The 61,589-nt window shown below is 38.0% G+C and overlaps 1 protein-coding gene and 1 long non-coding RNA gene across 2 annotated transcripts; both read right to left on the bottom strand.

Moving 5' to 3' along the window:
• Window positions 1-16,624: 16,624 nt before the first annotated feature.
• Window positions 16,625-20,852, bottom strand: LOC141557290 (uncharacterized). The gene is made up of 2 exons (XR_012486756.1): window positions 20,730-20,852; window positions 16,625-20,106 (listed from the first exon to the last, which is right to left on the bottom strand). It is a non-coding gene; the product is annotated as an uncharacterized LOC141557290 (long non-coding RNA).
• Window positions 20,853-23,194: 2,342 nt separating this feature from the next.
• COMMD7 (COMM domain containing 7) lies at window positions 23,195-58,147 on the bottom strand. The gene is made up of 9 exons (XM_074292734.1): window positions 57,915-58,147; window positions 49,304-49,357; window positions 48,212-48,314; window positions 29,916-29,972; window positions 29,797-29,834; window positions 28,793-28,883; window positions 28,110-28,159; window positions 27,463-27,511; window positions 23,195-24,677 (listed from the first exon to the last, which is right to left on the bottom strand). The coding sequence occupies exons 1-9, from the start codon at window positions 57,996-57,998 to the stop codon at window positions 24,601-24,603; spliced, it is 603 nt and encodes a 200-aa protein (XP_074148835.1). The 5' UTR covers window positions 57,999-58,147; the 3' UTR covers window positions 23,195-24,600.
• Window positions 58,148-61,589: the final 3,442 nt, after the last annotated feature.

Genomic DNA, 61,589 nt, shown 5'->3' with positions numbered 1-61,589 from the left:
AGATAGGAAGGGAGGAAGGAAGGGAGGGAGGGAGGGAGGGAAGAAGGAGGAAGGGAGGAAGGAAGGAAGGAAAAAAGGAAGGAAGGAGGAAGGAAGGAAGGAAGGAAGGAAGGAAGGAAGGAAGGAAGGAAGGAAGGAAGGAAGGAAGGAAGGAAGGAAGGAAGGAGGAAGGGAGGGAGGAAGGAAGGAAGAGAGGAAGAAGGAAGGGAGGGAGGAAGGAAGGAGGGAGGAAGGAAGGGAGGGAGAAGGAAGGGAGGGAGGAAGGAAGGAAGGAAGGGAGGGAGGAAGGAAGGAAGGGAGGGAGATAGGAAGGAAGGAAGGAAGGAAGGAAGGAAGGAAGGAAGGAAGGAAGGAAGGAAGGAAGGAAGGAGGAAGGAAGGAAGAAGAAAGAAAGAAAGAAAGAAAGAAAGAAAGAAAGAAAGAAGAAAGAAGAAAGAAAGAAAGAAAGAAAGAAAGAAAGAAAGAAAGAAAGAAAGAAAGAAAGAAAGATAGAAAGAAAGAAAGAAAAGAAAGAAAGAAAGAAAGAAAGAAAGAAAGAAAGAAAGAAGAAAGAAAGAAGAAGAAAGGGAGGGAGGAGGAAGGGAGGAAGGGAGGAAGGGAGGAAGGAAGGAAGGAAGAAGGAAGGAGAGGAAGGAAGGAAGGAAGGAAGAGAAGGAAGGAAGGAAGGAGGAGGAAGGAAGGAGAGGAAGGAAGGAAGGAAGGAGAGAAGGAAGGAAGGAAGGAAAGAGAAGAGAAGAGAAGGAAAGAAGAATAAGAAGAAGAAGAAGAACGAAAGAAAGAAAGAGAAAGAAGAAAGAAGAAAGAAAGAAGAAGAAGAAGAAGAAGAAAGAAGAAGAAGAAGAAAGAAGAAGAAGAAGAAGGAGGAGGGAGGAAGGGAGGAAGGGAGGAAGGAGGAAGGAAGGAAGCAAGGAAGGAAGGAAGGAAGGAGGAAGGAAGGAAGGAAGGAAGGAAGGAAAAAAGGAAGGAAGGAAGGAAGGAGGAAGGAAGGAAGGAAGGAAGGAAGGAAGGAAAGGAGGAAGGAAGGAAGGAAGGAAGGAAGGAAGGAAGGAAGGGAGGGAGGAGGAAGGGAGGAGGAAGGAAGGGAGGAAAGGGAGGGAGGAAGGAAGAAGGAGGGTAGGAAGGGAGGAAGGAAGGAGGAGGGAGGAGGGAAGAAGGAAGGAAAGGGAGGAAGGAAGGAAGAAAAAAGGAAGGAAGGAAGGAAGGAAGGAAGGAAGGAAGGAAGAAGGAAGGAAAGGAAGGAAGGAAAGGAAGGAAGGAAGGAGGAAGAAGGAGGAGGGAGGGAGGAAGGAAGGAAGAGAGGAAGAAGGAAGGGAGGAGGAAGGAAGGGAGGAGGAAGGAAGGGAGGGAGAAGGAAGGGAGGGAGGAAGGAAGAGAAGGGAGGGGAGGAAGGAAGGAAGGGAGGAGATAGGAAGGAAGGGAAGGAAGGAAGGAAGGAAGGAGGAAGGAAGGAAGGAAGGAAGAAGGAAGGAAGGAAGGAAGAAGGAAGGAAGGAAGGAAGGAAGGGAGGGAAGGAAGGAAGGAAGGAAGGAAGGAAGGAGGGAGGGAGGAGAGGGAGGAGGAAGGAAGGGCAGGAAGGGAGGGAGGAAGGAGGAAGGGAGGAGATAGAAGGAGGGAAGGAAGGGAGGGAAGAGGGAGGGAAGAAGGAAGGAAGGGAGGAAGAAGGAAGGAAAAAAGAAGGAAGGAAGAAGGAAGGAAGGAAGGAAGGAATGAAGGAGGAAGGAAGGAAGGAGGAAGGAAGGAGGAAGAAGGAAGGAAGGAAGGAAGAAGGAGGAAGGAAGGAAGGAAGGAAGAAGGAAGGACAGGAAGGAAGGAGGACGGTAGGACGGGAAGAAGGGAAGAAGGAAGGGAGGGAGGGAGGGAGGAAGGGGAGGGAGGGAGGAAGAAAGAAAGGGAAGAAGGAGGGAGGGAGGGAGGGAGGAAGGAAGAAAGGGAAGTAGAAGGGAGGGAGGAGGTGGAAGGAAGAAAGGGATGAAGGAAGGGGGAGGGAGGAGGAAAGAAGGGAGGGAGAAAGGGAGGAGGAAGGGAGGGAGGGAGGAAGGAAGAAAATTATTTCAATAGAAGGTTTTGTTCCAGACATGGGCAAGATCCCATAATAAAAACTAGCACTTAGTTGGAATTTTAAGGTTTTCACTTAACTCACTTGATCCTCACAACAATTCTAGGAGGTGGGTGCTATTATTTACTTTACAGATAAGGAAATAGGCAGAAAAGGTTTAGTGATATAGCTCAGAGTCATCCAAACAGGTAGATGTCTCGATTTTACATCCTTCTGGGGAATAATACATATTCAAAGCTAAAAATTAAATATATATATATATATTTTTTAAATATGAAGTAATTTGGGGGCAGATGTGAGTCTTAATTGGGGCTTTGTTTAAGATGAGTCTTGAAGGAAGTGTAGAATTCCAAGAGACAGAATTCCATTAGAAGTGTGACTGTCATTTTTTTTTCTTTTTAAATCGCTGTGTTCTAGGTTTCCAGATCTGAAAAAGCAAAGGGGAAGCAGGAGGAGCCAAGCACGTGCCCAAGTTACACACTGCAGCCTAGTAGCCATAACTCCTCAGCAGGAGAATAGGACAGAGTGACTAATTCCAGGACAAGGAACAGCTGGAAGCTGTTGAATCTCTGGAGATTCCTAAACCTTCCTGTTGTTGGCTGACTATATTCATGACCCTCAAAGTGGCTTGCTGTGGCTCAGTTGCTCCACACCCTCAGTCTGTTAGAGGCTCACTGTTAGCAGTGAGCTCCTGGTATGCCCTATGAACAGGAAGTCCTTGTTGTTCTATGCCTCCATCCCTCACAAGTCTGGATTGTGCCTCCTGCCACTGCTTTCTTTCTGTGGGGCCCTCCAGAGAGCAAAAGTTAGTCAGATTAGACAGAGTATTTGCAGGTAGGCCAGATACCAAACTATCTCTATGATATTACTGCCTTTGTATCCTAGGTATTTCTTTTTTTTTTTTTTTAAACATCCTTTTTAAAATTTTTGGTTTTCAAAATTTACTCTTATCAGATTTCTATTTCCTATTTTTTTCTCTCTCCTTCCTTCCCCTCTACCCTCCCCAAAATGGCAAGTAACCTGATATAAGTTATACATATAAAATCATATTATACCTATTTCCACATTAGTCATGTTGTGAAAGAATCAGAAAAAAAAGGACAAACTATGAGAAAGAAAAAAAAAGTGAACATAGTATGCTTCAATCTACATTCAGACTCCATAGTTCTTTCTCTGGATGTGGTAGCATTTTCCATCATGAGTCTTTTGGAATTGTCTTAGATCATTGTATTGCTAAAAAGAGTTATCAAAGCTAATCATCATACGATATTGATTTTACTGTGTACGGTGTCTTTCTGGCTCTGCTCACTTGACCCAGCATCAGTTCTGTAGTCTTTGCAGGTTTTTCTGAAATTCACCTGCTCATCCTATGTTATAAAAAGTAATATTCTATTACATTCACATACCACAATTTATTCAGCCAATGCCTAATTGGTGGGCATCCCTTCAATTTCCAATTTGTTATCATAAAGAGAGTTGTTTATAAACATTTTTGTACATGTGAATCCTTGTTCGTTTTTTAATGGTCTCTTTGGGATATAGATCTAGTGGTGGTATTGCTGGATCAAAGAGTTTTATACTCCTTTGAGCATAGTTCCAAATTGCTTTCCAGCATGGCTGAATCAATTCACAATTCCACCAACAATGTATTAGAGTTTCAATTTTCTCTCACCTTTCCAATATTTATTGTTTTCCTTTTCTGTTATAGTAGCCAAACTAATATAACCTTAGTATTTCTAATCTTGTTTCTGACAACCAGCTTGTGCTTAAGTATATTAAGACTGAAAAATAGTAAATAGTTTATATACAAAAAGACCTGGGAGTGGTGGTGGGAGTAGTAGGCTATAAGCTCAGAATGAGGTAAGAGTATCATTGAAGAACCATAAAATGTAATTATCAGTTGTATGGATGGAAGTAAACTGTCCAGAACAAGGGAGGTGATACCTCTGCTCTCTTATTCCCTGCTAAGACGACAGTCAGTTAATAAGCATTTGTGAAGGGTCCACTCTCTGCCAGGTATTGTACCAAGTACTAGGAAATATATACAAACAAGAGAGATGTAGGATAAATTGGAAATAATCAAAAAAATCATAGGTGATTAAAAAAAAAGATGTGAACAATGTTGGAGGGGCTATGGGAAGAGAGTTACATGATATACATACTGTTACTGATTAAGTTATTAACTAATCCTACCAATCTAGATTTCAGTTTTTAATTATGCAAAAAAATGATTAAACTGCCCATATCCTTTGATCCAGGGATCCCAATCCAAGGAAGTCAGACAGAAACAAAGGTATAATATATACCTGGAAAGCTAAATAGCACAGTGGATGTAGAGCCAGGCCTAGAATTAGGAAGACTGATCTTCTTGAGTTCAAACCTAACCTCAGGTACTTTGTCTAGTACCACTCTGGGCTAACTAGGTAACCCTGCTTGTCCCTTCACCCTGATTGCCTCAGTTTCCTCATTTTTAAAATGAGCTGGAGAAGGAAATGACAAATCCCTCTAGAAATTTTTTTCAAGAAAAACCCCAATTGGGGGCATGAAGAGTCAAGCGTGACTGAAAAACAACTGAATAAAAATAATATATACCAAAATAGTCACAGTAGCACTTTTTTGTGGTACAAAAGAACTATGAGTAAAGTGGATACCCATCAATTAGGGAATGGCTGAATAAACTATGGTATATGAATATAATGGATTATCATTGACCAATTAAAAAAATAATATAATTAGAGAAACATGGAAAGGTTTCTATAAACTAATGAAAGCAAAATAAGTAGAACCAAGTAGAACTAATGACTACCACAATGTAAATGAAAATTATCAGAAGGAAGAGGATCTCTTAAGTAAAGAGTCCTTTTCCCAGTTATTACTATCCACTGTACCACTTGCTGCTTTTGGCTCTTGCCCATCTAGTCTTTTTACCATTTGATCATAGTCCCAAAAACCATTGTTCCACAATAGAGTGTAAGGTCTGGTAATAAGGGGCCTCTTCAATTATTAGGATTCAATTCAACAAACATGTATTAAGTACCCATAATGTACCAGGTGCTGGACACCTAATGAAAGTGTCCCTATTTTCAAGTACTCTATAATGGAAATAACAATAGGGATGCAGATAAGTAAATATAAATGGACAGTCCAGTCAAGTAGAGAGAGGGTAATAAAAAGGGAGAGAGACAGACAGAATCAGGCAGACAGGTAAGCAAATATAAATGGTAGAGTTCAGTTCTAGGAGAGAGAAGGTAATAGGGGGGAAGGGAGAAAGAGTCAAAAACTCAGAGAGATGGAGAAATATAAAGACAGAGAACAAAAGAGAAATATACACAATAAGAAGGGGAAAATAGGAAAAAAAAAGTGAGAAATAAGGAGAAAAGGGGAGGACAATGGAGATGAAGACAAAGGGAGAGAGGCAAAGATGGAGAGATTCCTGTGCCTGGAGCTAAAATTCCTGCTCAGCTGATGGCAGGCCCCAGTGTCAACACTCATATTAGTTCTAGAAATAAGTTTCCTGTTGTAGTGGTAATTGTTTTTCCAGAAGATAACAGTACCCTAAGCCAGGATCTTGGCTCAGTCAAAAAGTAAAATTTATTGATTTAAGATTAGTTCTCTTGTTTTTCCGGCAAAGACCATAGCAATACCTTAGGATTTCAGCAGAGTCCAGAGCTCTGATCTTACAGCCACACACATGTACAAAAGCATCATGAGAATTTTATGGAAGGACATGGGGGAAGTGCCTTACTGTGAATACCAGAGGGCTAAGTGATCTCTAAGCTGTGCTTTTCATACTCAGGCACCTTTCCATTATCCACTCTTCCCATTAATGATGTGTGCATCAAATATTAGCCCAGAGTGGTACTAGACAAAGTATACAAAATAATTTCCTGAAGGAGAAAGTGCTAACAACCAGGAAGAGCCTGCATGAAGAAAGTTGTATCTGAGCTAAATCTTGAAAAAAACTCAGCATTCTAGGGAGGTAGGGGGAGGGAATTCTATGAGGAGGAAGTACATTCTGGGAACGGGAGATACAACTTGAATGGAATGATGTTTGGGGGAATAACAAGTAGGGCAGTTTAGCTGGAATGTAGGTTTTATGAGAGAAACTTAAGGAACTCAGTCTGGGAAGATAGCTTGGGAACAGATTGTGTTAGGCTTTAAATACCAAACAGAAGAATATTGAATTTGATCTGAAAGCATTCGGGAGTCATTGAATATTCTTGAGCAAGACACTGGCATAGGTAGATCTAATGTATTTGTCTCCAAAGGAGACAATAAATGTTTATCTAGTAATAGCACTATATTTCAAAGAAACTGAGTTCAAGTCCTGGATCTCCAATTATTATCAATAAATGGGAGGAACATGAGGCCTTCTCAGAAAATGACCCCTGCCATAGTTTAGGGCTACAGTTCCAGAAAACACCCCCTCTTGCCTGTATCCTTGCTTAATCTAGAACAAACCACTTTGTAATCTATAGTTGCTCTGTCCTTGTATCCTGAGGGTAGAGTGGATTCCTGTGACAGATTGTGAGTCCTGATACTAAGTCAGGGCAGCTGAGGCCCAAGTTCAGGGCTTAAAATACCCTGCTCTGTTGCCTGAGCTTTGCCTCTCTTCATTAGACGATACTAGTGAAGGTGACACCTTTTTCCTGCAGGAATTGAATAAAATGCTTTCTACTCTGGCTCTGAGAAACATCTATTTGAATTATTTTGGGTCAGTGGTTGCGGTCCCACACATTAATGATTCATCTTGAGTGAACAATTCCTCCCATTCCCTCAGTTAAAAAAAAATGGGGGATAACAAACCCTACTCTACATTCTTCACAGGGGTCTCATGGATGTCACAAAGATTTTTGGATTTAGAAGGTGCAGGGATCTTTGAGGTAACCTTGGGCCCTGCAGTAATAAGACCACCCTTCTGAAAATGGGCTGAAAAATCTCTAGGAGGCCAGAACATTTTTTTCTACATTTGTCTGGTCGGGGGCAGCTAGGTGGCGCAGTGGATAGAGCACCAGCCTTGAATTCAGGAGGACCTGAGTTCAAATTTGATCTCAGACACTTACTTAATACTTCCTAGCTGTGTGACCCTGGGCAAGTCATTTAACCCCAGCCTCAGAAAAAGAAAAAGAAAAAAAATACATTGGTTGATATTTGAAGTCCCCACAATCCAATCTTGCCTTCCCTTTCTCCTTATTTCCAACATTGACTCTTTGTTCCAGTTAGATGAGTATATTCACAGTTTTGTTCCTAGCACCAAGGCCATTATCAGACCATAGAATGTGTATTGGATCAGCCCAGGATTGTCCTGGGTCCTAGCTTCTTCTCTGAGACCTTGGATAGAGGAATAGAAAATAGGTCTCCAAATAAAAAGTGTTCATTGTCCCTTCTCAGGATGACTTTGTTCTAGCCTTGGTGATTGTCCTTAACGAGGTGTGAAATTCCACTGACAAGGTTAATTTTTCATAAAGTGTGAATTGTTTATGGGTATTTGTTGCCCATCCACAACATGCTGATGATGATCTAAGTGCTGATTCATAGCTAATGCATATCTGAGTTCTATCCTTGGGGTTCGACTTTAAAAGAAGGAGGGGGTAGGCTGAAGAAACAGAGAATAAGAACTGAGATGTCAGTCAGTCAGAGTGAAGCCAATTTTTCATAGAGGGTTACTTGGAAGAAAGCCTGCACAGCACACAGACCCTCCAGGGAACCAGGAAGCCCCAGGGATGCCTGAAGCTCATGGAGGCAATCACCAAACCACAAGAAGTTCCTGGGACAAGCTAGGAACTAACTGGAAATATAAGAAGGCACTGCTTCCCACTTCTTGACTGAGGTTATAAAGTAGAGGTAAAGATTGAGGCCCATTTTAGGACATGGAACATGGTGGATTTGTTTTACTTAACTATATTTATTGGGAATGGGAGAAAGGGAAAGGAGCAAGCATTGAATTAGGACCTACTATATCCAAGACACTATGCTGATCACAAATATTATCATGAAATGTAAGGAGATAAGGGAACAAGCATTTATTAAGCACCTACTATGTGCCAAGTACTGTGCTAAACATGCTTTTATAAATATTATCTCTGATCCTCACAACAACTATTTGTGTTTGGTGCTATTATTACAGTTGAGGAAAAAGAGGTAAGTAGAAGTTAAGCTACTTACTACAATCACAGGTGTGACTAAGTGATCTGAGGCTGAATTTGATCGCTGGTTATCCCAGCGTTTTATCCAATGCACTACTTACTTGCTAGAGAGGAGATGATAATGATTTTTCTAAATAGATTCTTTTTACAGGGTTCAGAACAGCATAGAATGAAGTTCAGAGAGGAACATGGACAAGTGGAACTAATGATCAAAATGCATGATATACATTTTTTTTAAAGGAGCATTTTATAAGTAATGGAGAGCCATATTTCCAAATTTCAATCTCTTTTTCCTATCTTTTATGTATGCAAATACTCCCATTTGCTGATGTTTATCAAGTTCAGAAAACCAATAACAACAAAATTTTAATTACTTTAAATCTCTCAATAGGTAAGAGACAAGGAAGAGGAAGGAAAAGAATTTAGAATTCAATTTTTTTTACAAAATACATGTTAAAAAATTTTTAAGAAATAAAAGGAAAAAAAATACTTCAAAAAATAGCAGTAGGGTTGCATAGTAGAAGAACAGAAGTTCCTGGCCCAGCAGGAGAGTTTCTGGGCCAAATAGAGCTGGAACTAAGGAATAGTAAGGAACAGGACCAAGATGAAGAGGGGGAAAACCTCAACCTTGTTCCTCACTGGTACTGAGTTATATGACTTATACAGTTCTAGGGATCTGCAACTAGGTGGTGCAATGAATAGAGTACATGGCCTAAACACAGAAAAACTCATCTTTCCAAGTTCAAGTCTAGCCTCAGACATTTACTAGTAGTGTGACCCTAAGCAAGTCGTTTAACTTTGCCTGTAAAATGAGCCAGAGAAAGAAATGGCAAACCACTCCAGTACCTTTGCCAAGAAAACCCCAAATGGGGTGATGAAGAGTTGGAAAAGACTGAAAAACCACTAAACAGGAACAGATCTAGAGAATTATTTTCTTCTATCAAGAAGGCCAAAATAGCATTAGAAGCTTGAAGATCTTTATAGGTGCTGAGAAAGGTGGGGCTCATCATAAGGATGAAGATTCAAATGTAGCAAGTGAAGGGACATGGAGTAGCAGAATAAATTTTAATTATATGGTTTCCTAGTGAGGTAGGGCTCCCAACAGAGGGGAAAAAAAAAAAAAAAAAAAGATTTACCTCGACTGCTGAAGGGCTTGTGTGTGAGCCCTTTGCATTTCTGTTGAAATAGATAAAGCCTATCCTAAATGTTGTAGCTTATTTGTCTTAAAACTTATGTGAGAGCTGATAGCCTTTGCTTTTACTATGTTCAAGAAGAAATGAGTTAAATTTTTATCGTCCTAAAGGAAATCCTAAGTTCAGAAATAAGATTTGTGGGTATATGGTGGTTCTTTCCATTTACACGGTGATGTGTATTTTGTTTTCTTGACTTTGCTTCCTTCACTCTGCCTCAGTTCATGTAGATTTTGGCATTCTTCTCTGTATTCATCACGTCTGTCATTTCTTACAACACAGTTACAGCTATATCCCTCAATTTGTTTAGCCATATGAGGTCTATAGGCCTAAGGAGATAGGTGGATCACTGTATTTCAATATCATTGGTTTGCTTTATATACTTATATATTTTATTTTCTGCATTAAAACCATTATCCTGAGAAAGGGTTCATGGATTTCACCAGACTGCCTAATAGGCCTAGAACACAAAGATCCCTGTTCTGGTCCAAAATCCTCATTCTAAAGATGGAAAAACTGAGGCCTAGGACTTGCTCAAGATTACAGATAGGGCAGCTAGGTGGTGCAATGGATAAAGCACAGACCCTGGAGTCAGGAAGACCCGAATTCAAATCCAGCTTCAGACATTTGCTAGCTATCACCCTGGGCAAGTCACTTAATATGTCTCCAAAAAAAAACCATATAGATACCACAGAACGAAGCCTACCTTTCTAGCCCAGACCCTCTGGGAAAGTGCAGTGTATGCACATGTGAGTCATTAAAAGGACCATAGACAGGGCTTTAAAAGCCTCCAATCTAACTACTTCAATTTATAACTAAGGTTAAACTTTGCACTAGGTTACATGGTAAAGTTTACTTATGCTGTTAAAATGTAAACAGTTTTTAGTGGCTTAGAAAAGCTGAATGAGCTCTGAGTTCACACTCAGTCTATAATATTGGTCTTTCTGACTCCAAGGCCAGTAATCATCCCACTAGGCCAAGCTTAGAATGAGAAAACTTGAGTAAATTGTAGCAATATCAGATATTAGGCTTCCACCTGAAGGTCCCATAAATTTCCTCTCCCTATTGGTCTCATTAATCAATCACCAGGCATTTATGACATACCATTAAGTGCCAGACACAATACTGAACCCTGGAGCTGCAAACACAGCAAACAAAACATTGCCCAACCGGCACAGCCTGAAATTCATCCTGAAACCTGAGACCCAGCCAAGAAAATGGAACACAATATCTTTCTCCATTCCTGCAGCCTCAAGGGTTAATGGCCATAGCCTATTTCTCAGCTTCCAAATCAGAGAGTCTGCAGTGGAGAGAACCTTCTGTTAGTGGCAGTCCTCTGTGTTAATACAAAATAGGGTCAACTGAACTACAGAAAGAGCTGGAGCAAGAAACCTGTTTGCTCTTTAGCTTTCTAAATCCATTAAAAACACAGCCATAGATTCCTGCTTCCAATAGAAAATCATACTCAAGATAAGTGCTGAGATGGTAAACTGATTCCTAAAGTATCCTGGATTTGAATTCAGGTCCTTCACTGCACCATCTAGCTGCCTCACCAGTGACAGTTCTTTATGCCCCATCAGATGTGATCTTCCTATTATCATTATTCCCTTTAATACAGAAGCTCTGAAGTAGGCACAGTTATTACCTGTGAGGTAGGTTGAGATTACTACCACCATTTTACACATGGGGAAAATGAGGTACAGATAAGCAAAAAGACTTCTCTAGTGCCTGGGCTGGGATTAGATTACAAGATTATCTACCAGGTCAGTGCATCTTAAAGTGACTCCTGCATAGTTGTCTCCTCTTAGGTTGATGCAGACTGAAATGGAGATGTAAATTGAGTTAGTCTGTCAATAAGCATTTATTTAGTGATTACTATAAGTGTCAAGTATACAAACATGCTGGGGAATACAAAGGGCTCAATAGAGCCCTTACCTTTCAGAAATTTCCATCCTATTTAAGGAGACAACATGTAAATAACTAGTTACCTAACCACTACACACCTCTCAGATGGACCAAGATGACAAGAAAAGATTATGATGAATATTGGAGAGGATGTGGGAAAACTGGGACACTGATACATTGTTGGTGGAGTTGTGAACTGATCCAATCATTCTGGAGAGCAATTTGGAACTATGCCCAAAAGGCTGTTAAATTATGTATACCCTTTGATTCAGTATTGCTACTTGGACTGTATCCTAAAGAGATCATAAAAAAGGGAAAAAGACTCATATGTGCAAAAAATGTTTCTAGTAGCTTTTTGTAGAGGCAAGGAACTGGAAACTGAGTTTCTATCACTCATCAGTTGAGTAATGGCAGAATAAATATGGTATATGAATGGAATGGAATAAGAAATGATCAGCAGGATGATTTCAGAGAGGCCTGGAGAGACTTACATAAACTGATACTAAGTGAAGTGAGTAGAACCAAGAGAACTTTGTACACAGCAACGACAAAGTTATGTGATGGTCAATTCTGATGGACATGGGTCTTTTCAACAGTGAGGTGATTCAGGCCAGTTACAAAAGTCTTGTGACAGAGAGAGCCATCTGCATCCAGAGAGAGGACTGTGGGCACTGAATGTGGATCACAATATAGTATTTTGACCTTTTTGGTTGTTGTTTGATTTTTTCCTTTCTCATTTTCCCCCCTTTTTGATCTGAATTTTTCTTGTGCAGCATGATGATTGTGGAAATGTGTATAGAATTGCACATATTTAATATATATTGGATTATTTGTTGTCTAGGGGAGGAGATGGGGGAGGGAGAAAAAGGTGGTTTTACGAGGGTAAATGTTGAAAACTATGTATAACTTTTTAAAATAAAAAGCTAAAAAAAAAGTAACTAGTTACCTATAAGATATATAGAATAAATGAAGATAGGGGAAGGCCCTGGCAGCTAGAGATGGAAAAACAAGGTAAGTTGAGTTGACTCTTGAAGGAAACCAAAGGAATCAAGAGGCAGAGGTAAGGAGCAGAGCATTTCCTGGGATGGAGAATAGCCAAAGACTCAGTGTCCTACTGGGAGAATAGTAAGGAGATTGATGTAGCAGAACCATCATAGAGAGGAGTAAAGTACAGAAAGCTTGAAAAGGTAGGAAGGAGCAAGGTTATGTCTATCCTTTGTTCTTGAAGAGGACCAATGATAACATGAGAGTGATGTACTGACGTGTGTGAATTGGATATGAAAAACACAGGGTTGTTCTAAGTCAACAGACTCATTCTCTCTTCCAGAATCATCAGAGTAGAGTGTGGTAAGACAAAAGTCAAGGTCATTGGCAATGGCCTGGCATGAAGAGCCTTAAATGCCAAAGGACAACATGACACAAATAGGAAGGCAAGGGAGAGGAAGCACCCTGAGAAAGACTGGAAAATGGTATGGCATAGAGATATTGGTTTTCCATCTCTAATGGCATAAGGCTACAATGCAGTATGTCAGCAGATGTGTAGTAGTCTCATTCCCAAAGGTACTCCCTTCAGTGCTCAAAATGGCAACCCATTTATACCTTTTCACTCTTTGTGCCTTAGTCGATTTCCTCCCATAGAGATCCTTCAAAAAGGGACACCTTTTTGGAGTTTTAACTTTAGGATTCAGAAAACTCCATGGGATGTTTATCATGACTTCACATATTATATGAGTGTCATATTGCTTGTCTTCTCAATTGGTGAGAGGGACTCAAATTTTTAAAAAATGAATTTTAATCTAAAAAAAAATTCTGTGGATTCCAGTACAGGACTTGAGCTACCTAAAAATTATCCCATTTCCATTACATGCCCATAGCCTTTTACAATCATACATGTCCCAACACTTTTACAATGCTTCTTTTCCACAGATCATCTTTGGTAATAAGATGTAGCTTACTTAGACATACCATTTCATTTGGGTAACCTGCAATTTTAACTCTTCAGAAATGTCATTTTATGTTTTCTAGACATAATAGCAAACAGTGTGGAGTCGTTGAAAGTGGTGTCCAATTTCTAAAATGTAACAAAGCATGCTTTCTTCCACTTAAGAATTCAGTTCTGGGAGGTAGCTAGGTGGCGCAGTGGATAGGGCACCAGCCTTGAATTCAGGAGGACCCGAGTTCAAATCTGGTCTCAGACACTTAAGGCGTCCTAGATGTGTGACCCTGGGCAAATCACTTAACCCCAGCCTCAGAAAACAAACAAACAAACAAACAAAGAATTCAATTCTGTTCCCAGTCTACAATGCATCCACAGTATCTGTCCAAAGTATGTCTACAAAGTATGTAATAGTGTTTGGACCACCAAAATACATGCCATAGTCCTGGGCAATAGACATTGTTCATCCACTTGATTTTCCTTGCGTGGTTTTTTAGACTGATCTCTTTGGAATGGTGGTACATCTCTTTAAGGAGGCCCTGTAGTACTCTGGGGCTTGACTAAATCAACATAGTATCATTCCCAAATAGAAAGAAGTGTCTAGGGCACTTTCTCATCTATGGGAAGCTACTTTTTTCATGAATCTGACAAAAGACTTTAGTAAAAACACTTTCACTTGACAGGAGTCAGAGAAAACTTAAGGAAAAGAGGTCAACTGATTTGGTCTGTGGGAGAGGAAGAATTTCAGCAGATTATTATAGAGGAGGAGGGAAAAGCTCACTGAGGTAATGGTGATATTCTATCATATCCCTATGCCCCAATTTACTTAACCATTATCTAGTTGATGGATGTCTTACTGTCCAGGTTTTTGGTACTACAAAAAGCATCCATGAGATCTTTTTTTTTTTTTTTTTCCTGCCTTTGACCTCTTCAGCGTTCATAACTTATAGTGAGATCTATAATTTCAAACACTTCAACCCTGTTTTTGAAGTTACTGCTTTTCTATCACATTACAATGCAATTTTCATTCTGCTGTCACTTTTCATCTTTATTGTGTTTGGTACTCGTTAAGGTCCTGAGAACCCCTTTTGCCACTTACCTTCCTTCAGCCTATATCTAGTTCTGCCTTTCCTTCCACTGTGAGTGACCTTACAAAATAAGGGGAAGCAGTAGGCAAAGTGGTGAGTATTGGGAGTCAGGAAGACTTGACGGTGTGATCATGGGAAGATACTCACTCTTTCTCAATCTGTTCTGCTATCTGTAAAATGGAGAAAATATTAACACCTACCTTTTAGCATTACTATGTGGCTCAACTGAGATTATACATGTAAAGCATCTACAAACCTCAATATATAAATGCTAGCAAATATATAACACGTATAATTTTATAAAATTAAATTAATATAGTATAAATAAAATACATAAACATAAATAAAAAGAGATGCCAGCAAAGAGAGGGAATATCTAAAACTTCGATTCCGTTTTAAAGTCTTTTCTGGTACTATATTCTCTATTTTAGCATCCCTTTCAGTACTGATATTCTTTATTAGTTTTGATATTGCAAAGTACAATTCCTTAGTGGAAGAACAGAGCCTTCAGAGGAGTTTCTGGGCCAAGGAGAACTAGGATTGAGAAAAGACAAAGAACAGCCAAGATGCAGGGGAGTAAATCCCAACCTTATTCTTCAATGGTACACAGTACTGGAAGGGAAGAGGAGAAAGGAACATGCATTTATTAAGCATTATGTGCCTGACACTATGCTAATCTCTTTAAAAGAATTATCTTCAACCCTGGAAGGTATTATCCCACTTTACAGATGAGGACACTGGAGGCAAAGTTTAAGTAAATTTCCCAAAATGACAGCTAATAAATGCCTTAGGCTGGATTTGAACTCAGGTCTCCCTGATTCTAACTCCATTTGCCTTTAAAATGCTGCATTTGAGAGCTCTAAACCAGCAAAACACATTTTTTCTTTAATCATTTAAGCTCTTAGGATCCCTTAAACAGTTGAACTCGTCAGGTAGTTTCCCTTCCAGTCTTTCATCAAAGAAAGGCCAGCTGGCACAGTGAGACCACAGGCCATCTGACTGGCTCAGTCAGGAGTGTTCCTGAAGATGGCAGGATTGAGAAGCAGCTCTGGTTCTGTCTGAAGAGGACCACAGGCTTCCAGGCAGCCTTTCACCACAGCCAACTTGCTGGCTGGACAATTTGATTCTAATAGGCTGAAGTTACATGATGTGTGCCATGGTGGAGACTTTTTTTTTCTTGTTTTGCTGAGGCAATTGGGGTTAAGTGACTTGCCCAGGGTCACACAGCTAGGAAGTGTTAAGTGTCTGAGGCCAGAATCGGACTCAGGTTCTCCTGACTTCAGGGATGGTGTTCTATCCACTTCGCCACCTAGCCGCCCCCAGGGTGTAAATTCTTGTGCTGAAACCCTAAGACCCACAGCTGCTTCCCTCCCACCCCACTATAACCTTATTAGAATCCACTTTTTAAAGACTGAAATTAAGTAGGAATTAGCAATGCATCCGAGCAGCAGCCCCTCTCATCAACTCCTAGATCCCCTCATACCAGAACTCCCATCAGCCTGTGCCACCTTCCATGGAATACCAAAGATCCTCGTGCTGGATTCAGGCAGCATTTTTGTCTCTCATGTTTAGAATCTACTCTCTCCGTATCTCAGGGTCCCTTTCTTCCTTTAAGTTGCAGCTCAGTCATATATATATCTTCTGTCTTTCTGCAGCTTTCCCAAGACCCCCAGCCACTAGTGCCCTTTTACCCAAATTCCTTTGTATTTTACTCTGCATATTTTTGTATTTTTAACTTTATTATTTATGCTCTATATTTTTTTTATATGTATTTGTTATCTCCTCCAATAGAACAAGTTCCTTGGCTGTGGCAATTTTCATTCTTGCATCCTTAGTATGGTGTTTAATGTGTTATCTGTGGGGGCAGATGTTGCTGTGGGGTCCAGCATGGATCTCGAAATGGGTTAAGGAGATTGGTGATAAAGAGAGACTAGTCTTTTGAGAAATTAGGAGTACAAGAGAAAAAATCCTGAACTGAGCCAGGTTTGTTTTTATTTTTTAATCCTGTCACTGCCCAAAGGCAAGCTACTTCCCCCTCTGGGAAACATAACTTTTTCCTCTGTAGGGAAAAAAAAAAGTAATTGGCAATGATCAAGCACAACTCCAGAGGACTCATGATGAAACACACTGCCCACCTCCTAAAAAAGATGATGAACTCAAATGTGTAAAATCCTTTTTTCTTTTTTAAACATGGCTAATGTGGAAATTTCCTTTGCTTGAAGATGTTTATAACATTTTGTTTTTCTTTCCCCATGGGGAAGGGAAGGAAGTAGAGAGGGGTAGTGAAAAAAAAAAAAGACATCTTCAATTGCAAATAAAATTTAATTTTTTAAAAAAGTGATTGGAATGAAATAGGTTTCTGAAGAATGCAAAGGCCTACAGTAGGATGTTTTCTATACCTTTGCAATTGGATTTTTTTTTTCCCTTTTCTTTTTTTTGGGGGGGGAGGGGAGAGGAATTAAGGGAAGAGTAAAGCCTCACTAAGAGCAAGGCAATCTGTCTGGGATATTGCCTGGTTAGTTTTTTCCTGATCCAGGTGCCAGTCCTCTTCAAAGTAGTACCTCTCTTACCTAGAACTCTGCTGGGAAAAGCCAGAGAATAATAATGACAATACTAATCACATGGGAACCTATTTTGCCCAACACTTTTTAGCAACAGAATGCTGGACTTAAAATGCTGGTTTCAAATCCTGCTTATATTTTAAGAAGTCTGTGACCACAGGCAAGCCATTTGCCCTCTAGGATACATCAAATTCCCCATCTGCAAATCAATTCCTAAAGAACCAAAGAATTTTGTGAGACAGACAAAAAATACATAGAAAGCACTTGGCAAACTTCAAAATGCTCGGTCAGTAGTTTTTGTTTCCAAAGGTGCCCCCTCCTGCCCCTGCACTTTACTGTCACATTACTTTTTCCATTTTACAGCTAAAGAGACTGAGGGGAAGTGGTTTATCCAGTCTCCTAAGTCAGGAACTGAGTTCTTCTCACCGCCCAAATCACAGATATGATTTCAAAGGTTCATAGATAACTCTACATTAGGACCTTAGAAGTCATCTGGCCCAATCCTCTCCATTGGGAGAAGTCCAAGGTTATGCAGATAGTAATAGATCTAGTCTAGGCCTCCTATTTTATAGATGAGGAAACTGAGGTATGGAGAGTAAGCAAATTGTTCAAGAACCCAGAGAGAATGAGAGAAGTAGGATTGAATATAGATTTTCTGGCAATCTCTCTACCAGGTGCCTACCTCAACTTCTTGGCTCTACACCCCACTGGGACTTGGGAACCAAATGCACATCTGGCAGTGGCCCCAGGCTCTGCTGAAGGAGGGGGAGGGCTGAAGGCTGACAACAGAATTCTAGGAAAGGGAAGAGGGAGAAGGATCTTTCTTTCCTTTAAAGCTGCTCCGCCCACCACACCGAAGGAACGGGTTGAGAAGCCTCTGAGGAATTAAAAACCACCAAAGATACACAGCTTAGTTCTCCCCACCGAACTGGAAGGGGCCCTTATTTCCCTCAAAGTCAGCTGTCCGGGCAGATTAACTCCTGGCTCAGTGGATTTGACTGGCAGCCGGAAAAACTGGCAGAGCACAGGACACCACAGGAGGTCAGCTGAGTCAGCTTTTCTACCTGTCAGGAAATCATTCCCCACCCCACCATCCCCAACGCTCCACTGTGGCTAACCCCTGGCCTGGGCCAAACCACTATCACAGGGCAGAACCACCAACACTCCTTGTGACTGCCTCTGTGCCACCCACATCCAATAATGCCACCTTCATCTCTCTTCCTTGTCTTCTTGGTTGTCTGTCCGGCCCAGGGTGCCCCTATGCAGAGACACTGTGAAGCAAAATGTCTGGCCATCACTCAGACACTTGGGGAAAAAGGCTGGACTTACAGTCAGCTCACCTTTCCTGAATTCAGAAATCAAATTTGAGCTTGATTTTGAGATTTAGAAAAGGGTGATAACAAACTCATACTTGGGTATTTATCTAGTGAATTTGCTGATAAAATAAAGGAGATACATCAGCATGTCTGCAAATGTGGCCTCTTACACCCCCCTCCTTTCCTGCTCCCAGCATGCCTTTGTAACACAGGTTTATTCAGGAGCTGGCCAACTCTGCCAAGCAGAACTAAAGGCTGACTCTGAATGGTCCAGTTGAGATGAGGGTAGTAGGCACATTCCTTTATACAGGAGAGTGAACAAGCTATCTAAATGCATTTTACAACTGTTCTGATCTAGGGTATGAAAATCCCATGTACCTCTGACTACATCAGATAATCCCACACACCTATGAATATATTAGGAGGCAGATAAGAATGCATAGGAGGCTGCGTACAATGTAGTCATGCTTATGGATCCACCAATCACTCTGACCTTTTTTTTTCAGACAAGGGGATCTGAACCTGGCTCCATGATCCCTCTAAGGTTCAAGTATAGATTTCAGGGGAACTGTGAACTTAGATGGGAAAACATAATATTTTTACTAAGTTCTAACTGAAATTTTGCATTTCCTCCAACTACACATTTATTTTAAAAAGTATTATTGTGAGAAGGGGCCCCTTCACTTCACTAGACTGCCAATTTTATATCCTCCAGGATATAAAATGCTTTAGAGATTGTCTTCAAGGGTTCTGGTGGAAGGGGCCAAGTCTGACACCTGGAAAGCCCTAAGTGGTTACCAGTATGTGGTGGGAGGGGAAAGACAGGACTTGACCCTAGGTCATTCCATCTCTGAGGAGAGCTGTCTAACTACTGTTTCTACTGTCCCCACATTGTTAGGGTAGGCACTTTCCAAATGCTAACTGGGAAGAAAAATGCTTGTGGGATGTTTCTGCTCTACTTGACTTCACACTGACACCATCAGTCCTTCTGTGAACTTGGCATGCCTCATTTAGAAGGGTCTTTAGAATGACTAAATACACTTATTCCATTTCCCTTAAATACATGTGCCTATCTTCTTCTTGTCTGTACCCACCCTAAAACCTCCATCTGCTGAAGCTGTGTTGCTCCACTGAGGCCTAACTGGAAGTCAAGCTCCTTCAAGAGGCATTCACTCATTCACTCCCTGAAGCAACCAGTCAGAACCTGTGCATTGGTCATGGGGGTGGCCTCTGCTAAAATCCATCTTTGCACAGGTGGGTCTTACCATTCACCTAAGCATGAGCTCTTTGAGGGAGGGAAGGACCAAAGCTAGTATAACCTGAGGAACTTGACACTTTGCTCTTTACCCTCAGGATCACAGAATTGGTATCGAAGAGCTGAAAAGGACAGTAATCCCTGGATCTACCCACTAACTAAAGCATGAATTCAATCAACTATATCCCTTGACAGGCAACATATCCAGACTAGGTCTGAAAGCCCTTACTGACTAGGCATTTGGGATTTTTCCAGACTCTGTGCCCTCCACTCATAGAGGGGTTTAAGAACCAGATTTTGGAACTCTACCAAGGGAAGGTTAAAATAACAATAACTAAATCAGGAAAATGGAGTGCTAATAATGTCACTTCAGGGAGTTCAGAAAAAGACAGACCGGTAGTAATTGGAAAATTGGAAAAGAGATGGTACTTTGGGAACAGGCAGAGTATCAGAAAAGGCATTCATCATTGCCAAGGTAGGAATGACCAGGAGGCATTTTGGGAAAAGGACTCAAAAGGGGGCCTGAGATAGGAGGGTTCAGTCCTGGAGTCAGAGTACCTATTTTGGTTTTGCAGGGCAATCAGGATTTAGTGACTTGCCTAGGATCACATAGCTGGTCAAATGTCCCAGGCTACATTTGAATTCAGGTCCTCCTGACTCCAGGGCCAGTGTTCTATCTACTGTACCACCCAGCTGCTCTAAACCTGGTTTACAATCTGGTTGCAACACTTCAGCTGGAAGCTGTAAGTAAGGCAAAGTGGGGAAAATTTAAGTGAAAATTCTACCTTACACTGTGACATGGTTTCCTCATCAATAAAATGAATGAGTTAGGCTCTTTAGCCTTTAAGGTCCTTTCCTATTCTAATTTTATGATTCTATGACAGTGGATGGGGTTACTTTGTCTTTATGAAATAGTTTCTCTTCTGTAAAATGGAAATAGGAAATTTATGGGATGTAATCAAAGCAGCACTTCCAGGAAAATTTATATCTCTAAATGCTTACGTCAATAAAATAGGGAAAGAATCAATGAATTGAGCATGCAACTAAAAAAAGAACAATTAAAAACTCTCAACTCCAAGTTGGAAATCCTAAAAATCAAAGGAGAGATGAATAAAACTAAAAGTAAGAAAACCACTGAACTAATGAATAAAAGTAAAATCTGGTTTTATGAGAAAATCAATAAAATAAGCCATTGGTTAATTTGATTAAAAGAAAGAAAACCAGGGGCAGCTAGGTGGTGCAGTGGATAGAGCACCAGCCCTGAAGTCAGGAGGACCTGAGTTCAAATTTGATCTTAGACACTTAACACTTCCTAGCTGTGTGACCCTGGGCAAGTCATTTAACCTCAATTGCCTCAGCAAAAAAAAAAAAAAAAAAAAAAAAAAAGAAAGAAAGAAAACCAAATTACCAGTGTCAAAAATGAAAAGGGTGAATTCACCACCAATCAAGAGAAAATTAAAGCGATTATCAGGAGCTATTTTGCCTAATTATAATGAATACTAATAGAAGAGGAAATAAACACATTTAAATAACCCTATCTTAAAAAAAGAAATTGAACAAGGAATAAATGAACTCCCTAAAATGGAAGTAGGAAAGTACATACTCCTCTAAAAAAGCTACTACATTAACATGACCAATTATTAGCTAGCCCTGTTGGTTGGGATCATGCTTGCTTTCGGAAGAAATGAGTTTGAATAAATTGTGGGACAGATTTTTGGAAGATCCTGAACAGCAGGTTCAAGAGTTTATTTAGTTGACAAAAAATTTGTAAAAGCACTAACTTGCAGCAAATTCAAGCAACCAATCAAACCATCTTAATTAACAAATAAGAAAACTGAGACCCATAGACAGTAAATGACTCAATGAAAAGAATGGTTTTAAGCATCCTCTGAGATACAATTCTTATTAATCAGCCAACCAACATATTTTAATTGAGGGTCTACTTTATGTTCCATTCCATGCTAAAAACTGTGAAGAAGCTATCAGAATAAAACATGTCTCTGAGTCTTAAATTTCTGTCTTGAAGACAAATGGCTGCCCAAAAGTCTAACTGAATTCATACTTTGTAGCTAGGGAGGAATCTGGGGTCAGATGTTCAATCCATTATCAACAGACAGGGATGATATATCTATTATGCAAACTAGGTGGTATGGATACAAAAGTTATAATACTTAACCCACCAGATATTTATTACTACAAAGACAAAATAAAGTGACACATATCAATAACAGTGCAAAGAAGTCTATTACTGCTAGAGTAGAGTAGTTAAGCACAATGAAAGCTCCAGTGGTGAGATAGGAGCAAGATTTTGAATAAAGCAAAGCAGTAGGGGAAGGGGGGAGGAGTCCATTCCTGCCGCAGAACAGGGCATGATTAAATCAATTAACATTCACCTTTTGGGCTCAAGGGATCCCAAAGGGGAAGAGCTGATTTCGGGAGAATTGGAGTCTCTGAAGAGTGGAACAGGGAAGTTCAAACAATGTTTGTGGAAGATTAATATGATGATCATAATAAAATGGGTTATGAGGGGGTATGAATTACTGAAAACAGATAACCAGTTAAAAAATTACTAAAAACTAGCCCAGGCATGAGGTAGCAACCAAACTAGAGACAGGTACAGAAAAAAGTGGAATGGGGAGACATATTACTTTCTACTTAAAGAATCCAAGAATGCTAGAGTTGAAAGGAACTTCAGAATAGAGACTATTAGATCTGGAGAAGACTTTAACACATAAGATGCAACTAGAGGATCTTAAAACATAAAATGTTATAGGTTGAAAGAGATCTTAAGAAGTAGACCCTCAAAACGAAGAAGTTATTTCAGAAAATAGGGTAGGAAGGAGCCATAAAACATGGAATGTCAGAGATGGAAAAAATCTTAGGACACAGAGTACTAGAAGAAGGGTTTAAAAAGAATTTAAATTGGAATGAGCTTAAAAAAAAAAAAAAAGAATCTGGATTGGAAGAGGCCTGAAAACCATGAATTTTGGAGTTGGAAGGGTTCATGTAACCCAATTTTCATTTAACAACTGAAGAAAATGAAGCTAAGAAAGGAAAATGAGAAAGAACTTAATATCACATTTAGTTCTGTCCCTGAAAATCCAGAACAAAGTTTTAAAAAAGTCACCACTTAGAAACTCAGGAAAATTCACATTTAAGCAAGAACACCATAAGGAGTTAGATGAATGACAGAGAGAAAATTATAACACCGACTTAAAATACCTGAGTAACAATGATGGTAAAGTGCAGAATCAAGGGAAACCTACAATACCTTTGGCTGAGTATGTCCTTTCTCCATGTTGAAGCCCATGTGTATTTATTGGAAAGTTGAGTTCATGTACTTTTGATTCATCCATATTTAATTCATTCTTGGGCTGGCCTGTAATAGGCCTCTTTCTGATGTGGAAGTAGCCTTAGTCCATAAGTCTCTTTAAGCTTTTGTTTAGCCAATGGTAGATATACTAAAATCTCCAGAAATGAAAAATGAAATTCCTGATTGGATTTTGACTCTCAACAGGTCACATAAAGAGTGAGACATCTAGAGATAAGCAACATCAACAGTGACGCTAGGCAGCAAAAAGAACAATGGGCAGTACTGGAAGATCTGGATTTGGGTTAGCCCCTAATTCATTGTGCATCTTTCACAGAGCAATTTTCTCCCCGAATCTGTTTCCTTACCTGTAAAATGGGGAAAGGTGGTGGATTAGACACTTTCTTTAAAATAAAAAACATTACAATGAATTTGACCAGTATCAACCAACATGTACATTTCCTTATAAAATAAAGAACAACAAAATAAGATTGACTAATCCACTGAGTCAAATTAGATCAGGATCCTCAACCTTTTTTGAACCATGAAACCCTTCTCAGCATGTTTTAAAATGTAGATAAGGTATACAGAATTCCAAAGAAAATCAAGCACAGTTCAATAATTATATTAAAAAAAAATTTTTTTTAAGTTCATGAATTACAGATTAAGAAACACTGGATAAAATGATTTGGAAATTTTACCCCCTTACCTAGAAATGCTGCAGTCCAAGACTCCTTCAAGTTCTTAATGTTCTAATCAGAAATTAGTGAAAAATGAAATACTAGGCTGGACACTAAAGTCTCAAGTAAACAGCAAAGTATATACAACTTCTTGTGGAAAAAGCAACATGGTACAGAATGACAGATTTGAAGTAGGAAGGTCTAAGTTTAAATTCCAGCTCTGCCACCTGTATGAGGTAGACAAGTCTCTGGGTCTCAGTTTCCTCATCTATAAAAGGAGAATGTTAGACCAGATGGCTTCCAAAGATTTGAAAGAGGCTCCAAATCAATGGTCCTCTTTTCCTCAAGGCTTTAACCTGAAAGCACTTCTGCCTTGGTCCTGCTCCTAGCCTGTCCTTAAGAGTACAGTGATTCCCTTCTGCCTCATCCAAACCTTCTGTTCAGTCCCAACCCAATCTTTAATCATCTTGTCTCTCTAAATTGTTAGAAAATGGAGGGATCTTTAATCCAGGACACATAGACAAGAGGATCAAGGCCTCTTCTTCAAACCTTTTATTAAACACTTAGATAAGGCAGAACTCTGTTCAGTGGCCACTCAGCCTGGGGAAAAGACTCTTAAGGAGGATCAGATGGGCAGATGCCAAAGAAGAGACTGAGTCAAGGCCTGCAAAGAACAGAAGTCTTTGAAAGAGGAGCTCTTGGATTTACATATTGATATATGGTCTTTAAAATGGTGTCTCAAATGAGAAAATCCCCACTATACATGGTAAATGCATCATTTTTTTGTTGTTGTTGTTTCAGATTCTGGCTCTCAGGATGCTAACAGTTCGATCCTCCTCTGACTAATTTTCAGGTTAACTTTGTTCTGTAATTAGACTGCTGATCTTGGAAATTTGAGAAATGGGAGTTCTAGAGGGAGGGAAAGGAGGAGTGTCATCAATAGGCTTACTTTCTCCCTCTCTCAATGGTTTAAATATTGGAGACATGGCCTATGTGATGAGTGGTTCTTTCATGAATCATGAATTTATGTGGTAATTGTATTGGCCTTCCTAGTACATACAGAACTATGACCCTCTAAGACACCACAGCCCTCGAGCTGTTATAGAGCAGGCCACAAGGATAAACAATTTATCCCTCTGAGCCTTCTTCCTCCATCTTCAGCAGAAACACTCCATGCTGGCTCGGACACGTTCCATCTCACTCAGGAAGTTATAGAACTGAGGCAGGGTTAACTCTAGAGAAAGAAAACTAAGCGTCAGGTAAATGTTTCCAATTTTTATAGACTCCTCAAAGGATTATTTTTCATAAATAGCTTTTTTTTTTTTTTTTAATTTTCACTTCTGGTGAACCTACAAATACTGAAATGACAAAAAAAAAAAAAAAAAGAAAAAGAAAGGCAGGGAGGAAGGTCAAAATCCTATAAAAGTGAAAAAGTGGCATTTCCACAGGATTGTCTTTAATGGTGTTCTGGATATTTTCTTTCCTAATTTTTTTTTAATAATACCTTTTTACTTTTCCAAATCTAGTTTTCAACATTCACCTTTGTAAAATCTTGTGCTCCCAATTTTTCTCCCTCCTTTCTCTCCCTCCCCTCCTCTAGACAACAATCCAATATAAGTTAAACATGTGCAATTCTTCTAAACATATTTCCACATTTATCATGCTGCAAAAGAAAAATCAGATCAAAAGGGATTTTTAAAAAAACTCGAAAAACAACAGCAAAAAACCCCCAAAAAGATGAAAACTCTGCTTTGATCCATATTCAGTCTCTACCATTCTCCCTCTGGATGCAGATGGCTCATTCCATCACAAATCTATTGGAATTGCCTTGAATTACCTCACTGTTGAAAAGAACCTCTTCCATCAGAATTGATCATTACATAATCTTGTTGTTATTGTGTTGTTAACAACTGTGTTGTTACTTGTTACAACTATTCAATGTTCTCTTGGTTCTGCTCTAATCAACATCAGTTTATGCAAGTCTTTACAGGCTTTTCTGAAATCAGTTTGCTAGTCATTTCTTACAGAGCAATAATATTTCATTAATTCATATACATAACTTATTTAACCATTCTCCAACTGATTGGCATCCATTCTATTTCCAGTTCTTTGACACTATAATAAAGGCTGCTACAAATACTTTTTGTCTTTTTTATGATCTCTTTGGGATGTAGACTCAGTACAGACACTGCTGGATCAAAGTGTTTGCACAGTTTTATAAGTCCTTTGTGCATAGTTCCAAACTGCTCTCCAGAATGATTGGATCAGTTCACAAATCCACCAACAATATATTAGTGTCCCAGTTTTCCCACATCCCCTCCAACATTTAACATTATCTTTTCCTGTCATTTTAGCCAATTTGAGAGGTGGTAACTCAGAATTTTCTTAATCTACATTTCTCTAATCAATAGTGATTCAGAGTATTTTTATATGACTAAAAATGGATTTAATTTCTTCATATGAAAATTACCTGTTCATATCTTTTTGTCATTTATTAATTGGAGAATAGCTTGTATTCTTATAAATTTGAGTCAATTCTCTATATATTTTAGAGATGAACACTTTTATCAGAAACTCTGGGTGTAAAAAAATTTTTCTCCGCTTTCTGCTTCCCTTCTAATCTTGGGTTCAACCTTTTTAATTTAATATAATCAAAACTATCCACTTTGCATTTCATAATGTTCTCTAGTTCTTCTTTGGCCATAAATTCCTTCCTTCTCCACAGATCTGAGAGACAGACTCTCCCTTAAAATCCTCATTTGCTTATAGTATCACTGGTTATGTCTAAATCATGAACCCATTTTGACCTTATCTTTATATAGAAAGTTAGGTGTTACTCAATGCCTAGTTTCTGTCTTAGTATCTTCCAGTTTTCTCAGTATTTTTGATCAAATGGTGAGTTCTTACTCCAGAAGCTTGAGTTTTGGGGTTTATCCAAACCCAAGCATAGATTACTATAATCATTGACTATTGCATCTTGTGAGCCTAATCTACTTCACTGATACACTACTCTATTTCTTAGCTAGTAACAAATGGTTTTGATTTCTGCTGCTTTATAATATAGTTTTAAGCCCTGTACAGACCACCTTCCTTTGCATTTTTTTTTTATTAATTTCTCTGAAATTCTTGACCTTTTGTTTTCCCAGATGAATTCTCTTACAATTTTTTTTCTAGCTCTATAATTTCTTGGCAGTTTGATTGGTATGGCACTGAATAAGTAGATTAATTTAGCTATTATTATTATTATTCAACACCATTATATACAGGATATTTTTCCTAAAAGGAAGACAATGACAAGAGTTCCTGCTTCCATAGTCTTCTCTGTTGGAGATTCCTATACACAAAGGTTGCCAAGGGTGGTGTAGTGGACTCTGAGCCTAGAATCAGGAAGACCCAAGTTCAGATTTAGCCCCAGACAATTACTATGTGACTGGGCACCACCTTTTTGTCTCAGTTCCTTCAACTATAAAATGGGAATAATAATAATAATACCTCCCAGGGTTGTTGTGAATATCAAAAAAAAATATTTGGGGGCAGCTAGGTGGCACAGTGGATAGAGCACCAGCCTTGAATTCAGGAGGACCCGAGTTCAAATCTGGTCTCAGACACTTAACACTTCCTAGCTGTGTGACCCTGGGCAAGTCAGTTAACCCCAGCCTCAAAAAAAAAAAAAAAAAAAAAAAGAAAAGAAATATTTGTAAAATGTTTCACATAGTGCCTGGCACATAGCAAGTGCAAACTATTATTATCAATATTATTATGAATGGAAATGCTCTCATGTAACTAAGTACCCTCACTTCACAGAAGGAAAACTAAGGTTCTGAATAAGGAGATGGTTTGTCAAAGCTTACTGGTGATACCAGCAATTCTTGAGCCCCAACCCCCTGACTGCCACTCCTTTTTTACATTAGTCCTTTCACAAGACCTCCACAAATGAATATGGCCTAAATATGACCACAGAGAAGTTACAGAGAAGAAATGCTTCTATTATATAATAGGAAAAGGGAGATAGGACTCACCTATATATACATTTTCAGTCTGGTTTCCTTTTTTAACCACCAATTTCAACTGACAGAGAAAAAGAAACAAAATCCAAAGCTGTCAGCTTTTAATTTCATAGTTCCTTGTGAGCAATCTGATTCCTCCCAAAGTTAAGCTTCCTAAATGTATCCCAGTATCTGGTAATCAAACATTTTACAAAAGCCAATTGGGTTCCATTAAACAGGAAACATTCATCAGTCACCTCCTTCCTCTAGTCCCCCAAAGAATCCCAGAGTTGAAGAGTTTAAAGAGAGCTCAAAGGTCATCTTATCCAACCCAATTTCTCATCAAAGCCCAGTCCTTACACCACTTCTTGACAAGGGGTTGTCAAGGGTCCTGTGCTGGATGCCTGCCTGTGATGAAGCCCTTTATTCTAATAACAAGTCAGGGATCTATGGAGAGTCCCATAAGTATTAGTGCAGTTTAAGCTACTGAAGCTTAAATTTGCTAAGCAGTAAGACTTTGGGGACTCCCTGTATCTGTTTCTATGAATGTTCTCAGGAAATATAATGCAAATTTAATTCTAACTACCGTTATTTTAAGAGATTAAATGACAAAAGCATGCACATTACCAAAAGGTCTTTTTTGGGGGGAGGGGGAGAAGAGGCAGAGAAGAAAGACTTACTTGTAAAAAAATACTCCCCACTTTCTGTAGTTCACTGCTCCCTGATGTCACTGTGACAGAAAAGGGAAAATCAAGAGAATAAAATATATCAAGAGATACTGCTAAAGGATTTGGGAGTATCTGAGAAGCTCTATTTATACAAACATCCTATTGAGCAGCTTTTAGACAGCAGTTTTAGGATTCAGGTGTTCTTCTATGTGCTATTCCATTTTATAGATGAGAAAAAGACTCAGAGAGATGGAGGGACTTTTCCATTGCCACTGAGGACACTTTAAACATCAGAATGTGAAGCCAGGTGCTGCTGACTACAAATCAAGCCTTCTGCTCCTTATATAATGATGCCACATTGGCTTGCCATGGGAAAGGCAATAAGCAAGCTACTGGCCCAAGAATTACTCAGAAGATCCACAACAGATCATGTAATAGATCATTAGGGCCAAGTAAAGACAGCAAAATTAGAAGATTTCCCAGCTGGAAATGGAAATTACTAGCACCTAAAAACTAGAATTAGAAATCATTTCTGAGTTTACACAGTACAGTCCCCAATGAATTAATATAAGCACCCTTCTATGAGAAGGCAACATCTTCCCCATTTGAAGTTCCCTTTCTTCCAAAGGAATTTATCCACACACCTCCCTTAATCCCACTCTGCATTAATTTCAAACCTAGCTCAAGCTAGTTACCTCCAAATTTCCATTCCATATCTATAAGCTGGTTGATCATCAATGTCTGTCCTATTGCCCATCGTGCAAGTGTGGGAGATTTCTGTTTCCACTGTCAGAATAAAAACAAATTAAAAAAAAAAAAATCACATGAAAAGAAAAATCTTTCTTCTCTCTACCATTTTCCTCATTTCCCAATACCCTCCCACCAATAAAAGATTTAGTTCTAAACAGTAAGACATAAGAAGAAGGCCTACATGCCCTATCCAAAAAAGGAAGAGGGAGGAATTTAAATATCTTCTTTCTTTTCAACATAGCAATGGTGGTTGGTATAAAAATAGTGAAATACCATTTCTTAATTCTGAAATGTTTAAATTCAGCCCAACAGGATAAAAAACAGATGCAACGAAAGCATCACCCCATTTATATAGTGATAATAAAAGCTCACAGTTATATAGCACTAAAAAGCTCTGTCTTGAGAACAATCTTAATGAGTAGTACAAGTATTATTAACTCCCTTTTAATAGACCCAGAGGTCAGAATTTGGGTCTTAAAACAAGTCTCCTGACTTAAAGCTCAGTACTTTTTTTCTTTTTCTCTTCTGAGCAATAAGGAATACCCAATTCCTCTACTCAAGTGGAGAGAATAGGCACCTGCTCCACAACACATATTCTTAGAGATTTAAAGATAGGGGACAGGAGAGACAACAGGGAGAAATGACTTGCCAGGGGTCACACAGCCAGCCTTTTTTATCAGACATGGGGCTTGAATATAAGCCTTCTTAACTGCTGTGCTGTATCCTACCAGGAAGCCTTTCCCCAGTTCTCTTTTCTATGACTATCTATCCAACAAAAACTATTAAGCCAACAGAAGTTATCTGTGGTTGACTGTTTTCTCCAAATCAGTATGTTTCCTTTTATGAAGTAAAACATGAATACCCACATGAATGAGATCACAGATGCACTGGAGTATAGGAAATAAAACAAGAAATCTTAATTAATCCTGATTAAAAGGAATTGAGATACCTTTTCAGAAAAATAAGTGGCTTTCTCTTCACTGAGCCCTGAGGGAGAAAAGAATGAGGATTAGCATAATAAAAGGCACCAATCACTTAATATTTAGCAGAGGCAAATAAAGGGCCTACCCAGAGTAATGAAATCTGCTCTGACCTGCTCAGCAGTCATATTCTTCTTCAAGGCACCTAGGAAGCAGAAAGATAAACTCATTTTAAACCTGAGAGCAGTCAGCCTTTGCAGGTTTAATGAGTGTCCTGGGCTGTGCAGGGAAACCAAAGAAATGCAAGACTTAGACTCAGATAGGACTTAAAATCTAAAATGGAAAAAGGAAACAGGCAAGAATTCATAAGACAATTTGATTAAATGGATATATATTAAGCAATGTACAATACACTGTACAACCAGGTACTAGAGAATACAAAATCCTAAGATCTCAGTATTTCACCACAAAATCCTAAGATCTCAGTATTTCACCACAAAATCCTAAGATCTCAGTATTTCACCACTGAAAGGACAGAAAAAATCATTTTTAAAAAAATTATTTTTTAGAGAAAGAAAATAATTTGCCCAAGGAAACAAAGGAGCAAGAATGAATTATAAGCCCACTGCATGAAAGACCTGGGCAGCCCCCAACCAAAAATTAAACTTGAAATACAAAAATTAAAAGGAGAAATCAATAATATTGAAAGTAAAAAAAACTATTGAATTAATAAATAAAACCAAGAGTTGGTTTTATGAAAAAGCCAATAAAATAGATAAACCTTTGGTAAATTTGATCAAAAAAAAAAGAAAGAGGAAAATCAAATTGATAGTCTTACAAATGAAAAGGAGGATCTTTCCACCAATGAAGAGGAAATTAGAGAAATAATAAGGAGTTACTTTGCCCAACTTTATGCCAATAAATTTGATAACTTAAGTGAAATGGATGACTTCCTCCAAAAATATAAGCTCCCTAGATTAACAGAGGAGGAGATAAATTGCTTAAATAGTCCCATTTCAGAAAAAGAAATAGAACAAGCTATTAATCAACTCCCCAGGAAAAAATCCCCAGGGCCAGATGGATTCACATGTGAATTCTACCAAACATTTAAAGAACAATTAGCCCCAATGTTATATAAATTATTTGAAAAAATAGGGGATGAAGGAGTCCTACCAAATTCCTTCTATGACACAGACATGGTACTGATACCTAAACCAGGTAGATCGAAAACTGAGAAAGAAAATTATAGACCAATCTCCTTAATGAATATTGATGCTAAAATCTTAAATAAGATATTAGCAAAAAGACTTCAGAAAATCATCTCCAAGATAAGACACTATGATCAAGTAGGATTTATTCCAGGAATGCAGGGCTGGATTAATATTAGGAAAACTATTAATATAATTGACCATATTAATAATCAAATTAATAAGAACCATATGATCATCTCAATAGATGCAGAAAAAGCATTTGACAAAATCCAACATCCATTCCTACTAAAAACTCTTGAAAGTATAGGAATAAATGGACTATTCCTTAGAATAATCAGGAGCATATATTTAAGACCTTCAGTAAGCATAATATGCAATAGAAATAAACTGCAACCTTTCCCAGTAAGATCAGAAGTGAAACAAGGTTGCCCACTATCACCATTACTATTCAATATAGTACTAGAAACACTAGCCTCGGCAATAAGAGCCGAGAAAGAGATTCAAGGAATTAGAGTAGGAAATGAGGAAATCAAACTATCACTTTTTGCAGGTGACATGATGGTATACTTAGAGAACCCCAAAGACTCTGCTAAAAAGCTACTAGAAATAATTCAAAATTTCAGCAAAGTGGCAGGATACAAAATAAATCCACATAAATCCTCGGCATTTTTATATATCACTAACAAAATGCAACAGCAAGAGATACAAAGAGAAATTCCATTCCAAACAAATGTTGAGAGTATAAAGTATTTGGGAATCCATCTACCAAAGAAAAGTCAGGAATTATATGAGAAAGATTATAAAACACTTGCCACAAAAATAAAATCAGATTTAAATAATTGGAAAGACATTCAGTGCTCTTGGATAGGCCGAGCGAATATAATAAAGATGACAATACTCCCCAAACTAATCTATTTATTTAGTGCTATACCAATCAGACTCCCAAGAAACTATTTCAATGACCTAGAAAAAATAACAACAAAATTCATATGGAAGAATAAAAGGTCGAGAATTGCAAGGGAACTAATGAAAAAAAACTCAGAGGAAGGTGGTCTAAGTGTACCTGATCTAAAGCTATATTATATAGCAGCAGTCACCAAAACCATTTGGTACTGGCTAAGAAATAGAACGGTAGATCAGTGGAACAGATTAGATACAAAGGACAAAAAAGGGTACATCTATAGCAATCTAATCTTTGACAAACCCAAAGAAACCAACATTAGGGATAAAAATTCATTATTCGGAAAAAACTGTTGGGAAAACTGGAAATTAGTACAGAAATTAGATATGGATCCACACTTAACACCATATACCAAGATAAGATCAAAATGGATCCATGATTTAGGCATAAAGAGGGAGATAATAAATAGATTAGAGGAACAGAGGATAATCTACCTCTCAGACTTGTGGAGGAGGAAGGAATTTATGACCAGAGGAGAACTAGAGATCATTATTGATCACAAAATAGAAGATTTTGATTACATCAAACTAAAAAGTTTCTGTACAAATAATACTAATGCAAACAAGATTAGAAGGGAAGTAACAAATTGGGAAAATATTTTTAAAAACAAAGGTTCTGACAAAGGTCTCATTTCCAAAATATATAGAGAACTGACCCTGATTTATAGGAAACCAAACCATTCTCCAATTGATAAATGGTCAAAGGATATGAACAGACAATTCTCAGAGGAAGAAATTGAAACTATATCCACTCACATGAAAGAGTGTTCCAAATCACTACTGATCAGAGAAATGCAAATTAAGACATCTCTGAGATACCACTACACACCTGTCAGATTGGCTAAGATGACAGGAACAAATAATGATGAATGTTGGAGGGGATGTGGGGAAACTGGGACACTAATACATTGCTGGTGGAGTTGCGAAAGAATCCAGCCATTCTGGAGAGCAATCTGGAATTATGCCCAAAAAGTTATCAAACTGTGCATACCCTTTGACCCAGCAGCGCTACTACTGGGCTTATATCCCAAAGAAATACTAAAGAGCGGAAAGAGACATATATGTGCCAAAATGTTTGTGGCAGCTCTTTTTGTAGTAGCTAGAAACTGGAAGATGAATGGATGTCCATCAGTTGGAGAATGGTTGGGTAAATTATGGTATATGAAGGTTATGGAATATTATTGCTCTGTAAGAAATGTAAGAATACAGAGAGGCTTGGAGAGACTTAAATCAACTGTTGCTGAGTGAAATGAGCAGAACCAGAAGATCACTGTACACTTCAACAACAATACTGTATGAGGATGTATTCTGATGGAAGTGGAAATCTTCAACATAAAGAAGAGCCAACTCACTTCCAGTTGATCAATGATGGACAGAGGTAGCTACACCCAGAGAAGAAACACTGGGAAGTGAATGTAAATTGTTAGCACTAATATCTGTCTGCCCAGGTTGCATGTACCTTCGGATTCTAATGTTTATTGTGCAACAAGAAAATGATATTCACACACATGTATTGTATCTAGACTATATTGTAACACATGTAAAATGTATGGGATTGCCTGTCATCGGGGGGAGGGAATAGAGGGAGGGGGGGATAATTTGGAAAAATGAATACAAGGGATAATATTATAAAAAATATATATATATAATTAAAAAAAAAAGTTATATGTGTACAAGTCACTACAGCTGATAGAATGTAAGCTCTTAAGGGCAAGGACTTCTTTCTTTTTACCTGTATATCCCTGGTGTTTACAACAGTGAGTAAGCATACAACAGTTGCTTAATAAATGATAGTTGAATGGCAAAAAAAAAAAAAAAGAAAGACCTGGGCAGATACAACTGTAAAATGACATAAAGAGTCCCAAATTGGGCCCTCAAGAGGTTTCTATAATAATCAACAAGTGAATGAAGACAAGGGCCCTGGTATGGGTATCAACTTTGAAGAAAAAGAGTGCTCTGTGTGAACCAATGTTCTGATTCTAGCTTGGCATATTATTACTCTTCTCTGGATGTCAGTTTTCCCCTCTCTCAAATAAGGGCATTGAACAAAGACCTTGAAGTGTAAAGGGAGCATGAGACAGGACTAAAATGGGTCCTAAGGAAGGTTTTCTAGAAAAGGCATCAATTTACTTGGGTCCTTAAAGGATGCCTGTTATGAATAGATTTAAAAAGAATAGGAGAAGAAATGACATCTAATAAAATTCAAAGCAAAATAGTTTACAGGGGAAGACAAGAGAGGTTTTACAAGACAACATTTTATAGGTTATACTGAGCTTCTAATCAACTTATAAGACATATTATGCCTTTTTTTTGTAGATTCTACTTGTTTAAAGATATCAGCTGGATCCCATGGGAACCAAACTTGTGGCTCAGCTATCAACCCTCTGGCTAACAGCAGTTTCAATTCTCAAGTTTCTTTCTATCTGACCCAGCCAAGCTATCCTCCTGAAGCACTGTGGACCAGCCCCTGCTGAGTTTTCAAGCTTAGTTCTGAAGTTAAGACAAAAGACTCCAAGTCGCTCTGACGTGGTGCTAAGGAGACCAAGTTTTCAATCAAAATTTGACAATAAAAAGTCACAAATAAATGCCTGGTGAATTTACCACTGGCTTGATAAGACAATTAAAGAACAAAAAGTGAAGCTAAAGGCTCTTAAAGGCCCCTAACTGCCTCCTTGCCTTACTTCTCTAACTTTACATGTCTATGCCACAAACACCTTAACAGAAACCATTTAAACAAAGAGAGGAAATCTTTCATCTCAGAAATCTGACAGGATAAGGAAGTCTAAAGTGGAGAAAGCTGAAATACCAGGAAGTATCATGAGCTTTTGCCAGCCTGGACAGGCTCAAAAGAGTCAGCCAACTATCTCATCTAAACTCTAAGACACTAGCTTCAGTGAGGCTACTCTGAAGAACTTATTGGGTACTATGGGAAAGGACTATGCTAAGTAAATTCTAAAGATAACAAGGAGAAAAATAATGCAATCTTGGCTCCCAAGAAGTTCATACTCTAAATCAAGAAGATTGGACATGTTGTTCAGCAACAAAACAATGTCAAGGGCTCAAAGACCTAAGGGTATAGCTACAAGATTTCTAGAAAGACCCAGATGTCTTTTTCCCCCCCTTAAATAATAGGTTTTTTTTATTTTCAAAATACATCCAAAGATAAGGCCCTGATGTTTTAAGGATGCATTGTAGTAGCTGCCTCATAGAAGTAGCCTACTACCACTGGAGAGGGAAAGGGCAGGGACAGCTAAGTGGAGCAGTGGATAGAGCACCAGCCCTGAATTCAGGAGGACTCGAGTTCAAATCTGGTCTCAGACACTTAACACTTCCTAGCTGTGTGACCCTGGGCAGGTCACTTAACCCCAGCCTTAGAAAATGAGGGGGGAAAAAAAAAAAAAAAAAAAGGAAAGGGAGCCTAAGGGTTTAAGTGGGAAGGGGTTTCTGGGTTCCTTCCAAAAAGGGTAAGAGAGATAGTAGCAGAAAGTTGATATAGTAGCAGAAAGGCAAGTAGTTGAGTTCTGCACTAAATTCTTGGGCCTTCTATGCTTTCTGTCCTTCATTTATCATATCTTTGAACAAAACTTAACTGAGCACTCTCTGTGTGTTCTGTACTTCGCTAAAGCTATATATAGATATATAAAGAAAATCCCTACCCTCATGGAGCCAGTGGGGGGGGGGGGAGGTTATGTTATACATGCCTTCACAACATACATACATAAACACAAAGGCTAAACATAGGATTTCATTGATGAAGAGAATTTCTAGGTTTGGAAATTGCTTTCTACCCAATGTATCAGTCCCTAATCGGGAACTTGGAAAGTTGTCAAGAGCCCAGCTTCTTTAAACTGAGGTTCACAACTTCATATGAGGTCTGGTAACTAAAGGTGGGAGTTGTGAAATTATGATTTTCAATAACTGTTTGATTTGTACACCTATTTTATATACCTATATATGTAGAGTTACAGAAAATTTTCTTGGGCAAACCAGGGTCACAAGTAGAAAAAGTTTAAGAAGCCCTGGTCTATGAATGTAGATCAAAGTACAATATTTTCATTTATTTCGGTTGTTATTGTCTGCTTGTTGGCTTTTTCCTTTCTCATTTTTTTCTCTCCCCTTTTGATCTGATTTTTCTGGCACAACATGAGGAATAAGGAAATACATTTAGAAGAAATGCACATATTTAACCTAAACTGGATTGTTTGCTGTCTTGGGAAGGGAAAGGGGAAAGGAAGAAAAATTCAGAAAAAAACGAAGCTTTACAAAAATGAATGGTGAAAACTATCTTTGCATATGTATTTGGAGAAAAAAAAAAAAAAAAAAAAACCTATGAGTTGATTCAAGCCAATTCTAACAGACTTGTGATGGAGAGAGCCATTTGCATCCAGAAAGAGGACTATGGGAACTGAATGTGGATCACAAAATAGTATTTTCAATTTTTTTCTTGCTGTTTACTTGCTTTTGCTTTTTTCTTTCTCATTATTTTCCTTTTTAATCTCACTTTTCTTATACAGCATGATAAATGTGGAAATATATATAGAAGAACTGCACATGTTAACCTATATTGGATTACTTGCTGTCTAGGGGAAGAGGGTGGGGGCAGGAAAGGAGAAAAAATTGAAATGCAAAGTTTTGCAAGGGTGAATGTATTATATGTATTTTGAAAACAAAAATCTATTATTAAAATAAAGTTTTTAAAAAGCTACTAATGATGGATGTGGCCATTTTCAACAATGAGATGAACCAAATCTGTTCCCATAGAGCAGGAATGAACTGAACCAGCTACACCCAGCAAAAGAACTCTGGGAGATGACTATGAACCACTACATAGAATTCTTAATCCCTCTAATTTTGTCCGCCTGCATTTTGAATTTCCTTCACAGGCTAATTGTACACTATTTCAAAGTCCGATTCTTTTTGTGCAGCAAAATAACTGGACATGTATACCTATATTGTATTTAATTTATACTTTAACATATTTAACATGTATTGGTCAACCTGCCATGGCGGCGGGGGGAAGGAGAGGGAAAGTTGGAACAAGTGGTTTGGCAATTGTCAATGTTGTAAAATTACCCATGCATATATCTATTTATTAAAAAAAAAAAAAAAAAAAGCTATTAAAAAAAAAAAAAGAGCCTCTAGTCTTAGAGTGCTGAGAAGGTAGTGACTTGCCCAGGGTCAAAAAGTAAGAATGTGTAACAGGAAGTTTTCTTTCTAATTTTCTCTCTATCCACTGAGCCATCATGAAAAAACTCAGTGATCAACCTAGACCCTGGGACTTTTATTTTCTGCTAAAACTTAATCTGTCCGGGTCCTTTTTCAAAGCAGGGGTACTCAAGAAGATATTAAGCCTAATACAATGTTCACTGTAATAGGTGACTGAATTGACTAAAACATAAAATAAGAGGCAGCTAGCTAGGGAATTCAGTGGGAAGAGCACCAGTCCTGGTGTTAGGAGGGCCTGAGTGCTAACTTGATACTTACCTGTAGTTGTGTGACTCTGGGCAAGTCACTTCATCCTGAAAGAGGGAGAGAGGGAAGGGAGAAAGGAAGGAGGAAGGGGAAGGGAGGGAGGGAAGGAAGAAGAAAAGAAGGGAGGAAAGGAGGAAGGAAGGGAGGGAAGAAAGGAGGGAGGAAGGAAGGGAGAAAGGAAGGAAGGGAAGGGAAGGAAGGAAGGAAAGGAAGAAAGGAAGGGAGGAAAAGAAGGAAGAAGGGAAAGAAAGAAAAAAAATAAAGAGAAAGGGGGGAGGGGAGAGGAAGGAGGAAATAGATGAATGGGAACCTCAGTTTTCTCATTTGTAAAATGAAGACAGAACTCTTCAGATCCCTTCCAGTTTTAAAGTATTATCTTAAGCTCCTATATAAGCAGAGAGAGTTATAAATCATTGAATCCCACCAGGGAGGAATAATTAAGATTTTATCACCCTAAACATAGATAGTTCTCAATCTTAGAAGCAGGTAGATGATGCAGTAGAAAGAGTACTGGACTTGGAAGAAGGAAGACCTGAGTTCAAATCAAGCTTCAAGCATTAGCAATATATGGCATGGGCAAGTTATTCAGCAACTCTGCCTGCCTCAACTATAAAATGGGGATAATAATAGTATAGTTCCTAAAGTGGTTGTAAGGATCAAGTAAGATAATATTTATAGAGCACTCAGGACAATGTCTGGCATAGAGAAGAGGTTTAATAAATTCTTGTTTCCTTCCTTCTTAGATAGTTTTACAGGATGCTACAGAACCTTGGCCTAGGAATCAAAACAACTGGGTTGAGTTCCAACTCTAATATTAACTTGCTGTATGATGTTGGGCCCAGGTAACTTAACCTATTGGAGCTTCAGTTTTCACATACAGGACTAGTAGTACTTGTCCCACCAATCTTATTAGACTATGGGAAATGAGTTAATATAAAAGAGTGCTAATATGAGCCATTACTAAAAAACCTCAGAGTCTTATATTTCAAAGACAGAGAAGTTTTGATTAGAAGTTCTGGTATCAGTATGAGGATTCAAAGGAAAGCTAAGGGAAGAGCAAAGATTTGCTTTTCTTAAAATTTGTTACAAAGTTGGTAAATATTGTTCCTAAAATTATCAATCTATGTGCTTTTGTTTGGTGCAACAAGGGAAAAGAGATACCAATGTGAGGGCTCTTGTGAAAAATCTCCAAAGAAAGGAAGGATGGAAGGTGGGGATAGGGAAAAAAATTAAAATGCCCCAGAGTCTCAAGGATTCAATAAACACATTTTAAACAGATGATGTGGGGATACCTCACATTAATATCTACTTAAGCTTCTTAGAACCCCTGTTTCTCTTCTAGGTTCAATGGCTGGGCCACTTCCTTTATGAAACCCCAATTCTCCCAGATGAATCAGAAGACTCTTTATACTTGTATACGTTGTTCTCTAGCAAACCTGGCCAATATAAACTCCTTGAGGTCAGGTGCACACTTCTATTTTTGTCTTTGCTTCTCAACTCCTAGGACTGTGCCAGACATAATCTAGCACCTATTAATTGTTGGGTAAAGCTTTAAAAAAAAAAAAAATGATTTAATGTACCTGGCTCTCTTCATACACTTGGCTAAGACCTTCCCATGAAAATCAAAAAGCACAATCTCTCAGTCAATATTGGGGAGGGAGTTTTAGAGACAACTATTTCTGAAAACTTGCTGAAATAATGAAATATAGGACTATGATAGGCTAAGGATTAAAGAGATAAAGAGGTATAAATGGAATATAAGGAACTTTAGCTGGAAAAAAGCCATATATCATAAAATAAAAAAACTGTGTTACAATTATTATTTAAAAAAAAAAAAAAGTCTGGCCTATTACAATAAGCCAGACAAGAGGTAGTGAGCTGAATGCTCATGGTGGCTTCATGAAGGAAGAAGAGGTTGAGAGGTGTTAAGGAGTTAAAATCAATAGGACTTGGCAACTGATTAAATGTCAGTGAAGAAGAGAGTTTTGAAAACAGGTCAAAAATGTTTCAGATTATGAAGCTATGTCCCTAAAAAGATGATGGATGATGCCTTCAAAAAAAAAAAAAAAAAAAAAAGAGAGAGAGAGAGAGAGAGAGAGAGAGAGAGAGAGAGAGAGAAATTTTCACGTGTGAGGGGCTTGGGGAGAAAAATAATCATTTCTATTTTAGACATTTTAGAAGTTTGAGGTACATCTATCTGAAACTTTTCTAGAGTGCTACAAAACTACATATTACAAGGAAACATTAAGGCCAAGTGTATAACTCTGGAAGTCGTATGCACAAGAAATAGATGATGACTCTACAAATGAAACTGGATGAGGTCAACCAGAGAGTCTAGAGAAGGAAGACAACCCTAGAAAAAGCCATGGGAAACACTCATTCTAAGAGAATGGGAAATAAAGAAGCAAAGGAGACCAGGAAGGAATAGTTGGAAAAGAGATAGAAGAACTAGGACACAACAATGTCACAGAAGTATAGGGATGAAAGAAAGGAGTTTGAACGTAATCCTGTAGGATGGTTATTCTCTAAGTGTGATCCTTGGGGGAGGGAGGGTCCACCAAGACCTTAGGGATCAGTGAGTTCAAAACTACATTCATAATAATAGAATATTTAATTTCTAATGGAGTAAATTCTAATCAAAATAATACACATAAATTAAAGCACTGAGAGAGAGAAAGGGAGAGGAGTCCCCCTTGGTAATTTTTAAGAGTATAAAGAAAATCTGAGATCAAAAGCTTTGAGAAATGAAGCAATGAAAAGTTTCAAAACAGGGGAGTTACATGATAAAAGCAATGTTTTAGGACAATTCATGAGGCATCTGTATATAGGAAAGATTAGAAAGGGGAAGACTGGTGGTGAGAGAACAATGATTGAATTATTTCCCTCCTACTTTACTTACTACAATAAGTTCAGGTCTCCTCTATGCTAAAAATCTTTCACTTTACCTTGGTATTCATTTCAATCACCCTCCTTACTCATTGCTTCCATTTCTTCATTAGCCCCTCTTTCTTCAATTCTTTGCCACATAGCTTTGAACTCCAGTACTATTGAAATTATTATCTCCAAAGCTGCCAAAACTACGTCACCAAAGTCAATCTTCTCTTTCTTTCTTCTTTTGACTGTTTTCATTTTTTTTCCAATAGTATTTTATTTTTCCCACTACATGCAAAGATAGTTTTCAGCATTCACCTTTGTAAGACCTTGTGTTACAAATTGTTCTCCCTTTCTTTCCCCATCCCCAAAACAGCAATCCAATAAATGTTAAACATGTGCAATTCTTCTAAACATATTTCTATATTCATCACGCTGCACAAAAAAAATCAAAAGGGAAAAGCCCATAAGAGAAAAAAACAAGCAAACAAATAAAACAAAAGGGTGAAAATACTCTCTGCTTTGATCCACATTCAGTCTCCATAGTTCTCTTTCTGGATGCAGATAGCATTTTTCATCCCAAATCTATTAGAATTGGCTTGAATTACCTCAGTGTTGAGAAGAGCCAAGTCCATCCCAGTAAATCATTACATAATCTTGTTGTTTCTGTGTACAATGTTCTCTAGATTCTATTCATGTCACTTAGCATCACTTAATGTAAGCCTTTTTAGGCTTTTCTGAATCAGCCTGCTTTTCATTTCTTCAATACTCATCTTCTTCAAATCTTTCTTTGAACCATCATCTGACACTATTGGCCACTCACTTCCTTTTGGGATACTTTTTCTCCTCTCTTTCATTCTGTGACATCAGACCAATCCAGGATTGGTGCCCTAGTTATAAATTTGACTCATAGCTGACCCTTGAACATGAATATCAAATCTACATCTAGCCATAACCCTTCTCATAAGCATCACACTCAAATTTTCAAATGATTGATAGCTATATTTTGAAATCCTCCCAGTATTTCTCACTCCACATATCTATAAAATAAAGTTATCTTCTTTGCCCAAAATTTGCTTCTCATCTTAACTTTCATATTTATCCTAATAGCAACACACACATATTGTTCTAATGCTAAATTCTGATTTCAAATCTAATTAACTGTCAATTTTCCCTTATTTTATTTGCATCTCTTTTTTCTGTTTTAGATATCCTTATACTGCTTCCCCTCTGGGTCCAGACTCTCTGCTGGGTAAGTTACTTACTGGATACACTGGGCTTGAACTGCTGATTTCCAAACTCTCCTAAAGCTTATAATAGCTCTCTTTTTAGTTACAGGGACCCTACTCCTCAAAGCTGCTTCTAATAACTCTTTTGACTCCCTGAACTTGCTCCTTAATGAATATAATTTCACCATGAGCAAGCAGCTTTGCTATAAAATGCCAGATCCAAAGGGAGAGTGAAGAAAAAGAGAAAAGAGAAATCTCTCCATACACTCAAGGGGAAAAAAAGATATCAATTCCTGATTAAAAGCTAGGTTCTTCCTCTATAGTTTTCTTCTAGATTGCCATCCTGTCCAGAGTATCTCTAAGGCTAGCAAATTGTCTTTATAAAGTTTATAATAGCAAAGTACCCTTTTAATTCTACCAAAGAACAACACCCTGACACTTTATTTAAAGGATAACAAAATGACAATCCTTTTTTGCACTTTGTTCAAGACATTAATATCTAGTAGTTTCTTGTAATCTGATTCATTTGTGATTTCATCAACTGGGGGGTAAGGAGATGGAGGGAGAGAGAATAAACAAATATGATTGATCAAAGGTGTCCCCACATATAAACATTATAAATACTTTTATCTGTTTCACCTCTACACTCAGGTTGCAATCTCCTTCACAGAAAGAACAGATATTGTCATAGTAACAACTTGAACACTTAACACTGTGCCTATCATATAGATGTCCCATATTTGGTGAATGTCAAGACTATTGTAGCAATACAGACATAATTAAAAACCTTCCCTGGAAAAGAAGAGATTCACAAAGGAAGCTACTATGAAAGAAGAATTGAAAGAGTTTGTTAACTTGAGAGAAAAGAGAATGAAAAGTTAAAATTAATTCCCTTTTTCTTAAAGCTTAGGTGACTAATAGAAAAAGTAAAGCCAGGTTTGGGGCAGAGAAAATAGGAGAGAATAACCTGCACCCAATCAGAATATCAGTGAAAAGATATTTCTTTAACACAAATTAAAGAAAGGGGGGAAAAGGCTAGAAATAATAATGCTTGAATCTATTCAAAGTCAAGGATGTTCCAACTAATTAACACCTTTACATGAAAACCTGAGAAAAGATTAGTTTCGGGCTCAGAAGAATGTACAGTTAGCCTTTTCCCTTACAACAATGAACATTTTATATAGAGAAATGAGTCAAATTTATAAGAATACAAATCACTCCCCAATTGAGAAATGGTCAAAGGATATGAACAGGCAATTTTCAGTCAAAAAAATTAAAGTCATCTATAGTGCTATGAAACAATGCACTAAATTACAATTGATTAAAGAAGTAAAAATTAAAATAACTCTGAGGTACTGTCACACATATCAGCTTAGCTAAAGTGACAGGAAAAGATAATGATAAATTCTGGAAGGGATGTGGGAAAATTTTTAACACTAATACATTGTTAGTGGAATTGCAACCTGAACCAACCATTCTGTAGAGCAATTTGGAACAAGGCTCAAAGAACTATAATACTGGGTCTATATCCCAAAGAGATCATAAAGAGTATATAAAGATACATATGTATAAAAATGTGTGTAGTAGCTCTTTCTGTGGTGGCAAAAAACTGAAAATTGAGGGGATGCCCATCAAGTGAGGAATGGCTAAATAAGTTGTAATACATGAACAGACCTCATTTTATAAGAAATGATGAGTAGGCTGATTTCAGAAGCCTGGAAAGATTTACAGGAACTGATGCTGAGTGAAGTGAGCAGAACCAAGAGAACACTGTACACCGGAACAAGATTATGTGATGATCAACTGTGATGGACTTGCTTATTGTCTTGGGGAAGGGGGAGGGAAAGAGGAAAAAACTTGGTACTCAAAATCCTTCAAAAATGAATGTTGAGAGGCAGCTAGATGTCACAGTGAATAGAGCACCAGCCCTGAAGTCAGGAGAAGATTTGAACCTGAGTTCAAATCTGACCTCAGACACTTAACACTTCCTAGCTGTGTGACCCTGGGCAAGTCACTTCAGTGGAAAAAAATGGATATTTCATTTAATATGTTAGCCTTATTTTGAGGAGATAAGTGAGTGAACTGTTAAGATTATGCAATTGTTGATAAATGGTCAAAGGATATAAACAATCAATTTTCATTCTAAGAAATTAAAGCCATCACTAGTCATATGAAAAAATGCTCTAGCTGTGGGAAAACTGGGACATTAATATATTGTTGGGAAGTTATGAATTAATCCAACCATTCTGGAAAATTATTTAGAACTATGCCCAAAGAGCTATAAAATTGTACATACCCTTTGATCTAATAGTGTCTCTACTGGGTCTGAATCCCAAAGAGAGTATAAAAGAGGGGAAAGGACCCAGAGGTGCAAAAATATTTGTAGCACTACAAATTTTTGTTGTGGCAAAAAACTGGAAACTGAGTGGATGTCCATCAGTTGGCGAATAGCTAAATAAGTTATGGTATGTGAATGTTATGGAATATTATTGTTCTATAAGAAATGATAAGCTCTATACTCAAAAAGTTATCAAACTGTGCATATCCTTTGATCCAGCAGTGTTTCTACTGGGCTTATATTCTAAAGAAATATTAGAGGGAAAAGGACACGTATGTGCAAGAATGTTTGTGGAAGCCCTTTACATAGTGTCAAGAAACAGGAAACTGAATGGATGCCCATCAATTGAAGAATGGCTGGGTAAATTGTGGTATGTGAATGTTATAGAATACTATTGTTCTGTAAGAAATGACCAACAGGATGATTTCAGAGAGGTTTAGAGAGAATTGCATGAACTGATGCTGAGTGAAATAAGCAGAACCAGGAGATGATTATACACAGCAACAAGAAGACTATTTGATGATCAATTCTGATTGATGTGGCTCTCTTCAACAATGAGATGATTCAAACCAGTTCCAATTGTTCAATGATGAAGAAAGCCATATACATTCAGAGAGAGGACTGTGGGAACTGAGTGTAGACTGCAACATAGCATTTTCACTCTTTCTGTTGTTGTTTGCTTGCATTTTGTTTTTTTTCTCAGGTTTTTTTTTTTCTTCTTGATTTTTCTTGTGAAGCAAGATAGCTGTATAAATATATATACACATATTGGATTTAACATATATTTTAACATATTTAACATGTATTGGACTACCTGCCATCTGGGGGAGGGGGGGGGAAGGAGGGAAAAATTTGGAACAGAAAGTTTTGCAAGGGTCAATATTGAAAAATCACCCATCTATATGTTTTGTAAATAAAAAGCTTTAATAAAAAAAAAAAAAGAAAAAAAAAAGAAAAAAGAAATGATGAGCATCTTAGGAGAAAAGAAGCCTAGAAAGTCCTCCTCCATGTATAAAGGGAAATGTACTATACATGACCAGTTGTAAATGACTTTGTTATTCTCCGCAGTACAATCATTCACATCTACTAGAAGGACTTATGAAGAAAAATCCTATCCATACCCAGAGAAGGAACTGCCTGAATACAGATTGAAGCATTCTCTATCACTGACTCTCTCTCTCTCTCTCTCTCTCTTTATTTTTAACTTAATTTTTCTTGAGGGTTTTAATTTTTATTAGGGTGAGAGAGTTATGTTTTCTTTCACAATTTGACTTTTATGGAAATGATTTGCATAACTTCACATATATTTCTTAATTGTGAGTGATGATAAAGGAGAGAACCTTGAACTTAAAAATCTTAAAAACAAATGTAAAAAACTGTTTTGAATATAACTGGGGAAAATATTAAATGAAAAAAAAGAAATGATGAGCATGCTAATTTCAGAAAAGCATGGAAAGATCTGATTTTTCTTGTGCAGCAAGGTAATTGTGAAAATATGTATAGAAGAATTGCACATGTTTAACATATATTGGATTACTTGTCATCTAGAGGAGGGGATAAGTGGAAAAGAGGAAAAAAATTTGGAACACAAGTTTTTGCAAGGGTGAAATGTTAAAAATTATCCATGCATATATTTTGAAAATAAAAAGCTTTAATAAAAAAAAAAAAAAAAAAGAAAAAAGTACTTCTTCCTTTACATCTTTGCAGAGGTGGGGTATTATGAGGTAAGATGCTGCATAGCCGGCAGACCTGACTGGTGTTAATTTTGCTGTGTTTTTTTTTTTAAACTCTCTTTTTAAAAGTCATGAACAATGATGCCAAGATGGCAGAGTCTCAAGGAAGAAGTATAGCTAAGCTCCATATATAAATGGGTACAGAAATACATTTCATTCAATAGGAAAGCAAGAGGGAAATGGGAGAAAGAAGGAGGATAAATTAATCCTAAGCAAAAAACAAAAAACAAACCCACACCCAACTCTTAACTAAAAATGTAAAAAACTATTTGTAGCAATTCTTTTTGTGGTTGCATAGAACTAAAAACGAGGGGAATGCCCATCAACTGAGGAATGTTCCTCTAATATCCTCGCCTTTGCTCTCTCCTCACTTCCATCTCTCAGAAGCCCTTTCTTACAAGCTTTCTCAAAAGTCATGTCCATAGGAAGCCTTTTCTTGGCCCCTTTGTAGCTATCAGTCTCTCTTTAAAGTTACTTTCTTCTGACTCTATAAAAAGCTTGTATGTACCTATTTATAGATATGTTTCTTCTATTTCTTCTTTTATTACTATATTCAAAGGGCTATAAAATTGTGCATATCCTTTGATCCAGCAATGTCACTTCTGGGTCTATATCTCAAAAAAGATCATAACAGAGGGGAAAGGACCCATGTGTGTAAAAATGTTGTAGCAGCCCTTTTTTGTAGTGAAAAGGAACCAAAAATTGAGGCGATGCCCATTAGTTGGGGAATGGCTAAATAAGTTATGGTACATGAATGTAATATATTATTGTTCTGTAAGAAATGATGAGCAAGCTGATTTCAGAAAAGCCTACAGATCTACATGAACTGATGCTAAGTGAAATGAATAGAACCAAGAGAACACTGTAAACAACAACATGATTTGTGAGGATTAACTGGGATCAACTTGTCTTCTCAACAGTGAGGTGATTCAAGGCAATTCCAACAGACTTGGAATAGAAAATGCCACCTGCATCCAGAGAGAAAACTGTGGAGACTGAATGTGGACTGTTTGTTTTTTTGGGGGTTTTTTTGGTCATGTTTCCCCCCCTTTGATATGATTTTTCTTGCACAGCATGATGCACATGGAACTATGTTTAGAAGAATTGCACATGTTTAACCTGTATTTAATTGTTTGCTGTCTTGGAGAGAAGAGCAGGAGAAAAATTTGAAACACAAACTTTTGCAAAGGTGATGTTAAAAACTATCTTTGCATGTACTTGGAATAAAATACTATTAATTTAAAAAAATTAGAATGTAAGTTTCTCGAGGAGCAGCACATTGCCTGGCACACAATTAGCCCTTAATAAATGCAGACTGACTGATAGAATACTTAAAAAAAAAAAAAAAAGTGAACACTAACTTAAGTGGGGGAAGTCATTACTAACTGTAGAGAGCTCATATCAAGGAAGTGGTATGTAAGCTGAGCATTAAACACTAGGTGGGCATTTAACAAATAGAAGAAAAAAGGGAAAGGGCTCTGGAGAAGAAACACTGAAAGCACAGCAGGAAGAGTCCAAAAAGAATATTCAGGGAAAAGATTCCAACTTGGTCAGAGCAGACAGTATAAGGAAAGAAGTAAGATTAGACACAGGTGAAAAAATATCATGGCACCTAGACTGTGTGATGCCAGCAAAAGATTTTAAACTCATTTAGTAGGCAACAGGGACCTACACCACTGAAGAGTCAGGGTTCACACAGTCAGAGCTAGAAGGGATGCTCAGAAGTATTTAATTCCAACATCCCTGATGGTGAGGAAAAAGACATCCTGAGAGTGATGTGGCTCATTCACAGGTACACTGTAGAGCCAGGATTGAAGCCAGGATATTAGAATCCTTCTCCCTATGTACCACATTCTTTTCAGATCTGATGGGACCAGGTTTAAGCTTAAAGAAGATAAATTAACAACACATAATGGACCAATTGGATGGAAAAAAAGATGGAGCTGGGCATGATTAGGGGGCGTGAGAAGGCAGATGAGAAGTCAGGTATAAAAGACACAGCGTCCATAGAATTAACAAGACTTAGAAGTCATTATTTAGGGAACAGATGAACCAATAATATGTAATAGAATACCAAAGTACCAAAAGACTGGATGAAAAGAATAGAGAACACAGGAAACACTGTAAGAACCAATACTGAGTGAATTAAGCAAAGCCAGTAGAACAATTTATACAATGACAACAAAACTGAAAAACAAAGAAAGGATTAAGAACTCTCATCAATACAATGAGTAACCACTATTCAAGAGGACCATGAGAAAGCATGCTACCAATCTCTTAATAGAGAAGGGATGTATACAAGACTAGGAATGAGCAATAGGTTTTTTGGGCATGGTCAATACAATAATTTGTTTTGCTTGACTCTAAGTGTTTGTTATGAGAATTTGATTTTTTTTTCTTTTTTTTTTTAATCAATTGGAGAACAGGGAAAGTGAGAGGAAGAGAAAATAAATGCTTAATTGAAAAAAAAGAATTTATTTTGATTTATATTTTTTCAAAAGATCAGAAGCCTAAACAACATATGAATAATAAGGGAGAGGGAAGAAAGTCCATTAAGTTTCTAACATAAGAGACTAAATAGTAAAGTCAATAACACAAGCATCAAGGGCAGACAATATTCATTCACTCACCATTAGGCACTAAGAGAACGCTTTTCACAATATTCTTTAAGGGTCCAAGGCTGATCTGATTGGTGGCAGCAAAATCAGACAATTTAGCCAGGAATGTTTCAATCTGTAGCATAGAAAGAAGACAAAAAAACCACCACTTAATATTTCTTATATTTTTTTATAACCTTAATAATCAAACACAAACATTTTAATATATAATGAACCAAAAAAAAAAAAAAAAAAAAAAGAGGATTGTTCGTGAAACCATGTACTTCTATTATGTGCAATCTGCTTTAAAAGTTTTTGTTAATGCATAACCTATATGCTTGCTGTCTTGGGGAAGGAAAGTTAGGGAAAATCTGGAACTCAAAGTTTTGCAAAAATGAATGTTGAAAACTATCTTTCCATGTAATTGGAAAAATAAAATACTATTGAGGGGGGGAAAAGTCTATGTTAAAAATAACATAGTTATATAAAACTTCTACACTTTTCTTTTTGTTTTGAAAAGTTCTACTGATACTTTTTCCTCTTTTTCTTTTGTTATTACCCAATAACTGCCTTCTTAAAAAAGCCCTCCTTTGTAACAAATAAATATGGTTTAATAAAACATTAGTCATATCTGAAAATGTATGTCTCATTCTAATCTAGGAATTCTTTTTTTTTAATTTTATAATTATAATTTTTTGACAGTACATATGCACGTACATATGCAATTTTTTTTTTTACACACCATTATCCCTTGCATTCACTTTTCCAAATTTTCTCCTCCCTTCCTCTACTCCCTCCCCTAAATGACAGACAATCCCATACATAGTAAATGTGTTACAGTATATCTTTAATCTAGGAATTCTTAATTTTTTTTCTGTTACAGACTCCTTTAGCAATCTAGTAAAGCCTTTTTCTGAATAATGTTTTTAATTGCATAAAATAATATACATAAGATTATAAAGGAAACCAACTGTATTGAAATAAGATATAATTCTATCTACAGATGCCCAGGTTAATAACCCCAGCTTCTGTGCCAAGAAGTAAAAAATCCTGTTACTTTTTCAGGCTGTCCAGGAAACCAGCTTCCCAGTCAAACACTTCTGGTCATCAAGTAAAAAACCTTACCTCCTTGGGTTGAATCAAAAAGTAGAAAATCACTTCGGTCAGCGTTGAAAACTGCTGTTAAATTGAAAATAAGAGTTTCAGTACATTCATCTACTGTATCAGATTCCTGATTCAACTCCACCCAAGGCTGCAGTCTCAAAAGAGTCCAACAAGGCAAGACCTCATCTAGCAGCCCCAAACATCAACAACCTTTTCCTCCCCCCCTCCTCCTCTTGGTTCATTTCCCAAACCAACCTTTGCCTCCAACACCCTGAAATCTCTTCCCAACAACATATTACCACCTGCATCCAGTTCACTGAAGGAATGTTATTTTAAAAATAGCTCATCAACACCAAGGAGTTTGATACAGCAGTTGCTGCTACATAAAACTATGAAGATTCAATCTCCATTCTGCTACGGACTCCAGTTCCAGGACATCTATTATTCCACAAAAAGACAAAGCTTCAGTGCCATCTTTTTAAAGAAGGCTCCCAAGTGCCTTCCAGCATAAAGTATAACAAAGAAAGCTGGATTTAAATCAAATTAGAGATCTAAATTCAAATTCTGGGGTAAGTGACCCATTAGGATTATAGGATCATAGATTTAAAGACAGAAAGAACTTCAGAAGCTACCTTAGTCCTTAACCTCTCTGGGCTTCCTTCCAGCTGTAAATCTATATTTCCCTTTGATCCACCCCAGTTGAAAGCAATCTTTTTCAATTGATTTCATAGTGCTCCTCCATCTGTGTGCATGAGACAGTCAGCAGAGACTTAGGTTTGAATATCTCCTGGCACAAGCTTTGTGCCCACTGATTGGTTAATCACAGAAATGTCTGAGTCTCTATTACCACGTCTATAAAATAGGGCTAATACTATTTAAAATCATTATGTCATGAAAAATGTGAGAATTAAATGAGATGACAAATGAATATAAAATATTGTTATTTCCCACATAGACTGCAGGCTCCTTGGGCATAGATCTGGGACTTCCTTTAGCCCACCACATAGATGATAGAACAGACCCTTAATATGTGACTATTAAATAGATAAGAGAATGTCAGAATTAGAAGATTCTTGGGGCCCTCTGGTGCATCCCAACCATAAGATGGTTGACTGATCTTTGCTAGAAGACTTTGGGTGATGTTAAGTTCTTTCAATATAAAGAAAGGGGGGGAGGGGAAGCAGTCCCTGTTGGAGGGTGGGAGTGGGAAGAGGAGACAACAGACAAATAATGATATACAAACAAGACAGTTTCAGGACAAGGATTTAGGAAAGTCTGCTTGCAGAAAGTGAAGACGGTTTCAGGATAAGGACTATGAAAGACTTCTTGCAGAAAGTGAAACTTTAATGAGATCAGACAGGAAGACAGGGTGGGGGGCAGAGAAGACAAGGAAAAATGCTCCAGGCATAGGAGGTTAGCCAGTGAAAATGATCTGAGAAAGGAGATAGAGAATCCAGTTCCAGCAATAGCAAGGAGGGCAGCACCAAAGATCCAAAGGAATGTGAAGAATAAAGTATAAGAATAGAAAAATGTTAGAATATGGAGAAAGGAGGAGCCAGGAAAGGGTCAGGGTGTGAAGGGCTTTGAAAGCCCAACTAGTAGGTCCTAGCTCTCTCCTCCAGAGTCATTACATTAAGTGCCTTTTCCAAAAGAAAGTCTAATATCTAAAGACCATGTTCACGCTGCCCTATTCCTTAATCTGTTTCTCTCACAATTAACTCAATATATATAATCTTTATTGAAATTAACTGAGAAGGATTTGAATTCTTTTAGACTCAGCTCAAAGATTTTTTATGGATTCAGCCCAGCCTTTCACCCCACCCCCAACCCTACCAATAATCTTCAGGAAGAAGTAAGCCTTCAGGATATGCAACCTGGCTACTGTGGAGGTGCAGTAAGTCCCCAACTCCTTAGCAGCCAGGGCTAAGGATGACCAAGGAGGAAAAAAATCTCATCAAAGTTGTTGGTACCATCTAATAGTGCAACATCAAAAACAAATGAAAATTTTATCAAAGGAAATGATACCAAAGGACCCAGGGAGAGTAAGAACCTCATAGGTTGCCTTAGATGGCTTCTTAGTAACTGGGGAACCATTCAAATTATGGTACTAAGAATATAACAGTATTTAAGAAATGACAAAAGAGGGGGCAGCTAGTTGGTGTAGTGGATAGAGCACCAGTCCTGAAGTCACTTAATTCCCATTGCCTCAGCAAAAAAACAAAAACAAATAAACAGACAAAAAACAAATGACAAAAGAGAATTTCAGAGAATTAGGGATATTACGAACTGAAAGTAAAGAGAACAACTGATATAAGGGCAACAACACGATAAAGGAAAATAAACTTCAATTAAGACTTCATTTCCTTATTATTGTTCAGTAAGAAATAACCAGCAGGGGGGCAGCCAGGTAGCGCAGTGGACAGAGCACCAGCCCTGAATTCAGGAGGACCGGAATTCAAATCTGGTCTCAGACACTTAACGCTTCCTAGCTGAGTGACCCTGGGCAAGTCACTTAACCCCAGCCTCAGGGGGGAAAAAAAAAAAAAAAAGGAAGAAAGAAAAAAAAAGAAAAGAAAAGAAATGACCAGCAGGATGATTTCAGAAAGGCCTGGAGAGACTTACATGAACTGATGCTGAGTGAAATGAGCAGGACCAGTTATATACTTCAACAACAATACTATATGATGGTCAATTCTGATGGACGTGGCCCTCTTCAACAATGAGATGAACCAAATCAGCTCCAATAGAGCAGTAATAAACTGAACCAGCTACACCCAGCGAAAGAACTCTGGGAGATGACTATGAACCACTACATAGAATTCCCAATACCTCTATTTTTGTCCGCCTGCATTTTGGATTTCCTTCACAGGCTAATTGTACACTATTTCAAAGTCCGATTCTTTTTGTGCAGCAAAATAATTGTCTGGACATGTATACATGTATTGTATTTGATTTGTACTTTAACATATTTAACATGTATTGGTCAACCTGCCATTGGGAGGAGGGGGTGAGGGAAAGGAGGGGAAAAAATTGGAACAAAAGGTTTTGCAATTGTCAATAATGAAAAATTACCCATGCATATATCTTGTAAATGAAAAGCTATTTTAAAAAATTAAAAAAAAAAAAGACTTCATTTCCTGTCAGAGAGGTGATGGGCAGAAAGTGCAAAGATGGACATACTTTTGTGGACATGGGCACAGAGAATGGGTTTCATTTGCTGGCCCTTATTACAAAGGTTTTTCCCTCCCTTAGTTTCTCTGTTGATGGAAAGAGGCATGTTAAGGTAGGAAAAGAGCAAGTGATTAGCAACTGTGACATCAAAATTTAAAAAGATTGTTGTAGCATTTTTTAAAAATGCGAAGAGAACATGGAAGTTCAGAAATAAGCAAAATCAAACTGGACAGTTTTGAAAGTAACTTGCACAATTTATTACATATTTAAAAAAAAAACTATTGGCATGACATGAAGATTCATGATTTTATGTAGACTTTTTAAATATTCTGTACTGTGTATGGAAACACTTTAAAAAATATTTGTTCAGAATTTTAAAAATAATTTAAATTACAACAATGAAAAAGCATTGCCATCAGATTGGCTCCAGCAATCTAAGGACCAAGGAACTCTTTCCTTCTGACTTGAGGTTGAAATCTTCACCCTAAATGTGAGTGTGTCCCATATTGCAATAAGAGGTCTGTCAGGAAGAGCAAGGGCTGTTTTTGTTTTTGTTTTGTTTTTTTTTATTCAATAAATGTTTTTTTTCCTTCCTTCCTTTTGACAGTTCATTCATAAGAATGTAAGCTCCTTGAGGGCAGGAACTGTTTTTTGCTTTTTTTTTCTTTCAGTAACACCAGTACACAATAGTACCAGAAATGTTTATTGCTAGATCACTAGCAGAGACACAGCTTCAGTGTAGTCACAATCTATAAAATGAGATTTATTTTGCTTTAATTTAATTTCAATAGGTGGCTAAGAGATTTAAATACAATTTGCTAATAAGAAAATTATCATTTGTATTACCTCCCTAATAGATTGCAAACTCCTTGTAGGCTAGGGTAGTCTCCTCCATTTATTTATTTATTTATTTATTTTCATCTCCTTTTAACAGATAAGCACAGAACCATCACAGATTAAGTACTTAATAAATATTAGTAAAATGAAAGACTACATATAGGACTCTCCAATTTACAGCCTAGATGTGTTTGCTCCCTTTGGCCTAGGCTTCCAGCCCCAAAATAAACCCAGCTCCAGAGTCAACCATAAAACAGCAATACCAGGGAAACTTTCTACATCGAGTTAAAGTTTCAAGTCAAATTGCTTACAGTCTCTGGGAAAGAAGAAGTGAGGAAAAGGGAGAGAAAAGTCGGGGAGAGGCAGAGAGAGAGAAAGACAAGTAGGATGAAGAGAAAGAGAGAAAAAAAAAGAGGGAAAGAGAGGGGGAAGGAGGGAGAGTACTGGAAGAGAGGGAAAGGGAGGGGGAAAAAATTTGGTACGCAAGGTTAGGGTGAATGTTGAAAACTATCTACATATATTTTGAAAAATAAAAAGCTCTCATTATTTTGAAAAATTGCCTTTGTATGTAATGGTGAAATAAAATAATACTTAAAAATAAGAATTAAAGTTTGTGGCATGTTAATTGGTACAATCACTCTGGAAAACTATTTGGAAATATGGGAGAAGAGTCATTAAACTATTCATACATTTAGATCCAAAGATCCACTACTAGGCATATATGTGAAGTGATCAAAGACAGAAAAGATCCATTTTTTTTAATGTGCCACAATATTCATACCATAATTCTGTGGCTAAAGAAAAAGTGTCCATCAAAAAACATTTATTAAGCACTGCTATATGTGAGGAACAGTTAGAGGAAGTGGGGATACAAAACAAAAGTGAAAAAGTCTGCCCTTGAGGAGCTTAATTACATTCTATCCATAGAGAAGTATATATAAACAAGTAAAAAGCAATATACACACACATACATACCCACAAATATTACCTTCTAAAATGTATTGCTGGAGAGAGGTATCAGACTTCATGTAGAATGTGGCATATGTAGCTTGAACTGAGCTTTGAGGGAAATTAGGTTGACAAAGATGAATACATTGTTTATAAGAATGAAGAAATCAGTGCAAAGATGGGAGATAAGAAGGCTATTTGTTCAGATCCTAAAGAATGCTGGGAAAATAATGTATGATAGGCTAGAAAGACAGTTGATTAAAAAGGTGGTGAAGAACTTTAAATGCCAAAGAAGAGTTTCTATCTGACCAATTTTAAGTATGTAACACCTGCTCTTTAGGGGGAAAAATATTAGTTTTGGTGGCTTAGAGGATAGACAATTAAAGAAAGATTTAAGACAAGGAAACTAATTAAGCTACTACAATAGCTCTGACAAATGATGACTGGAGTTTGAAGTTGAGAAAGAGAAATAGAATGGATGAGAAACACAGGCTTGTATGACTGGATACAGACAGTAATGTAAATGAAGAACACTAACAAAGTCAAATGTGCTATAATTTTAATAACTAATCTTAGGAAACAAGGAATTGCACCTTATTCTCTTTTCTAGGAGAGTCGAAGATAAAGGAAATTATGAGTACAGAAGCTCAGCTCACGTCTCATCTCCTCAAAAAGAACTTTCCTAATTCCTTTAGATGTTAATTCCCCCCTAACCCTGAAACTATTTTGTGTATACCTTATATTTACTTGTGACCAGGACATTAATCTCCAGGAAGGTAAGCTCCTTGAGGAGAGGGATCTATGTTTGTATTTGTATCTAATATGCCCCAATGCCTTAGTATGTCCTTTTTAAATACTTTGCTAATTGATATTGCATATATACTATCTGATGTGGTCATCGTATAAGTAGGTTTGGCTTAACTGTGTTACAAAGAAGTTGAGTGTGTTAGTAATGGTAATGTATTCAAAAATGAATTCTGTAATTAAAAAAAAAGGAATCAATAAAAATGTTCTTTTATAAAGGGGTTTGGATCTTAGTTTTGATTTTCAGTAAGAAATATGGCTTATCAATGCGCAATGTTGGAGGGGATGTGGGAAAACTGGGACACTGATACATGTTGGTAGAATTGTGAATGCATCCAGCCATTCTGGAGAGCAATTTGGAACTATGCCCAAAAAGTTATCAAACTGTGCATACTCTTTGACCCAGCAGTGTTACTACTGGGCTTATATCCCAAAGAGATCTTAAAGAAGGGAAAGGGAGTTGTATGTGCAAGAATGTTTGTGGCAGCTCTTTGTAGTGGCCAGAAACTGGAAACTGAGAGGATGCCCATCAATTGGAGAATGGCTGAATAAGTTGTGGTATATGAATATTATGGAATATTATTGTTCTATAAGAAATGACCAGCAGGATGATTTCAGAAAGGCCTGGAGAGGCTTACATGAATGATGCTGAGTGAAATGAGCAGAATCAGGAGATCATTATACACACTTCAATAACAATATTATATGATGACCAATTCTGATGGACATGGCCCTCTTTAACAATGAGATGAACCAAATCAGTTCCAATAGAGCAGTAATGAACTGAACCGGCTACACCCAGTGAAAGAACTCTGGGAGATGACTATGAACCACTACATAGAATTCCCAATGCCTCTGTTTTTGTCCGCCTGCATTTTGGATTTCCTTCACAGGCTAATTGTACACTATTTCAAAGTCCAGTTCCTTTTGTACAGCAAAACAACTATTTGGTCATGTATACATGTATTGTATTTAACTTATACTTTAACATATTTAACATGTATTGGTCAACCTGCCATGGGGGAGAAGGAGGGGGAAAGTTGGAACAAAAGGTTTTGCAATTGTCAATGTTGTAAAATTACCTATGCATAAAATTTTTGTAAAAATTAATTAAATTAATTACTTAAAATAAAAAATATAGTCAATGACCACAGTAACCTAGTGTTTGATAAATCCAAAGAATCCAGCTTCTGGGTTAAGAACTCACAAAAATTTCTGAGGAAACTAAAAATAATAAGGGAGAAACTAGTTACCAACATCTCACAACCTATACCAAGATAAGATCAAAATTTTACAAAAATGAATGTTGAAAACTATTTTTACATGTAATTGAAAAAATAAAAATACTATTGAATTAAAAAAAATGGGGTTTATTCTCATATTTAGTGCTTGGGTGTTCTCGTCTTCATAATCTTAAATGTTATCTTAATTTTTATAGAAAAGCTATATCAGACAACTAGGGAGACAACATCCCGCTAATAGAATGTTGAGGTGTTTGCTGATGGATTAAATATAACTTTTGTTCCATATGCCACTGCTGTGCGAAACACTGAGAAAAACTATTCAGTAATAATAATATCTCATTGGATACAAAAAACTGGTTAAAGACAGAACTAAAAATATCATAGCATCCACTTAACAGGGAAGCAAACGAAGCGGAGGTTCAGTTAACCGAATGGCTTAAACGGCACAAGAAGTGGTATCTGAGGGCAGGTTTCTCCTGCCCCTCGGCCCAGAATTCCTTCCTTCCCATCGGCCCTGGCTGCCTCGGCCCTCACGAAGCTCACAAACCAGTCAGAACGCTGCAACTTCAAGGAATGTCAGGGATGTAGAGATCATGAAGATTTCTTAACTTGTAGTCCACACTTTCTTTAAACTTTTGATAACTTATTTCTCAAAACTAACTTTTAACACTCACTTGTATAAAATTTGAGTTCCAAATTCTCTTAATAACGATATTAATACAATTGCTTTCCTTCATAACTCTGCATGTGGTATGCATTTAAAAACGTTTTTCTGAGAAGGGGTTCCTAAATTTCACGACTGCCAAAGAGGCCCAGGACGTAAGATTTACAAGACCCTTGCCACATAATATTATGGTTGATCCTCACGGAATCCTGTTATCCCCATTTTACAGCTGAAGAAACTAAGGCGAGCGGAGGTTCCGTGGGGGTAGGCTCGCCCAGCTAGTTTGAATTCAGTTCTACCAGACTTGAATCCAGCACTCTCCGCTGCTGCCACCTGGCTGCCTATAAAAAACATTACTTTAAGTCAAAAAACCCTTTCTTTCTCCCTGTCCGCTCCTCCCCAAACCGATCCTTTTAGAGGACTTCCTTTTACACCGAAGACTTCCCCAGGCTTGGCTTGGATAGGGTTCACTCCCAGAAGCCCTCCCTTCTTGTCTGCTTAAGTGCGCCGGCCTCCAACCTCTGGCTGCACTTTCCAATTTCTACGGTCACCCTCGTCATCCCACATTCACCCGAGGGCCACCCCATTGCCCTGATCCTCCTCTCCCTTTGGTCGCCCACCGCTCCCCATTTCTCCCACTCCAAAATTTCCCTGGCTTTAGTTCTAAAGTGTTTTTCCCCACTGGGCTTCACAGGATCAAAGATTTCGAAATGGAAGGACGCTAGTTCACCCCATCTTATGTTACAGATGCGATTTACAAGGCCCAGAGAGGGCAGGCGATTTCCCTTAAGTCACACAGCGATGCACGAATAGGATTCCCCGAGCCCCGGACTCCAAAGCCCGAGCTCTCCACAAAACCAATCCAGGCACGCGGAAGAAACGGATACGCAGGCGGGCCCCACCCCCGCTAACCCCTCGGGGACGCATCTTGCCCTCCCCCACTCCCAGGCCGCGCCGCGCGCACCTCCGCGCTGAGCTGGTTCAAGTGCAGCATATCGCTCCCTATGGACTCGGGGATGGGGTCCCGCGTGAAATGAAGGCGTCCCATGGTCACACGCACGTGTGCGCGCGCGCGTCACCGTCTAGCTAGGTGTTTCCTCGCCCCGACCACCGCCGCAGCCGCTAGCCTCGGTTTCGCCACCGCGGTGGAAAGTTGCGCGCGCACCAGCGTGTGCCCCGCCCCCTCCCCTGCCCTGCTGGAGGCGAGCCGGGCTACCTCATGCCTGAGCGCATGCGCTACTCCAGGCAGCTGCGTCCCACCCCACCCCAGCTGTGCAGGAGTGTTAACTCTCTCGGTAGCCTCTGGTATGCCTTACACGCCCCGAATTTCCCCCAACTTGGAGATCGTCCAAGGTAGCAGGGAAGCAAACCAAAGCCGGAAGGGTGAGATGTCCAGCCCAGGAAACAAACATTTATCATTACGTTCTTATTCTGCGCCAGGCTTTGGGAATTGGGATACCGGTAGAAAGGCGGTCCTTGTCCTCAAGGAGCTTACAGTCTAACAGTTAAATGGGGAAACTAAACTTAAAAAGGAGCTGCCTAGCAGAGAGACAGGGGGGAAGTTCGCCTTAGAAAATCCCAGAGTCCGGTGTGCAGAGAGGAACGGAGACTGGCTCTCCCGGAAGAGTTCCTTCTGCCCCCCCCCCTTCCGGTTTTTTGAAAATGATAACGGCTTGCTCTAGTTCGGCCCGGCTTCCTTCCCGACAGTCTTTGTGCGGTGCCAGAAACTGCGGCCCCCTAAAGTCTCGTATCTAAAATAGATTTGTGCAAATCCCAGCGCCCGCACAGAAGGTCCGCTGCGCGCGCCTACTCAGCATGCAGCCTCCACGTGAGCTCCGGGACCCATCAATCCTCTCACTTGTAATTTTTGGACTGGCCTCCTCACGGGCACGTCCTGGGGAATGGTCTCTATAGGAGAAGCGAGAGTCGCTAACGTTATTTCCAGAATAATTAACTTTTCTGGTTTAATTTAATTAACATTTATTAAGCAGCCATGTGTATCTAAAGCTCTGTGCTAGGTGCTGGTATTAAAAAGTGAGAAAGGAAGAGAAAAAAAGAGAATTTGTATTCTAAAGGAGTTTTGGGGGCTTACCGGCTGTGTATAGATAAGGATTTAGGAGTAATTATTATAATAATAATTACTATATGATATCATATATATTATGTAACATTATAATAGTATTGTTATAATAATAATTATAATTATCATAATAAGTAGCTCTAGGATGTGCAAAATAGGTGGGGGTTTTTTTATTTTTTCCCCCCTGAGGCTGGGGTTAAGTGACTTGCCCAGGATCACACAGCTAGGAAGTGTTAAGTGTCTGAGACCAGATTTGAACTTGGGTCCTCCTGAATTCAGGGCTGCAAAATAGGTTTTATGTTATCCCATTTGATTGGAAATTATACTATCTTTTAGGGGTTCTTAACTTGAGATCCTTCAACCCTTTAAAAAAAAATTTTAAGGCAATTGGGGTTAAGTGACTTAGCCAGATTCACAGTATCTGGATTTGAATTCAGGTTCTCCTGACTATGGGCTACTGTGCCGTCTAACTGCCTCTTCTTCAACTTTTCATCACTTTCTCTTTTTTTATTTTTTTGGGGGGTTGCTAGGCAATTGGGGTTAAATGACTTGCCCAGAGTCACACAGCTAGTATCTGGATTTCCAGGGCCAGTGCTTTATCCACTTTATCATTCGCTGCTCCTCTCCTCCAACTTTTAAAACAAATATTCTGACAACTATATTTCAATATGATTGGTTTCCAACACTATTTTAAGAAAAAGTAGATAGTCTTTACCATTCCATCAAAGACCCTATGACCAAAACAAAAGTTAAAATTGGGGCAGCTAGGTGGCGCTGTGGATAGAGCACCAGCCCTGAATTCAGGAGGACCCGAGTTCAAATGTCAGACGCTTAACACTTCCTAGCTGTGTGACCCTGGGCAAGTCACTTAACCCCAGCCTTAGGAAAAAAAAAAAGAGAAAAGTTAAAATTTCTTTCCTAGAAGTAATGGGGGAAGAATTCATAGCCAAACAAGATAGAGGTGTTCACAGGAGGTAAAGTCAGTAATTTTGATTCCATAAAATTTAAAAATTTTTGCACAAATAAAACTAATGCAGTTAAAATGAGAAAAAATGGAAAGTGGTGGGAAATTTTGCAGCAAGTTTCTCCGATAAAGGTCTTGCTTCTCAAATAAATAGGAAACTGAACCAAATTTATGAGAATAAGAGCCATTCTTCATTGAACTCATGAAGTTCAAGATTTATAAACAAGCTGTTTTCATCGAAACTATCAATAATGTATGAAAAAAATGCCTAAATCATAATTGATTAGAGAGATGCAATTTTTTTTACATTTTTAAAATTAATTTTATAATTATAACATTTTTTTGACATTACATATGCATGGGTAATTTTTTACTTTATTCCTTGCACTCACTTCTGTTCCGAATTTTCCCCTCCTTCCCTCCACCCCCTCACCTAGATGACAGGCAGTCCCATACATGTTAAATGTGTTATAGTATATCCTAGATACAATATATGTGTATAGGACTGAACAGTTTTCTTGTTGCACAGGAAGAATTGGATTCAGAAGCTAAAAATAACTTGGGAAGAAAAACAAAAATGCAAACAGTTTACACTAATCTCCCAGTGTTCCTTCTCTGGGTGTAGCTGATTCTGTCCATCAATTCATCAATTGAAACTGAATTAGATCTAGAGAGATGCAAATTAAAACAACTCTTGTGATACTAATTTATACCTATTAGATTGGCTAAGATAACAAAAAAAAAGGAAAATGACAAATGCTGGAAAGGATGTAGAAAAATAAGTATATTAATGGTCTGTTGGTAGAATCATGAACTAGTCCAACCAGTTTGGAGAGCAATTTAGAACTATACTCCCAAAGCTACAAAATTTTGCATGCCCTTAGATCAAGCAATAGACAGCTTTTAGGTTTATGCCCCAAAGAATCAAAAGGGAAAATATTTATATTACTTTTTCTTGTGGTCATAAAGAATGGGAAACTGAGGGGATGCCTGTCAACTATGGAATGGCTGAATATGTAGTTTATGAGTGTGATAGAACACTATTGTACTGTAAGAAATAATGAAAGAAGAGGCAGCTAAGTGGTACAATGGATAGAGCACCTGCCGTGGAGTTAGTAGGGCCTAGGTTCAAATGCAGCCTCAGACCACACAACTTAGTAGCTATGTGATCCTCAGCAAGTCTAAAAAAAAAAGAAGGGTGGGGGGAGAAATGATGAAAGGGATAGTTTCAGAAAAATTTACATAACTGCAAAGTGAGGAGAACCAACAGAACAATGTACATAATAACAATATGTGAAAGATTTAGTAACAATTATCAATAATTTGCCAAACTTTCAAGGACACAGAAGGAAATGACTATTCACCTCCAAATAGTGAACTGGGAAACATCTAACAAAACAAAACACATTTTTGCATGTCTTCACCAGCTTTAAAACAAAAAGCAAACAACCCCCCCCCCCAAAAGCAAAAAACCCAACCTCCAATTGATCTGACAATCTATATATATCTTTCATCCCTCTCCTGAAGAAACTCAAACAAGCCATTTACAGTCAGTGCCTCCATTTACTCTTCTGGCTTTCTTCTAAATCTTTAGT

Source organism: Sminthopsis crassicaudata, chromosome 2 (genome assembly GCF_048593235.1).
Source record: "Sminthopsis crassicaudata isolate SCR6 chromosome 2, ASM4859323v1, whole genome shotgun sequence".
In the NCBI taxonomy this organism is placed as follows: Eukaryota; Metazoa; Chordata; class Mammalia; order Dasyuromorphia; family Dasyuridae; genus Sminthopsis; species Sminthopsis crassicaudata.
Note: the sequence above shows the minus strand (reverse complement) of the source record. Positions and strands in the feature narration are given on the sequence as shown.

Excerpts from the sequence above, each read along its gene's own strand:
- COMMD7 (XM_074292734.1), bottom strand. The coding sequence starts at position 57,998 with ATGGGACGCCTTCATTTCACGCGGGACCCCATCCCCGAGTCCATAGGG. Across the intron at positions 29,973-48,211 it reads CGTTCTCTTAGTGCCTAATG|GTGCCTTGAAGAAGAATATG; the intron begins GTGAGTGAATGA and ends TCTGCTTCCTAG. Across the intron at positions 28,884-29,796 it reads CCACTTATTTTTCTGAAAAG|TGGAAACAGAAATCTCCCAC; the intron begins GTATCTCAATTC and ends TTATTCTGACAG.